Source organism: Tinamus guttatus, unplaced genomic scaffold (genome assembly GCF_059628265.1).
Source record: "Tinamus guttatus ecotype Peru unplaced genomic scaffold, ASM5962826v1 Tinamus_guttatus_pri_ptg000048l, whole genome shotgun sequence".
NCBI lineage: Eukaryota > Metazoa > Chordata > Aves > Tinamiformes > Tinamidae > Tinamus > Tinamus guttatus.
Window position 1 is genome coordinate 10974961 of NW_028288582.1, and position 72089 is coordinate 11047049.

Sequence of the window (72089 nt, forward strand, 5' to 3'; positions counted from 1 at the left end):
TTAACTTCCTAACTTAAATATTCAAATAAAATACATTTGCACGTACCTAAGCAAAAGAGTGACACAGAATCCTATTGAAATAATTGATCGTGCTACATTGAGGATGGCAGTTATGAAATCGTTAATCTTTTCGTATTTCCATCAGAAACGTGGAGGGGGACTTCAAAGTTGGTAATAGTTGTTGATATGCTAGAGCAAAGCCTGAGGGAAAGAAAATTTTCACTGCACAGTCTATCTGGTTGTTGACCTTTCATTTTTAATCTGCCTCTTAGTGTTTTTCAGAAATTCTAGTAGCAGAAAAATGCAATGCACTGATACCTGAGCCTGTTGCAACTTTTTGAGGAGTTGTTTTTGTGTCCGCTATTTATGTCTGTCACACATAAATGCAGCGTATCTGGACTGGATTCATTTACAGTGTTTGTCTCTAGGGAACAAAACAGGAAACATTTCAGTGTGCCTCAGGCTGTCTTCAAAGCCTCTTTGTAAGGCACTGAGTCAAATTCCAGCAAATCACTGGTCAAGACAGTGGTTCTCTCCCCTTTGGGATCTGAATGATATGTGTCCCTGTGAAAAGGGAAATGGCCTTGTAAATAGGCAAAAAATTGCAAAGACTAAAGCAAAGCTCTGTTTGTCATAGACAAGCTGTCTGTGATTCTGCTCCCTCTAACAGCACTTTCTGTTTAGTCAGGGGTTTGGATGTAACTGCAACCGTGAGTGCGGATGCTTGAGGTGCACCTGGCCCTGGTCTGTGTCGGGGTCACGACTGCTCTCGGCAGTCCCGTAAACCTGGCAGTAAACTCGAGGTCTGGAAGTTCAGCAAAGCTCAGGGGATTTTGTTTTTAGATTTGCACCGTTAGTTTGAGTTCATGAACTTTTGTATGTAACTTAATCAGATTTTCCTTCAAGGAAAGAAATGAGCTTAAGAAGCAACTGTAAGTGCTTTGCAGCTAAAGGGAAATCTGTGTTACATCCACAGCTGGATACATGTTAAAAAAGACTGGCTGGTTGATCTGTGCTGGCATCTATGCTAGGGATCCTTCTTATTGTGAAAAGAGTGTGTTAGACTCATTACATTACACATTACATTAGGATAGACTCATTGTCTAAGTAAAATAAATTCTTCTAGCACTGCCACCTTTACTACTGTAGATACGTCTCTGCTTGTGCTTTTGCTCACCACATAAAGCCATGGAAATAACCTTTCCCAAGTAATGTTGTTGTCTTGGTAAGAATAATGTTTATTTTGTGATCATTCTTTCCATTATTACTGTTCAAAAAACTAATACTTATGATTTATTTTTGATGCTTTTTAAAAAGTAATCTATTATTTCTTCTTCCTGGCATCTTTGTGCTTGCTTGTCCAATAATCTGAAATATTTGTTCATTCTATGTTGTGGGCCTCTATTGGAAATTTTTATGTGACAGAGCCTTTTTTTCTCCCTTCGAAGATGAAAAGATCCTGATGAAAAGCACAAAGGCCATGTTTCTCTATCTAATTTCAAGCCTGTCAATGTGGCTCATAAGGTTAGAACAGTGTCTTGGTGTTGCCTCTGGATGAGAGCTGTCATGAACACTCATTTCTGAGGTTTCCCTCCTTCCTGCTGCTCTGTTTAACCTTTTTTTTTTTCACTCTTGCACCCTTTGCTGTTTAACCCAAGCAGAATACTTCTCCCCCAGATTGTTAGGGTGTACTCAAAATTAAGCAGTGTCAACCTTCTACTTTAGATAGATCAGAAGGGCAGCTTTGCTCTCCTGCAGTGGAAGAACTCACTTCTTCCTTGTGCTGCTGAAAACTGGGGGATGGTTCTTGGCTGTCTCCTGAATACTTGAGATTTTTAAAATACTTCGGTATCCTCTTATGCATGTTCTTCTGTCTGTGAAGAAAGTCTATGCAGTTCAGTTAGGCTGGCTGATTTGGCAGGAATCCCCAGGAAACCGAGGGGCTTGTTCTGCATGCTCTGCCTTTCCAGGTCTGGCCAGGATGGGATGTGGGGCTAGGAAAATACCGGACAGGGGGCACCTCCAGCCTGGCAATGTCCATCTACTGAAAGGCTCTGCTGAGCAGTGATCAGCTTAGTATAAATTAGAGGAAATCTGTGATTCCTCTTACTCAGAGGAACCTACAGAACAGACACTATCTTACCATATGTGCTTTGTTAGAGAGGGGGAGAGAAAAAAAAAAAAAAAAAAAAAGCTGTCTTTTGGGAGATGGAAAAATAAGACCGTCTTCAGTAAGATGGTTTCTAACAAGGCTATCTGAGCTGTCAGGGGACATCCATGCACAGCCGGGTTTCCCACACTTCTGTGAAATGGCTCCCACCAACATGCACCTGACTGCGCCGCTGGAGCGCTCCTCTCCTGTCAATCTGGCACAGGCTGGGAGCGCTGCCGGGCACCCTCAAACCAGGCGACTTTGTAGATGTTTGTCCTGTCTGCAGCGTGGCTTTTGCCCTCACTTCAGAGAAGAAAGTAAGAACGGGAAATCTGTGGATGATTCCTCCCAGCTTCAGCTGTTCAGGGATTTCCTGGACCAGACTCAGTAGCTGTATTACCAATATCCGTATAATCTGACTGATAAGTGCCTAGTAGATCTGCATTCGTAAATATGTCTAATAGACACACTGGGGTAGAAGAGTGATACATAAGCCATGCAAATGTGTTTGACTTTAAATTGTTTCTAGGAATTCTTTGGAGGGATTCCTTGGTGCTTTTTTTTCTTTTAGCTTAAAATTCACAGCAAAAAACATTTTTATTTTGCTAAATATCCTATCTCCTGTGTGGGCAAGTATAAAACAGTTTCACTGAAAGTTTATCCTTTATCTGTGTCAAACGATGTGCCTATTTTGTGCTGGTCATTTTGACATAAATTGGTGTCTGACTGGGCTGGAAAGCACTCTAGAAATCACAGTTCACTGGCCTCCTTCTCCCTTCATTTGGGGTCACTGGTCAGGCTGCTTATTCTGTACTGCACTATCATGCTAAACTATAAAGCTAAACACTATTTAAGCATGGGAGATGTAGTCAAACTAGGATGGAAGGCTTATCAGAGACGAGGAGAACAGGAGGGACAAGAACTACAGTTCACATAGGGTTACATGGTTCAGATGGATGAAGCTTGAAACAGCATTAGTGAAAAGTGTTCCTGTGTAATCAGAAGTCTGGAATATGTTTTACATTATAAAAGACTCCTTTGAAAGTGATCAGCAGGCAGGAAGCTGCTGGAAGGTCATATATCTAACACCTGTATTTAAATTTTCTGTGGCAAAGCAGATTGCAAGCAGTGTGTAATATGAATATGGGGTTAGACTCTTTTCTTCTCCTGCTCTTTGCAAAGCACTGAATGTGTGAGGGGCTTGTGACAGCCCCGTGCTGAACTGACACAACAGCAGACTGGGAACCAGACTGTGGCTTCCTGGGCCACGGTATCCCCACCCGGCACCTGCCACGCGGCCCTGGTGCAAAGCAATGAGTGTGTAAATCTGCCCAACTGGACAGGACTTGGGCACCGCATGGATGTGGGTGCTCCCAGTGGATCTTGGTGGTCCTCAGGAAGCTATGCAGCTTCCCTACAGTACTGAAAATGGGGAAGAATGTCCTCTTGTGAGCCTGGGTATGTCCTACCCTCAGAACAGCATACTGGACTGCAGCTAGCAACTTGTAGATAGGGCCGTGCACGATCTTGCAGGTTCCTGTGCAAACAGTACCTTCAATGGAATAAATTTGTGGTACTGTTGTACTAGATCAATAGGTATTATTGGTAGGCTTCCTATCAATTCCTGCTGGCATTGGCTGTGGCTTGTGGACCAGGGTAAGAGAGAGCATGACAGAGCTGAGTTGGAAAATCCTCCCTCTCGCTTGAGTTCCCTTCTGAGGCCTTCTGCTCTGTCCCTCAGCCAAACTGCAGGGTCTGAGCCTGCTGCAATGTGTAGGCCCCATGGGAACTACACAGATTGGAAAATGGCAGTAAGAGCAAACAGACTTACGCCATAAGCCCGTCACGTGTATGAGGCTTCTGCAGTACAGATCGGGGGGACGGAGGAGATGATAGAAGGGCCTCTCATGCTTGTGAAGCACATCTAGCCTGTGGGCTCGATGAGCCTGGCATCGCCTCTGTGCTCTGCAGCACGATGTGCCTGCATGGTCTAGAGGTATCATGGCAGCCTCTTCTGTAGAGACTGTTGGGATGAATTAGCCTGTAGTCCTCTGTGACAGTCCTACAGCAAGTCCATTTCCATGAGGAGTAGTTTCTGACATACAAAATTACCTGGGAAATTAGAGATTCTCTCTTGGCAATAGCAGATAGAAAGCTTTTTGTTTCCCTTGGAATTTCTCCTAGGAAACTAGGAGAGTAACCAGCCCGCATTCCCAGCCTGCCTTGCTTAGGAGAGTGCAGCTATTTCCTCATAGCCTTTAACCAAGGAAAAGGTTTCACGGGACAGCTTCACTGCAGAAGTAAATAGACACAAATAGGCCTTGCGGCAACACTTCTGTGAGGAACCAGGTTTATCATCTACTATAGTGATTCACGCTGTGCATTCTGTTTCCCATCGCAAAGTTTGAAATGAAGCTCACAAGTATCATAGCTTGTGTGTTTGCAGCAATTCCTAGTTCATGTATCTCTCTTTAGGCAGGAATTCATACAGGCTTCCTGTTGGAAAAGACCCTTAGGTGCTCCTGTGTAAACACAGGGCCCAAGTGGACAGATTTTGCAATGGCTCAGTCTGTTGGGTACAAAGGTTTTTTGAGTGTTTAGATGCAAATATTGAACATGGACCTGCTTTGAACACCTGGTCTGAAGTGCCTAGATACGAGCTGAGCTCTCCCTGTTCTTCTGGCATTGTGAATTAATGCCATGGGTGCCTTTTCCTGCTGCACTGTCCTGGGTGAGCTCTCTGAGGAGTGCCGACTGCTCTTGGTGTTTTATCACTCTTTAGAAAGTTTTGGCTGGCAATTTTCCTTTTGAATTCAAACCAATTAACATAAACCAGCATTACTGGCTCTTTCTGATGGCATGCAGTGGGTACCAATAAACAGAACATAATATATTCATCAGCCTGGAGAGCAGTAGGGGAAGAAATCCAGATGGGCTAGTGTGCTTTCCCTACAGCCAACTGAGAATAAACAACACTCAGAGATGAGACAGAAAAATGTAGTATCTGTTTATGATCAAATTAAAAGTGTAGGAAAAATTCCAACTACTAACGCAGACAGCTCGGCAGGAAGGGTGTTTCTCTGCATGGTGAACCAAGGAATGAACTTGATGAGAAAGTTATGTACTTCCCCTTGCTTCATCAAGGACCTGAGGAGCCTTGGGGTATTTATGGTAATCCTGGAGAAGTGCAGGAAACCGGTTTCCCCTAAAGTGCCCTTATATTTATTTATTTATTTTAATATTTCACCACTTCATATTTTCAGCTGTCTGAATGTTATTTATTACTGGGACAAACTTTTAAGGTTCCTTTTAGGGCAGTTTCGTCTAGAGCGTGCCCTGGTGATAGGAAACACTGGTACTTGGTTACAACATAAGTGAGCTGTAGGTCTTCCTCCACATGCTGCTGAAAGGCAGTGCAAAGAGCCAAGGCTTTTTTTGCCAATTTGAGTTACAGAAGCCTTCTGATAACTTCCTATCATACCATATTTGGGGTAAGTTATGTTTAGCTGTGAATAGCACTGTTAGCAATGTCCTTTTTCATAAATGCCTTTAAACATCTTTTCTAAAGGAGAAATCAAGGAGATATTTATGCCACTTATTCTCCATTTAGAAAGATATGATGCCTGAACTTGAAAGCTGGAGGCAAACAAAGCTCGAAAGAAGCCAACACGGTAGCTGCAGTAAGTAACCGTGGTCAGGAGGACTTTAGCGCACGCAGGGGACGGGCTGATCCACCCGTTTTCTCCATCCAGGTGAGCACCCAGTTCCTCTGCTGTTTCCTTACCCCGCACTAGCACAGAGCATTAGGCTGGGTTATGCTGTCATGTGCAGTTGCCTGTGAGCAATTTATAGCACTCAAAATTTGTCCCCAGATATTAGAGAGTGCTCGTCCCATTTAATTAACTGATAATAGGGCCAAACACATTTTTATTATTTATTATTGTCAAGTAACTTATTAAGGAACTAGATGATTGCTCAAAAAGAAAAAAAAAAAAGTTAAGTGTATTTTATTAGCATCAGAACTTGAAATGGAAAGAATGGAGTAATACCACAAATGTTTTGAGTTTTGTAGAAAGCTGTTTAGCCCAGGTTCCCTGGATCAGTACGTTATGGTTCCATCTACTTCCAAAGTCTATTTTGAAGAAAATATGCTTGCACCTCAGCTTTCATAAATGAAGGTGTTTCCACATGGGGAGGTCTAGAAAGTTATCCAAATTAGATGGGGACTTAACTAATCATTTGGGCAATTCCACCTCTATAATTACCCATGCTCAAAATTGCTTGGGCTGGAGGCTTTCACAGGACCATCAACTCATTTATACCAATAAAACCTTTTCTTTTTTTTTGAACAGGCCGTTGCTTAATTTGGTCAAATGTCAACTGCGCAAGCACGAGGAACTTAATCAGAGACTTTCTGGGAAATCTGATGAAAAAAACGAATGACAAAATTTTACTGTAATTACAGAATTCATTAAATAGCATCAGTACATTTAAAATGGACAAGCATTCTTTGAAAATCAGGATCTATCCCATTGCTGCAGAACAGACCCTCAGGTGAAATTACTATATCTCCTTGTTGATTTCTGTATTTGAAAATATTTTGCTACGTCTCTTCTGGTTAGAATGTGATAAATACCTTGCCCATATCTTCCTCTCAGGCAAAGGTATCATTTTGGTAGCACCCTATGTACAAGGGGTGTCCATCTCCCCTTCAGCAGGCACAAGGAAACAGGAGAGCCAGGGGAGAGGTTGGGGTTAGAACAAGGTCTCCCAACAGACAGACTGTTGCCTTTCTGACAGACAAAACTTCCTGCAAGTCTGCTGTCAGCACCGACTTAAAGAACAACAGTTGTCATCATTTGACCCCTTCCTTGTTATGGCCAGGGTTTTAAATAATGCATCGCCATTGTTTGACTTTTCTTCCAACGTTTCCTCCATGCCATTGAATTCTATTTTCTGTTATAAAGTCAGGGCTAGATGAAGTGTTTACTTCCAGAAATCCAGCCCTGGAGGAAACAATTATGATTTTCCTCTTCTTGGCCATTTATCTTGCTGATAATTTGTCATGTTGCAGACTCGATGTATTTTTAGGTAATTTTGAGCTGAAACGTATCTTTGTTGTCTTCTTGCTTTCTGTGCTTGTAATAGTTTACTCAGACGTTCCCGCTTCGTCAAGCTTCCTACAGCCAAAGTCTATTTGAGGAAACTTGCCTTCTGTTCCCCTTGTGTCACACTCAAGAACTTACAAAAAGTGTCACATTTGTCACTGAGGGTGGAAATTGCAGTCTTCAATGGAGCAATGGAATCTTGATTACTTTTTTTTTTTGGTCCCAAACTGCTTGAAACTCCTGGGGTTATGTTAGAGAAAACAGAGTCCCACTTTTTACTGACTTTTCAAATGTGAATGAAAAGATTTAGAAAAAAAAAATCACTAAATACACGACTGTCTTGTCCTTTTTGTAATATAATTATATAACTGCTTTGTTGATGACTTAAATTGCTGAGCTCGCACATTCACATGAAACTTCTGAGCTCAGTGTAGTCTGTCCGGCTGTTATCTCATTACGAGTGAAGTTTGGGCAAGCATTTGAACAGCAGGATCTGCAAACATTGTTAAAAAAGCAATAAATCAGCCCAGAATAACATAAAGGTTCCTAGGTTAGTGTGTTAATCTGCAGGAAGACCTCCTCAACCTCCAGGTCAATGGTTTCATCTGGCTATGGACTCCTATCACAGAACCTGGACACAGTTGTTCAGCTCACAAGAAGGAACATCATAATAGTCATGCTGGATAGGACCTAAGGTGCCTTTTTTTTCCCCAGATCTTCAGTTGATGACCCTTATTTTTTTTCTGCTTTTCTTAATATATTTAGTTTTTTTTTTCTGAATCTTTAGTCTTTCCTGTTGTCCTTCCTTGAGCCTTCTCCAGTTCTAACATATTCTTTTCAGATAAGGGAATCAGAAGTTTGCACAAATAAGGATAAATTGTGACAGTTTAGGTCACAATAGACCGATAGAGATTCCATTATAGTTTTCCAGGTGTAAAATGACTTATCTTCATTTTTCTCATTACAAGAGAGATGAATGAAGCATTTACACTTTAAAGAAGTGCAGCCAGTTTAGTGCATGTATTTTGGAGACAAATTTAATAAGGTAAGGAGTTAGATGCCCACTTCAGTACTGCTTCTTTAGAAGAAAAACACCACAAAGAGGAAGCGTTACTGTTGATGTATGGCCTAGTGAGACAGGGTATCGCTCATAGAGAACTGGGAAAGCAGTGTCAAAGAGAGGGCCCAGGAAACAGAAACACAGCAAATTGTGTTCGAAGTCCCCTGTTGCTGGGATGGGTCCCTCTTAAAAATTCAGAACCAGTAAAGGACAGTATACATTTATAAGTCAAACAACAGTACTTTTTGTCCAGAGAACTCTCCCTCATTGCCTTCAGGGGTTCAATCCTTTTCATCCAGTTTCTGAAGCCAGTCTTGCAGTGGATGGAGCCATTTAAAGCATATATGAAATGGATGAGAAAGACTGTCTTTTGGGGATCCGCTGTCAGTATTGCATGCTTTGGTGAAATGGATAAATTATGATGCTATTTGAGTAATGGAAAGGAAATTCTAATGCCTTTATTCCCAAGGATTCTCAGCAATTTATCTGTAAATCCAAGGGAAGTTGGAGAAAATAATTTTCTATACCTTTCTAAGCTGCATAAAAGAGTCTTGTATTTCAAAGCTATGTTTGTAGACCTTTAAAAATATTTAGGAGGAATTCATAGTTTCTACAGCCAAAAGAGACTTTATAATCTGATCTTGTGTATAAATAGACCACAAACTTCCAAACAGTACTTTCTCACCATTTACATTTTATGAATCCTTTGCATAACTGAGCTCCATGAATTGAAAAGGAGTGTTTTCTCAAAGCTACACTGTAGTGAAAATTGTATCTAGGACAAGAAATGAGCTATATTTTTTTGTTTCAATATATATTTTAAGCTTGTGATTCATAGCTACATAGCTAATATGACTGTATCCTTTGTGACTTAAGATAAAGCATTCAGTCAACAGAGGGAAGAACGTGGCCTGTGGTGAACTCCTTGTACACTGATGGACAGATGGGCTGTAAATCATTTTGCTTTTATAACCAAAAAAGACCCATAATTCACTATAATCATTGCATGATATAATGATTAGTTCATGGTACCTATCATAGCATTCCAGTGGAGAACTCTAATGGTATCTCAAGGCTATAAAATTACATGATACAGTATTCATTCTTGATGATAACCAAAGGATTTTTCTCCTTGTTTATATTAAAGGTGTCTCAACCTTTAATATACCTCTCTCAAAGGTGTCTCAAACAAAATGAGAGAAATATCCACTTATATTGTCGTTAAAGCCTTGATGTATTATTCACAATAAACACAATCTATAGCCTTTCTATAGTCTCATCTTTGCAGCTGTCCAAGGAAACCTAAGTCCTTTCTCAGTACCAAATAAGTTGAAGACTGGAAGGCCCTTGTAGTGTGTGTGCTGACATACCGACAGTTTAGAGAGAAAAGGACAGGAAAGAAATCGGTGTAGAAGAAGAGTAATTCTTATGTATCGTAATGTGTGCAATGAGTTCCTAGGTCAAGGAAAGAAGGGGAGATGATGATGGCTATAGTTCAAAATATGAGCAATGGAGGCTGTTTCTCATTCAAGCAGGTAAGGCTTGCTGTTGATTTCAAAGGAAACAGCAGCAGCAATGAATCCCTTAAATCCAAGTTAATTATTGTTTTTAAGACTTAAAGGAGTTGAACTGGTGCACACACAGTGATGCTTGCACCAAGCTGCATGGACTGACATTGGTAAGTGACAGTCCAATCACTGCTTTCATTCTTTAAGAAGTATCAGTAAATACCACTTATTCCAATTTATTAATTACATTTATTTCCAAGTAAAAATGATGTGTGAAAAATGGGCCCTTCAGGTAACTCCCAGGTCTTCATGACTTCTGCTAGCCAATTTTTCCTACAGCAATAAGAGATCTGGATTGGACACTAACTTTTAAACACATGCCACCATGGTGGAGTAAAATTCAAAACTTGAAATAGACACAGTGCACAACTTTTTTTTATTATTATAAAAAAATTTCACTACAACCATCTACAGTAAAAAGATTTATTTTTTAAAGTTGATCAGGAGGCAAATAACCTTGGAATGCCACTATAATAATTACAGTGTTATCTGCATAAACCTCACGTTGATGTAGTAATATAACCAGTCCTCAGACTGTATGCCTGGTTGACCTTTAGTGTTTCTGATGTTCTGGGTTACACTAGGTTGGATGAAGTCCTGATCCAGCATTCAAGTGAGATCAAGGCTCTTTCAAGCAAGACCACTTTCTTCCTGAAGCACTGAACCCCTTGCATACAATCTGAAATATAGTTGTGATGTACTCTAGGGAGATCCCCAATATCCATGTGTGGAAAGCAGGACTCTCCTTGGTGTAGCCTGCCAGTCCTGATCTCACCTAGCAATGGAAACAAGGTGGGCCTACAAGAGGAACCAGGAGAACCAGGTACAAATAAATGTTGAGGAAAAGTTTATGAATTCATGTGCTGGAAGTGAAAACAAAAGAAAATTAGAGTGGGAGGAGAGTTTTGAATATAATATTGTATGCTGTTCACAGCAAAGTGGAAACTTGAGATATTGGGTCTGGCAGCTTTTCAGTAGAATCTTAACACTGGTGTGAGCTGAATGCATTAGGAACGAATTAATGCGGCTGTAGCTATGCTTCATAAAGCGTCAGAAAACAGATGCCTGCAATAGCAAGATACTATACTGGTTACACAAATAAAGTCCTATCTTGCAGTCATTGATCATGAAGAACTTGCAAACTAAAGAGAAGGTGCAGGAGGCATCAAAAGTGAGATCCATGGAGTGTGTCCACCATATGAGTAGTAAGTCCTGCTGAGGTCACTGCAGGCACTAAGTGCCAGCCAGGTTGGTGGAATTGCCCTTCCAGCAGGCTGCAGAAAGCACAACCCATACATTAGAGTTCAGCCAGGACAAAACCTGCAAGATTTGCCTCTCCTCTCCTTTTTTTTTTCTGGAGTATTGCTACTGTGCTACGCTCCTGTGTGTGGGATGTGCGCAGAATAGGTGACTGGGAGCTGCAGTGCAGGGGAAGGGGGGAAAAAAGAAGGATTTTTCTTTAAATTACAAGTGTTAGTTGGTCCTGTGCTTAGAACGTTTGCTTATCTAATGTGAGGGCATTTTCCATGGCTTGTGTTATGCCAAAAGGAGGAATAATCAAGCGGTTTAAGAGGGACATTATCCTCACTTATTTGTCAAATTTCCTTTTGTTCTTATGTATAGAGGCAGTATTTCTTCGCTTGATTTAACATTTGTTCTCCATAGGCATTTTTTTCCTAATAAAAATGGATGTGATACATCAGAAGTCTCTCTCTGTGCAGGTTTGAAGGAGGCACTGCCACCTTCTCTGGCCTGAGAGGATTCATCTACACGGGGAACAGGGGGTAGCAGCCGCAGCCCTTAGTCACCGTGCGGAAGTCCCCGAGGCCGCTTGGCCCTGAGTGCCACCCAGGGCGGCGCTGGGTCCCTCTGCGGCTCCGCTGCCAAGTGAGTCAGCCCTGGGCTCCAGCGTAGGCCGAGCGGGGCCACCCAGGGCACGGAGCAGCGCGTGGGGCCCCGTCCACAGGCCCCGCTCACACTCCAGCTCCTCAGTGAGACCCCAGCCCTGGCGTGGGACAGTGGCCGGGTAACCGCTCCGTAGGCTGGTGTTTGAAGAAACGCTTTCTGGACACCTAAATCACTTGTTGTTGACAAGGTAAGAGCCTGAGAGAGCTCATCGCTACACTAAGGAGCACACAAAAATACGCAAGCGCTGACCGAAGCATGGAGTGTTGTTAAGCTGTCAAGTAGCAGTGGCTCTCATCTATTTTAAACTAATCTCATGGGGCAATGGGTTCTTACTTAACCCCAGTACTGAAACATGTTAAAACTTATCTGAGGAACAAGTCTTTCACTAGATTATGATCACTTTTCAACCATAATTCATTTTCAGGCAGTATTCTGCTTACTAACTTATATTTAATTTTAATTTTGTCACTGAAACAATTATAATATTGCATGGTTCAGAACATAAAAGTTCCAAGTTAGTTGCAGTTATGCTGTATCATATCATACTGTAATAAAAATGCTCTGGTTTCCTATTACAGTTATTTTAACATCTTATAGATAATTAGATAGATAAAATTGAAACTAAGTTAAAGCATTCTGAAATACAGCAAAATATTGTGAGTTTTATGTTTGCTTGTTTTTTTTCTCATTTATTTTTTTTCCCCAAAGATTGCCTGAAGCCTGAGAATACTGGATTGCCAACAGGATACATAAGATGAAAAAGATAAGGTTTCATCTACAGTGCCCAACAATCAGAAGGGAGGCAACTGGGATAACTCAGATTTAGATCATACATCCCTTTCAACTAAAAGAAGGTAAGAAAAAATTCTTACAAGGTCAAAACTTGATTTCAGTAATTCCAGTCAAGATATATTTCAGAAGATGGGGTCTAAGTGAAAAAAAAAAAAAAAAAAAAAAAGTCAAACAGGCAAACAATAAGCAGAAATGGTTAGGAGAGTTTGTACAGAAGATGGGAACTGAAGAGACTAAAGGAGACTAGAGAGTAGTCTACAGACTATTAAAAAGCCAAAAGCATGAAGCTTTCAAATGAATTAATAGGTCTTCTGATTTATCAGAAAGCGAGGGAAATAATTATTTTGTAAGCACTTTCTTTGCATCAGCTGTTACCACAGAGGATTTTGAGAGGGTATCTATCCTGAATCCTTTCTAAAGTAATAAATATTGCCATAGATCAGAAGAGTTGGGGTATTAACACAGGATAATAGATGAAACGGTAGCAAGATGCCAAACCCAGGGACTTGGCAGAAGCTTCAGCTGAGTTTCTAAGAAAACAACAGCTCTGTTCAAAACTGGTTATTGTGCAGGAGGTCTGGAGAGCAGTAAATCATTTTACCTGTCCTTTAAGGTGGCACAAGGGAAAATCACAGACCAATAAACTTTACTTCTGCATCAAGCTAACATCTCCAAGCATGAAGCCACTGTAATTTACGTCAGAAACTACGAAGAAAAGTTTTTCATAAACAGCGTATCTTTCCTGCCTCTAATATGCTAGGATTATCTGAATATGTAAAAAAGAAATAGGAGTCGGTTGGTTTGATATATCCAAAACTACAAGGTGAGTCTTATAAACTGTAATATTTGCATAGCTCAAGATAAAGCCATTATAAGAACCAGTATTAATTGATTCTCTTGCTCACAGCTGTGGGAGTAGGACAAGGATTGAACGGTCAGACTGAACTTGGTATAATTCTTGGTCAAGACTGAATCACAGTGACAAAACCTACCTGGTACCAAGGAGCAATTTCATAGTGCAGTGTTCACAGCCTGTTGCCTTTCAGAGGCACTGCTGCCCCTCATACTTACTCAAGGCAAAATTCAAGCTCCTAGTTGACTCTAGTGTTTGTTTCTTTACAGCCTCAGCAGCTTCAACAGCCTCGGTATAAAAAGTGTGAACAGTGAATTTAACGCAATCATTAAGGCAGTTATTCCAAACTTTGTTTGAATTATTCTATATCCTACAGAAAACTGTGGTGTAGCAGTAGGCGAAGCAAAACATGGCAGCTGAAAACAGTTTACGGGATAGCCTCTCCTGGGCCAACGGACTGACGTCCCTTGTTATGCTTTCTGAAAAACAATTTACATTAGCAGATATTAGCTTCTAATTTATTTATGTAGATACTGATTTGCAAGAATACATCTCCAACAGACTATGCTGGTTTTACTAGTCTCAACACATACAGCTAAAGCTCTAAATGTCTGTTTTTCTTCCTTGTTCTTCTTGTTTTCCTAGTCATTCTCATTTTTAATTATTCTGCAGAATTTTAACATAAAGAAAATTCAGGTCAGTATGATTCCATTATGCAGCCAGATTAACATAGTTGTAATTAAAAAGTGAGTTATAATTAGACACTGCTTTAGCGTAGCAATTGTACCTTATTACATAAAGAGATGGGTAGGCTCTTGAATATGTTGCTATGGCTGATAAAGATTTGGACCAAAACAATTTTTTTTTTAAATGAAATTTTGCTAGACTTAGTAATAGGGCTGGCAGTTTTGTGATGTTTTGAGTTGATTCATTCGAAAGTAAGTTTTTATTTATTCCTGTACAGGAAAGATCATTTAGCCCTTTGTTTTGATCCCTCGGTAGATCTGAATATACGTGGTTCATGGGTTCTGTGTTGGGAATATACGTGGTTCATGGGTTCTGTGTTGGGGAACTGTAAGGCAGATGATAATCAGTGTGCTTTAATTGCTGGCATCTTACATCAGGACAGCCAAATATCCTCCTTTCTTTCTCTTGCCACCTTTTATGGAGCTCCCTACACACCTTATGGTGTGCACTGATGCTCACCTTGAATCCTCAGCTGCTCTTTCACTGGCTGACCCAGGACACTTTTGGGACACAATCACAAACATGAAGTAATAATTAAATAGATATATTTAGAAGATTCTAAGTTCTGTCACGCAAACAGAGAACAAAAGAAAAAACACACAGACCCATCAATTTGAAGAACTTTATCCAAAAACACAATTTCCATCTGATGTTAACAAAACTTGTCATTTTCACCATAGCAAAAGAAAGAAACAGTATTAAGTACAGATATAGTGAAAACAGTCAGTAATTTGAAAAGAATATAACAAGGGTTAAAAAGAAGGCTCTGTTAACTAAATTTACTAAGTACATTAAACTTAGAGAAAACAGAAAGTATTATTTTCCTTATCACAGATAGAGATCCACATTTCAAGAACAACCATTACAACAGTAAAGGATTTTTTTGATAAACCAATCCCTATACTATGAAAACAATACAGAAAAGCCCTGCAAACCTTTAGTGTACAAGAAGGAAGAGAAGCAGAGAGAAAGAACAAGAGAATAAATTGTTGGAGAAAAATAATAAAAATAACAGCATATATTAAAGGACTCCTGTAAGCCTCTATTTTATTTGAGCTGAAGGAATATGTCACTTCCAAATGACTGCAGTTATGAGTGAAGTACAGATATTTCCAGGAGTGTCACTATTTAGCTTGCATTTTGGAAAAATAATATTTTAGGCAATACTTAAGACAACTGAAAACTCAAAATATTACAAGCTACCTCAGATAGCAAGCAACTGGATCTATTTACATTATTAAAAAATCGAGGTTTTGCAGCCCACTTCTTACAAACTTGGTAACTTGAGAACCGAAAGAGACCTTTATTAGAGAAAGAGCAAAGATTTCTGAGGTTACGTGCTAGATAGAAAGATAGAAAAAATAGTGCAGCAATTTGTTACATTATATACCCTACCAGCATATCTATCAAAATATTCAGGCTCCTTTTTATTACCTTCTATTTAAAAAAATACAGTGCACTGGTTTCTTTCTTCCCTTTGATTAGAAAAGCTTAGACGTCCTCAGAAGTATTTAAAATAAAACCCTATCAACTAGAGCTAGTCCTGCAATCTGATCTAGCAAAGCTGAACCTTAGCACTACAGAGGTGGGTTTAATCCTGCTGACTCCAGGTGGAGGCAAAAGATCCCTTTGGACTGAGCAGGCTGCGTGATGGGGAACTTCAAGCATCCTTGTGAAGGTCAGAACTCAGTAGAATTTTAGACCTAGACCTGGAGTAAATTAATTTTATTCCTCTTAAATGGGCTTGAATTACACCAGCAGCGCAGCATGGTCTGACTGCAGCTCAGAAATCTCCTGCAACAAGGCCAGAATAAGCACAGGCTCCTGTGGGAGGTTTTCCAGCGCCTCTCGCTTCTGTCCCAGACCTTAGTGTAAACCTCCTTTTGTTCAAAATGAGATTTGTAAATGATCAAGTGCTACCAGTGGTAGAAGCTTCGCTGTGCAGCTGAGAGCAGCAGGTAGGGCAGGATTTGAAATACCCATGGTTTAGCACACTGAAAAAAGCTCCATCTTGAGCTGGAAAAGCAAACAGGTAAGGCAAGGAGGGGATAAAAGGAAACATGTACAGTCAGTGTCTGATAAAAAGTGCAGTGGGAGTGAAGGAAATAGCATGTTTGGATCCCTTTTGGATCCCTTAGGGCAAAGGCCCAACCACATGTTAAACTGTCCCTGTCTTTATCTTATGATGACTGATTGATAAAATATGCCTAATAATAGAATATTGAGCTCTGGCTCCTCTTCTGCTAATGGAATAAACACTTGTTTTTCTGAGGCTTAGCAAGCTGTAAAATGAGGAAGGACGAGCTGTACCTGACAGTTTGTTCACTTAAACTCAGCTCAGACTCTGTGCCCAGAAAGTCAGCAGGGCTGCCAAGGCCAGAATAGGAGCTAATGAAGCGCTGTGCTCTGCTTGTCAGAATCCTGATGTCTGACATTATCATCAGAGACCTGGGTGCCCTTCTTCTTTCTGAGAATTAACCAGATGAAATCCCATTCTTCAGAGCTCTGAAAGCTTTAAAAGCACACAAGCTGCCTCAGCTAGGATTTTGATTTTTGGCCTGTTGCTCTTAATAATAGAAATCATGCTTAAAAAGAGTAATTTTCCAGATTCTGCTCTGTGATCAGCCACAGGAAGCTCAGTAAAATTACATGATATAAAAGGGCAGAGCTACATGAAATTAATGTCTCTGCAGCCTGCAGAGAAATTTGAAAGAATATTAAGAACCAGAAAAGTAAAACAAAGCTTCTAATAATAGAAAAAATATATAACAACCTAAAGTCTCCTGATTTGGCTTACTCCCAGGCACAAAGGAGAAATTTTCTTTTAACTGAAATGGATGTATGGGATCAGACTATAATAGCTTGCTGGCTCTAATCTCTCTTGATTTGGGACTTGTTATAGCAGACTGCTCAGCAGCTTGGTGGGATGCAGCAATTTGGTGGGTTGTTGACTGCCTTTAAGTCCCATTGCAAACAAGAGTTTCAGAGAGGGAAGACTCATTATTTTTGAGGTAATTATCAGCTCACTCTCCCAGTTAAATGGCTAAGCATACTATGCATGAGTGGATTGGAAGGCCAATGCTGTAGTTTTTTTTTTTTTTTCAGTTTCACAAACATGTTGACATGGAAATACGTCCTCATTTTATTTTAAGAGTGTGTTTATGATGGTGATAAGGGCAGATCCCCTAGCCCTGGAGATGAAGCACTGGAGCATTGGCTCTGCGAGCTTCCCTGCTCAACTCTCCTAACACGTCTTTGCTCCAAACCCAGCCAGCTTCTTTGTTGTGATGGCCGTGCAGCTGTCTCGTCTAGCTCCTGGCTGCTTAGAGTGAAAAAAAAAATCTTAAGATATAATTCGTTTTTTTTGGTGTATTTAAAGGCCACCGCTAGGAATGACACGCTAGGGCATCCAGTTTGTCTTCCTGCTTCTCACAACTCATTAACTTTGCAGAGCACAGGTACTATTGCTTGTGCTTGTAACATGTTCACAATATATTAGGGGTCTAATACTGCACAAAATACTTGTTTTGTCTAGTATAGAATAAATTCAGCTCAGTAGCATTTAAGGGTTATCTGTGTTAGGTTCTTTTATTTACAGATTTTTATCTGCAAGTGGCATGAAGTGCTTAGCCAAGTACAGAAGCCTCTTCTGCTTTTGCAGAAGAGCTTCAGAGAAAAGCTGTGGGGAGTGTGCTTGGGCCTCCTCATCACCCCTGAGAGAGGGTGACAGCACTTTCCCAACTGCCTGGTTGCAAGGAATTGTTGGGGGCATAACATGTACCTGCATAAAATTAGTAGTAACACTCTTCCCATGCCTGCGAAACTTCCACCTTTCATTTCCTTCTCCATTGCCTGCTGTTGCTTCTATAACCTTTCTTAATGATGGATGGGTGTCTTTTGCAGTGGTCAGATTTAAACATTCCCTTACTCCCCAAAAGACACAAGTGTTCACAGCATGTCAGGTGGGAAGGTGACACCCAGAAGGAAGGCTCTATCTTAATTGTACAGCCCAATGCTAAGTATGTTGCCAGCATCAACGATGGATCCAAGTTTGAACGAGTTTTGTCTATTGCAGTTTAGGGACACAGAATCTCATCTTTAATATACCTGACAATATGTCAGCTGTAGAGACTCTTGCATGCAGTAATATACTTGCATTGTAAAAATATTAACAAGAAAAACAGCATAATTAGTGCTGTGAGACAGCAAATGCATGTGCTTGCTGCTTGCACCCTGTTTTCCATTTCAGCCTGTCAGACCAATTACTTTAATTAAACTTCTATCTGGGCCTTCTTGACAATTCTACCTCTAATGATGAAAATATGTATGAGGATGATCTGGATGAGGGAGGCAGAACTTGTTGTTTTCCAGCAGTTCTGCATTACTATCAATATCACATGAAAGTAGGGCACTTTCATTGGGAAAAGCAACATGAATGTGTCACGCTCATTTTCATTAGCAGAAGGGAGGTTCTTTGCTGTTCCCTCTCAAACACTCCATGGGTGAAGAATTTGAGCCAGTGCTTTGGAAGAGAAATGCAAGCATTGTTAATTGCACTTAGATTAATATTCTGAGTAATTTACAGAAAACACTTTCCTGGCAAATTCATTAAGTAGTAGAATAATCCCGTTGGGTAATTACCGTATTGTCAAACTGTTTTTAATCATGTTTTGTTCTTCTCCATGCAAAAGCAGTGCTTGCAAGATCTGCCATAATTAGACGCACTGTTGAAGAAGTGAAGAAAAGGCCATGAGTAAGTGATACAGTTCCCTAGGCAATGGAATATCTGAAAGCTGTGGGGACAGCACATTAAACAATATTCTCATTGTCTTGCACGTTTGCACACCAAACCATGTCCTACTTGGTTCTGCACTGGAAGCTGTCTTGCAGGCTCTCTCAAAACTGGGCACATAACTGCTTTATTTTTTTACTGAGATGATAGGAGTGTAAGAAAAGGAGGTTACACATCTTACACAGCTTCCCTGCTCTTTTAACAACCTCTGTGTATGAAGAAGAAAATAGATATTTTAGGGTAGTGAAAGTTACCATTTTCATATTATTCTTAAGACTTCAGCTGTTTTATCAGCCAAGATAAAACTCAAGTTTCTCAAACTTCTTTCCTGTGCAGACCTCTTCTGACATCAGCCTCTTTCACAAAATAATGCCTCCAAACAGAGAAATAAAGCATAGGAGCTCTGTAGCTCCAGTGAGCTGTCAGGATTTTCCTTACCCTGCAAATAACTTGACCTTCTCCCTTGTGCCAGCTCTGTCTGCATCCTGTTCCATGATCCCCATCCAGTGGAGGAGCACACAATCACACAGGCTGCTGTGGACCATTTGGAGAAGACGCGTGGTCTGTGCCAAGGAAAGCAGGTTTGGAGCAGAGCTGCAGCCTTGGGAGAGCTCCCACAGCCTTCCAGGGAGCTGCTCAACTGTGAGGCAGCAAATTGCTACCCTCGAATCAGGACAGCTTTGAAGGCCAGCTCCCAGAAAGGGGAAAAAACATCCACAGTAAATATATATGTGATAATAAATACTGATTTTAGGGCATGCTGCTTTAATTAAAGTAGCCTTCCACCAGCCCTGCAGGAAAACTGCTTTGAAGACGAAAAAAAGGAACCCCAAACTTTCCTATACCTTTGGCAGCTCTTAGTCCAGCCTTAAGTAAGTTCAGTGGCAGACACGTGTCAAAAGTAGTTTCTGTACCAACAGCCCAGGTATTCTGGAATCAGGATAGGAGCTGTATGAGAAAGGAAGCCTTTACAGTACATGTGGGCTAAGAGAAAGGATTTACCTGCTGCTCTCTCAAAGCTCAGATAGCTTATGTGCTCTTGTTTGTTTTTTAAAGGGGAAGAGAGACATTTCCACCATAGGTGATCTTTTTCTTCCTTGAAGATTTTATAATCTCTGAAGCAAAAAAGGCTGGAGCCTGTTTTGAAACTACAGCTCTTAAAAAGGCAACTGCTTACGGGAATAATACAATGAAAACACAGTTACAAATCCAGATGATTAAGTAGAGTTATCTAAAGTAGGCTATATAAAAATCAATTCCAGGAACCTCATAGAACCCAGAGGCATATTAGTATTTAAATATAAGCATTTTCAAATCTGACCATTATTATATGTCCATTATATATATCTAATGCTATTTATACCTCAGCACATTCCTGAGCTGTGCACTCACTTCCTCACTAAGGGTAAAAATGTCTAATCTTCCTTTCAATTGTATCCTTCTTATAGACATCACTTGCAGTTAGCTAGACTTCACAGTTTCCTCACATTGCTTTGGTTCACCAATATAATGGTTTCTGTGGGAAATCTAGATTAAAACATAATGAGCTGAAGAACATGGTATTTGGCCTTTATTTTCTGGAAGGGACACACCTAAGGACCGTTGCTGTCACTGCAATGTCCTGGACAGAACTGGTAGCTGCTCTGTTTAACACTCCATCTCCTGGAGAGCAGATGGGCAGCAGACAGTCATACCTGGTAATAGCTGTGCCCCCTCCTGGAAACAGCAGACAGGGTGAGCATCAATTCATATCTAGTAATTAATAGTAGAAGGGAAAGGTTAGATAGTTTAGATGTGCCTGCACAGAGCTTTCAGACTCACAGCTTGTTTTGAGCATAGCAAAGTGTATGTATGTGCTCTAGATTCACATGATAAATGTGTAGTCTCTCAGTTCTGAGTCAATGACTAACATTACTCCATCTGAAAAACTGAGCTGCCCAGAAAAAAAAAGAGTAGTTTCATCCAGCATTATACCTATAAAGTGCAGTTTAAAAAAAAAAAAAAACACACAAGAAAAGCTGACAAAACCCAGAAAAGCTGCTAGAAAAAATCTAAACAGTACAAAATAAGGACTGTCTGTATAAATCTCACTTTATTTTTTGCATTTATTATATCCACACTGGCCTCTCTTTCATTATATTTCTATACAAAACGCACACTGACTCTGGTCATGATTAAAGCTCTCACCTCCCTACAATTTGCAATTGCAACCAAGTTTTCTGCCATCAAGATTCAAGGTGATTAATTTGCACTTCATTTCCATGACTGTGGTAGCACTTAATCAACAAAGTCCCTACCTAGATGTATTTATATAGATATACATGTATATATACACACATACATACATACACAGGACAAATACTGCTGCAGTTATTTTCGCCTCCCATGGTCAGAGTGTCAGTCATCCTAGAAGGTGAAGGCATACACCACTCCCACAACCACAATATTTCCAATTGTTGCAATTATGGCAATCCATAGTAATATGGCATCATTTGAAGAACGGGATGTCTCTTCTGGCGGATTCTGCATGGAAGAAGCTGCATGGACATTGGCAGATGAGTTAAACAGGGAGTACTCTGTGCTAAAGTCCTCGTTGGGTGAGTCCATAAAGGCTCCTCCCATAACAGGAAGCTGTGAAGAAACACACAGCAAAATTAGATTAAAGCCTCATGTCTCTATTTGCTTTGTCTTGAAGCCATTAAAAAAAGAAACCACTAGACAACCTGCAAAATTATTATTTCATGTACATGGTGCTAAGCTGTCGGGAACCTCACACACACACATGTATTTTACACTATATCTTCTATAACTTTCATGGACATTCTGCATCAAATGTCTATTGCTGTTAGAATCCATATTATTGCACAAAACCAATAATACTACATGTAATTTATACAGAGCTAGCACACTCTAAATCAACCTAAATAATTACATAGATTTAAAAAGAGTCTCCATAAAGCATTCCTATAGGAAAAGGCATATTTAAAGCACTGCATCTGTGTTGCAGCTAATGATTACCAGCAGTGGGCTCATGCTGCACTGAAAGAGGAATTGATGCAGGGAGTTCATTCCCCTGTCATGCATGGCTCAAAAGCAAACCCTTGGTTTATATGGACATTGTTGCAGAAGTTGTTACTGTAAAAGAGGTGGTGTGTGTGCAATGCACTAACTTCATTTGCAAAACACACCACTGCAAAGATGCAGGACTCAAAAGCTTAAACAGCAGGAAACTTCTATGAGAGGCAAGACCCTCAACAAGGTATACTCCACAGCAAGGAAGTGTCAGGCTTCTAACAAACACCTTTTGCACCACAGACAACTCCTATTAGGAAGTATAAAGCACCAGATTTTCTCAGCAGGATGGCAGTAATTCAGCATAAGAATATGGAAACAAAATTAAAAAGGAATCCTTTACTTTTGCCCTCATGCAGGTTTCAGTTGTCTTCCTAACCTCAGTGCAGCACAAAATTCTTGTTCGAGCAGGAAAAGGTTAGGTATTGCAGAGCCAGGACTGTCTACCACTTCTAAGAAAAGGCTCCCACAAAAGCGTTTTGCTTTCATATGGTTTCTTGTACTTTTAGGAATGCAGGTCTGGGAGCATCTGCCCTGCTTCAGAGCCCAGCCTCTGCAGTCACCTGCAGCTCAAGGACATAGAGTTTCGGAATGACCTGCAGAACAGCAGCCTCACTACTTACTTAGATGCAGATTCCTGTGACATACACACTCGTTAAAAAAAAAAAAAAAAAAAAGTCTAAAATCTGCTGAGCAACCTCAGAAACCACAACTGTTACGTACTGCAAGAAGAGTAGGAATACCAAGGGGGCTCCTAAAGCCTCAGGTCTCTCCATATTCGTAACTAAAAACCCAGAGCATTGTAGCAGGTTGACCAAACCAGTGTCAGAACCAGTGTACAAAAAAAGGGTCATGTGTCCCAACTACCTCTGCCAGGTAGTTCATTTACCTGAAATGTAAACGCTCCATAAGGGCTTTGCTGGCTGAGCACTGACTAAAATGACTGACTCATCTTTTCCAGTAATGAGGGCACCGCCATACTTTTGGTCCTAACATGAGCAGTTCTGTCCTGCCTGTATCCAGCTGGGAGCCCTAGCAAAGGACCTCTGATCATATCAATCACCTGTCCCCATTTCACACACTGGGTAGGTTCCCTTTCCTTTTCACTGGCATCTGAACTCTAACCCTATCTTCACATTCATGACCCATTCTCACCTTAGTCATCTGCTCATCATGGCACAGTATCACCTCCCACTTCCATGTGGTTTATAGGAACTCAACACATTCCCTTACCCACACGTTAAATTTCAAACAAGCACCTTTTTGCCTTATCCCACGTCTCCCACACATCTGCAAACCTCTTCCCTTCAAAACTGCAACCAAAAATCATCATCTTTGATAGCTTCCTGGATAGATATAGTGTATTGTTCTCCTAAAAACAAACAAACCCCCCCCCCAACAACAACAACAAACCACGCTCCTGCTGCAACGTCTTCCTGGTTTGATCAAAAGAATGTGAATGTTTCCCTGAGATCAGTCAGGCTAGCACGAGGGAAGCATATACATGGTTCAGCCCAACACAGAGTACCAAACCTGAAGCAAAGACATTTCAAAGGGAGCAATGGGCTTGAGCTGGCTTCAGCCCCATATATTCTTTCCTGGTGGCAATTTGGGACACCCAGCATCCTGACAGTGAGCACGTTATAAAGGCCAGTAATGGCAATCACACCGGTATTGTGATTCAACTGTATAAGTAAGTGTACCCTTGTGATTTCAGAATATCGCTGCATCACTCTGCTAAATCAATAATCCCATGTAACATCAAGTATCTTTAAAGTAAACCTTTATATTAAACACTGCACTCGCCATTTGTGTGGAATACCTAAAAGAAGCTGGTCAGAGAGCACTGGACTCTGCCAAGCTGAACGCCCCAGGCTAAATAAAAGCCCTTCCTGCTGTAGTAGCAGGAGTAGCACAGTTAGTGCTAACAGCATCACAAAACTGCTGGAGTTACCATGGCCTATGAATAATAGAGGAACCAGCCTTGCCTTCCTGTGGCCACATCACGGAGAGCTGCCTTCAACACTAAATGCCATTGGCTATGAACTACCATGCCCAATACCCACTCAGATGGGAAAAATCACTCTCCTTCAAGAGTTTATCCTTTAATTCCTGCATCTCACCTTGATTCTGCCAGCAAGCCTTCCCTTTGGTGCTGCACCCCCTCCTGCTGGTGGGACCTGTGCTATGAAGGCAGTTGAGCAGGACGCAATCAGAGGATAAACCATGTCAACCATGGTGCTGCCTGCAACCTACAAAGACTGAGCAGCACATGAGCATCCTAAGGATCAAGTGGCTTTTATTTGATTGCTAGTCATGGCATTTTAGAGAGCTGTAAAAGATGGTCTATCTTTCAAAGCTGACCACTAAACGGATTTAATTTGAACTAGAAAATACCACGTCACATTCAAAATGAAAAAGTGAATGATGAAGTACCACGATGGCTACTCTGTATTACCTAATCCACATTAAATAAGATTATCCTTGAGATCAAATAGGATTAAACAAACATATTTTGCAAGAAACCAAACAGGAAATTGCAAAAGTCAACTTTGATACATTTCCTCTACATCATTTTTGCTTCCAGTTTCAGCATCAAGTGCTTTAAAGAAAACAAAACTATCAATTTCGCAACAAGCCTGGCTTAATGATGTTTGGAATCCAATCCACCAACCTTTTTATGGCTCGGGATTGTGTAAGAAAAACACTGGTCAGCTGAATCAGAATTGCTTTTTATTTAAGGAGTGCCAGAAAAGACAAAGCTGATTTCAAACACGTGACAAGTGGATTTATGCAGCAGCGTTCCCATCTAACAGCTATGGAGATACTAGAGATCTTTGTAGCAAAGAATGAGCACCGGCAACAAGATGCTCAGTCTGAGGTACTTGTCTCTTTAGCAAACCATTTTATTGGAACCAGCCCTTAGGTCTAGACCAATTGTGCCCTTAGGTGGAACAGCCACCACAGAGGCAATCAAAACGTGAATGTATGTTCACTGCAGCGGTCCACATATAGGCAGTAAGAAAGATGTATGTGTATGTGTGCCCAAGATGGTGAGAGGTCACGAGAACTGTTCTGATGAGTGATATCTGGTTTGTGGGTCATGAGTTCTGCACCCTGAGTTATTTGTGCTGACAAGCTCCCACACTGCTAGTCCACATGGTGCTGTCACAGAGGCAGGCAGCATCCGTAAACCAGCACAGCTACACACGCACTGCAAACCACGTCAGGCCTGAATCCTAAACAGTATAAGGCTCAAAAAGGCTGTTTTCTCCATCTGAGAGGAACACATGGTGAAACAGCTCATCTGAGTCTCCGAGAGGCTTGCAGTGACCTGTGATAAAGCACTGACATTCAGCACCTGGCACAGGCTCCTTGTCTAAAACTGACTGCCAGTTTTTCTATTTGTAGGTCAGTAGCACTTCACCGTAGATCTGGAAACAAACCTTACTGCCAATTTTCTGTTTGCAGCAATTCTCTCTTACTAAATGTGCATGCTCCCTTTTCGTTACTAAAACAGCCTCAGTAAAGAGCACAGGAACGGCCATATGGGGTCTGACAAGAAGTCCATCTCCCCTGTACACTAGCCCTGAAGGTGGCCAAATTTGAGGCTTAGGAAAGGGTAAGAACAGAAACAGAAAAATGTATCTGATACTACCCCTTAATATCTCAAAGCCTGCAACTCTTTTCAATATAGAAGCTTCATAAACCAGATGCTGTTTCTGTGCATTCAGTAACTCTCAAAGAATTCCACTACCACGAACTTGTCCAGGCTCTGCCTGCGCTCATGTAGAGCTGAGCATCCTCCTTAGTCCGGCCTCTTGCTGCCATTTAACAGCAAGGGTTTCCCAGTGACAGAGGGACACAAATCATCCTTGGAAAATGCTCCTCCCTTTCCAGTGGTGAAGGGCAAGCACAGATGATTAGTATCAACCAGCAATCTATCTTTTTGGTAGATTGACTTTGGTGAGATGAATCTCATCCTTAGTCTTGACGTCATTGTGCTCCCAGAAGAAGTAACATTGCTGCTCCCTTCCTCCACAATCTTACGTGAGATACTTCATTAAGGGTGGTGAGACATCCAGTCCCTGCGCTAACGGGAGCTGTGAGGTGTCTGTGCTAAGCAGCAGGCTAAGGACAGAAAAGCCCACAATGATTTCTGCGCTTTCCCTGGTTGCTCACGTCTCTGCTGAAGCAACGCCACACCAATTTACAGCAGTCAAAAGCATCGCCCGTGTCAGTGACAACGCGAAGAGCTCTTTTAGCCTCAGAGAGTTTTCATGGTTGAGGCAAAGCTGTGCAGCTTGTGCGCTGCCCTCCCTGAGAGCACTGGGCAGGGAGGCCGAGCAAAGGGTTAACTGGAAAATGAGACGCTGAGGAACGTGGCACGAGCAGATGGCGAGAGCGGATGCTGCCGTAGCTCTGATCCGAAATGAAATTCTTCTCCTAGCGACTACACGCTAATAGTAGCGCTAATAGTATGTTTCTTGCTAAATGGCTATAAATCCAAATAATTAAATAACAACAGGCAGAAAAGCAAACAGCAAAATGCCAAGCGCTAATGAGAACACCCCCTGTGCTGAATACCTCCTACTGACATCCATGAGCATGTTCTGGGGTCATAAGGAGGAAAGCAAGGCTCTTGAATAGTTAAGTGATACACTTCCCAGTTAGCAGAAAAATCCTATTTTATGGCAGATATGATTCATGTAAAAGGGGAAAAGAAAGGCAGGTAGCAGCCACTGATACTCTAAAACTGATGGTTTTCTTAAGTAACGTCACATGAAATCCATCAGTTAGCAACAGCATTGCGCCATTGGGAATGAGATGACATTCATTTTGGAGTCAGACGGAAAATTTGTGCAACGCTCGGTTCCTACCACCCTAGTGGGAAGCCCAGCTTGGCCCAGCCACAGAGAGCGGGGCTGGGGCTTCCAGGAGCCCGTTCCGGGCGGACGGGAATCCCTGCAGCGGCTGCGTGGGGCGTGCGGAGCGCCGGCCTCGCTCCGGGTCTCCCTGACGTCCCGCGTCACACGGGAACGCGCCGGCCTTGCCGGCCTGCTCCCCGCCAGCGCACGGCCTAGCACGTGAACAAAGCGCTTACTGCTCTGATCCGTGCGCCGGCGACACCTGGAGAACCAGACCCTTCTGTGCACGCCTTGCCGAGCGTCCCCGACTACTGACAGCACGAGGGTTGGGCACACGGGGACGACCGCGGCTGTTACTCTGTGTTCACTGCAAGTGGATTAATTTAAATGCATTAACCGACACACACGATCAGAATGAAAGAGGACCTAAGGCAATCTTACTTAATTCGATTAAACAGGTAGGTCTAATTCTGAACGGGAGGATCCGTGCAACAGCTTTATGCAGTTAACTTCAAATTCTCATTTTAATTAATTCATGGAGAGGGCTGGGAACCAGGGGTCATTCCCAGCAGCAGAAGAAACAGCTGCAAAACTAGTTGCAACTGAAAAATTGTTTAAAACACCAGACCAGGCATAGACAAAAGCAGTGACTTTTTTAATGACCCTTCAGTATTCAGCAGTCAGGCCGCTTCTGACAAAAACTAAAATAATCTCAAGGGGCGGGTGTTAGGGGCAAGGCCTAGAAAGATAAAATATTTTAGACATCACCTTATTTCTATTGAGACAAACAAAAAGACTTGGTAGGAATAATAAAAAAAAAATCATCATCATAGTTGCTCCAATCCCTACTACACAGCCCATGAAACATTAATCAGCTGAGGTTTAAGCTATGCCACACTAACAGGCTAATATAGTTTAGCTCTGTTTCATCAGAGAAATTACTATTCCATGAAGGCTCAAAAGGCTTCCAAACCATGTGTCTGGTGTTGTACACAGTGAGGTTATACTGCAAATACAAGTTGGGATATATTTGGCTGCTGAGGAACGTAATAGCTATCACTGCAGTTTTGCTGTTACCTAATGGCATGATATAAATGTCTCAGTTTTCAGCACCTTTGGGACAGCTACCTGGAATCTCTCCTCAGATATGTTACCTAAGAGTTAGTTCAGTGCTCCTCACATAGTGTAAGCCCACTGGAATAAGAAATTTGTTTATGATGACTTACAGAGATAAACCCTCATGCAGGCAACCACAAAGAAGCCTAAGAAAGGAAATCAGAGCAGTTTCAGCCTAATCCACAACATTAACACATTAACTTCCTTAAGTTTATGTATGCTCTCAGACTAAGCCCTCCCTCAAAAAAAAAAAAAAAAAAAAAAAGCAGAGGAGACAAAAACAATGATGTATGGGATTTTATTTGGGCTATATATCATTTTCATCCAACATTTTTTCCTATTTTCTTCTTTCCCTTTGCATTGCATTAAATTCTCAAAATAAAAAACAAGGGAGAAAGGGGATGAGGGATGATGATGTTCAGTTCACATCTTTCATTTCTTACTTCAGGCTATTTTCTGTAAACACGCCTACTTGTTTACTTGGCCAGAAGTTCCAGACAAGCCAAATGATAAACCAGGGTAATGTATTGAGGTGAGATGGACACAAAGAGAAGTCTGACACACAGTGAGCCCTAGCAAGCAGCACTCCCCAGGTCTGCCAGCCTTACAGACAGGGATGACGGCAGTCACAGAAGTCAGGCAAAGTGTTGGAAAAGGGAGGAATGCTGTGTTATTCCTGCTGTGTGCACTTTAACTGATACAATACCTGCATCTGGTGGACCGCCGTGCTCTTGGACCACAGCCGGCACAGCAGGCTCAACACACAGCTTGAACAACCTATGGACTGTCCAGTCCATATAGCCTATCCTGTAATGCTTCAATAGCAGGTTATACCTGGAGAATTTGCTTAAGAGCTAATCTGATTCGCTTCCAGTTTTGCCTCACAAGCGAGCTAAGCACACATTACAGAAGAGAATCTAAATTAGAATGTAAAAAAACATTGCCAGTTCCCTGATTTCTAGCATTTGAAGAGGAATTTCTGTTATTGAGAAAAGCGCTTTCCAGGCAGGATGATTTGTTGAATTTAATGAAGAAACAAAAAGCTAGACCACTTGTAAATCCTGCACGCTTTGGAACTTACTGCCACCAGGCAACCTTTTCAACCAGCTTCTAGGATTTACTGTTCCCCAGCAGAGCCCAAGGAGGAGAATTAACATGTTTTTCCCATCCACTTTGGTGCAAGGTCAGTAGGCTTAATTTGAGTGCACTCCCCAAAAGCCTTAAAATAAGCTTTGAAACTCTTGCTTTGAAGTAGAAGAGGAGCATCAGTGCGGCCCATTTCACCATCTGTTTTGTGGGGGGCAAAAAACCTTCAACAAAGTGTGAGAAAAGCCTTCATCGGAGCCAAATATTCCATATGTTCCTATAAATGAAGGTTCTTAAGACCAAAGTTTTGCTCATTTACAAAGGCCATCAAGGGATGATAAAGTGTGGCTCAACTAGACAGCAGCTGCTGACACCTTTATCGTGCCAGACAAAAACAGAAGAGCCAAACCATCTGTGCTTGTGTGCTTATGTTTAAGACTGTTCAAACAGTTCAAAGCACATTACAGAAAAATACAATAAATTATACATTGATTCCTTCACTCTAAACAAGTGTGTGTCTATATATGTGTATGCAAAGTAGCACTCCTTTGTGGCTGTCTGTGTATATATATATATATATATACACACACACACAGGATGAGCGCAAATCAATATATAATTTATTATACTTCTATTTGCAATTTGATATTTGTGCTTTGAACTGTTACAGTTGGTGGGACTGCTCAGGATAATTAAAGGCATGAATATGGAACAGATTTTCTTGGGAATGAATTTTTTCCTACCCAGAAATGATTTCTGTAAGGGTTCGTTCAGTCGTTTCTGTGTTACGGAAGGGTGAGCAGGGGACAGCCAAAAGAAAAAACAAATTTGCTTTTTCTATTTTTTTTCCTCATTTATTTTCAGTGAAGTTTGAACTAAAGAATCACTACTGCTCTGGAGAGCTGGAACAGTTCAGAGAGAAGGAGAGAAATGGAAGAAAAAGGATCTGTGCCTAACTATCTCTTTTAGTTTTGAAATCTATGGAAAACCGTGGATGAAGATGGACCGGGGCCAGAAACAGAAGACAGAGGACCAATTACACTAGTTATCTTGGACAGATCAACCAAAATGACCAGGTATCATGTAGACCTAACTCAACTTCTGGATTTTCCATCAAACACATTTCTGTGGCTCTTCCTTGTCTTCTAAAAGATGAATTTTGGACTCACTTGACTTTTTAGCTTGGAGAAATACTGTTTTGGAGCAATATTTTGAAAATAAATGTTTTGAGAAACTTGCAATTAACAGAAGAGCAACGTTATTGTCCCCGAGTTTGATACAATTCAGGTATGGAAAAAGCCGACACCACCAGGACGGCTGAGAAGTTCAGGGGTCTAATCAGCAGCGGGGCTGGCACCAACATTGCACGGGTTTCTCTGGGGCCTCTCAGCCAAAGTAAAGTCATAGACTCTTCTTCAAACCTGAAGTTCTGAGCCCTTGGGACTTCCGATGGTGAAAGCCACGAAACAACAAAAGAGCTAATGACTATCGCGGTGCTTTAAGACACAGGGTTGAAACCGCAGCAAGACAGTACACCCACATATCCTGATACTCCCTTGCACGTGTGACTATACACACATTTTTATGGTGAGAATTAACTTCAACTACTGGAAGTACAGCAGTCTAAAATATCAGGTGCCTCATTTGCATCTAGATGCAAGTCCGCTTTGTGAAGCCCTTAGTACAAGTCCTATGAAAATTGTTTCAAAAATGCCTGGCAGAAGCCCAGCATTCTCACTACTGGAGACCTTAGTGTGTGACTGATTCTCCAGTTCCCAATACAAGTGAAAAGCTGGCTGGGTTCCTCTGCCCAAAGCTTACATATTAAGATAGATAATGAGCTCATTCATTATAATTATAATACTTTTACCCATGTTGAGACTTCATTTATAACCCCACTGAAGCCAATTTAAACATCAGTAAAATATCATAGTCTGATTTCTTCATGGCCTTAATGAGCATATGGTAAGGAAACTAGATGGTAAGGAGATAAAAATTGGAGAGATTATGAAGGGATTCTCTGAGGAGCAACGAGCTGTGCTACAGGCCTGGCTGTGGGGAAACTGGAGGCTTTGCACCGATTAGACTGGCTTTTGAAATCACAGGAACTGTCAGTAAAGGCCTCTTGTAGAAAGGTGAAAATATCCAGGACTTGCAAAACTGCCAGCACCCCTCAGACGTTCATCAGCATTCTATGAAACGCTAGATTAAATATCTCCATTTCCAGGAACCTTATGCATTGCCCACCACCACTCTGTGTCTTGCACAAGCACATGTGCAACAGGGCCAGGTACCAAGGACTCAGGATGGGAAGTTACAGAGAAAGAGAATTACAACACATGTCACGAGAAACAAGGAAAGCCATCAATAAAAAGTACAGAGACGCTCATTTCATTTGGTTTGCCCAAAGAAGCAATGTCCGTAAAAACATTCACAAGCTCACTACCCAGTCAAAAGGAGACAAATTTAGGATTTTAAATTAGGTATCAGGATCTGCCTATGGAGACACCCATTGCTCTCCACTGACAATACAGTGCAATGGGGAACTGCACACATTGCTCATCTTCCCAAGATTATATCAAAAACTTTTATGTATGCAGGTTCTTATGGAAATATACTTCTTATTTACCTTCTTTCATTTAAAACTTTAGAGTTGCAGTAAAAAGCGGCAGACATATACCTAAAACAGATATGAATAAATAATTATCTCAAAAGTATCTAAAAAATATAATCTACTAATACAAGGAATGGCAGAAGGGAAGGGTTTTTTTTTGAATGAAATCACATTTTTAAGCATTTCTGTGTCTTCTCAGTTTGAAAGTGCCCTGCATACCATGTGTCCATCAGTAATACAAATAACTGTACACTGAAAGCATATTCAAAAAGATAAAAGCAACGCTAAATCAAAAATAGATGACCACATTCACCCAAGTTAAATTGAGATCATGTTAGAAATTTTAAACGAACAGGTTGTTTTGTTTCCCAAACAAGGTTGGGAAGGCTTCCCTGTACCCTGCAACACAATGTAGCTTTTATGCAAAGTCTCTCCAGCACCTAAATAAAATCTTTTCACTCTGTAAGAACCTGCTGCTTTTACATGCTCTCCCCCTAACACATTCATTACCTGACTAAAATCTTCCTTCAAAATAAATCCGAAGCTTGATGCTGCCTAAGAAACTCACATTTCTCAGCCTTTTTTTTCTTTTTTTTTTAATTCATTTTCTTTTTGTTCTTCTTCATATACTTCTGGTTTTTGACAGAATGGTTCAGCTTCACTCTGGTTTTCCATAGTTTTGGTTTGCACAAAGCATAGCACACTGAGGTCCCAGTCTTTTCTGGGCACTCTAACTACAATTCACTTAAAATTATAACTAGTAATTGCAGTTACCAGTGGCCAAGAATTATTACTGAGTGAGCAACCAACTGCTCTCAGATAGTCTTTATGCATGCATAGAATGTATAGCATGGTTACTGTATGCATAGGAAAATTGAAATGGGATTTGCTGGACCCAACTCTCCTCTTTGCATTAGCTTCATGCTAACATCTACTGCAGAAATATTAGTTTAGGGAGTTATAAGCAGAATGATCAGGACTGTGTTTTTTCCATCTCACTTATTTTAGGAACTACAACAGCCAGTGATAGCAGTGTACAGTCAGCACATTGAGAACAACCTAAAACTGAAGATTTTTCACAGAAAAAAAAAGTAGCCGTGCAAGAAGGTGGAGTTTCATTGATCTGACCTGATCAATGTTTGATAGAGCTGCCATACGAAACATGATTGCATGAAACACACACACAGTGACAAAAGGCAGCAAGCCAGAACTCTTCAGGACCATATGAAATGTGACTGCAACCCATAAGGAGGAGGACGGGGTCCCAGTAAATAAGAGAGCAAATGCGGCATGGTTAAACTTTAATTATATTTGGATCTCTCAAAAACAGATGCTCGCAGACAGATTTCTGTTTCATCCACTAATGACTGTCATATGCAATCATGTCACTGATTTCAGAGGGCTGCAGGGTTTATCCGCTTGCAGGCAAAAGTGACAAGACAGAGCTAAAGAATACGCACAAAACCCAACACCCTGCTTACTCCAAAAGGATATTTAGATCCTGCAATGGAGATAAGAGAACCAGACTGTGAGATGCAGCGGCAGTAACTGTAACAGGATGAGGAGGAATCAGGCTGTTGTGGTGCCTGTTTTAGCCTCTGTGTGTAAAAGCAAAGGCCCTTCTGACTGTGGCTTGGGACGTTATAGCCATGGTCCTCCTCCTGGCTGCCTGGGCCAATTTTCTGGAACAAAACATACTGCTGAAAGGCTCATGGGAGGTAGTAATATGATCAGAGAGATACAGGTAGACTAGAGGCACCAGAGGAGGTACATGACCAACACATGCAGGGAAAGGGATCTGTTGGGGAGTGACACCTCGTGCACTTCACATTGGGTCTGCCTATATCCCTGTGAATGTTAAGGCAGTTTTTCCAGTTAGTTCAGCAAAGAGCCCATAAGATTTTACAGTCAGTCTTGGATAACTTCAACTTTCCACTGCAAGATCTAGAAAGAACGAGATGGGAAATGAACATCATTCCCCAGGCCAAAGCTCAGATCTTCCCAGATTTCAGAACAGAACTGGGGTTTCAGTGTAGAAGAATAGGAGACCTTTAGGTATGAATCATGAATCTTGCTTCATCCACTTTTATCATGAGCCCCTTCTTGTTCTGACAGTTTAAACAGGGAAGGAGGAAGAAACAAAGAGCACTTCTGAGAGTGGACAGAGCCTTGGTGTGAAAGGAGGGACTAACAGCCCAACCTCCCCACACATTTAAGGCTCGCTGATGTTAAACCTGCTCTTCAAAGGCCAAGATAAGCCAGGCTGCACACTGCAGTTCACTCACAGGCAATGAATTACCCCCAGCACAGATACAACAAAACCAGTACCATGGTGAAAGCACAGCCTGCATTTCACTTGCTCCAAAGATGCAGCATTAACAATTCCTTCCACTCTTTGCTGATCCAGTGGAGCAAAAGAAAAGAGAGAAAAAAAAAAGATAAAAAAACAGAGGTGAAAAGTTTCTAGAAAGCAGTTAAGTGGATGACTCACTACCAAGGAAATATCACTGTGTCATGTCTGTCTTCAGAGTGAACTGGCATCTTTCAAAGAAAAGTACTGTACATCTTATGCCAAGAAAATCTTATCTATTACTTGGAACCAAGCCTCAGCTGCCAATTGATCGTGGCCTAAAAAGATGGATTTTGAGCATGCATCAGCTCACATGCAAACAGCAGCAAAGCCATCCAGGCAGGATTCGTTTTCCCACAAGAGGAGATGCATTTCAAATCTCAATACTTAACACAACGAAGTAGGAGAAAAGGGAAAGCTGAAAGTATTTCTCTCTCCTGATCTTAACCCTGCCCACTGACTAATACGTTAAGTTTCTTTTTGCCTTAGCTTGTCTGTTTTGTTTAAAAACTCTTCAGGACTTTCTGTGTTTGCTCAGTGCCTGCTACAAAAAGACCTGAAGACTCTCAGAAAATCCCCAGGATTGGAGATTACCAGTTATGATTTATGATACTGTGCTGCTTATTTTAGTGATTGCTGTTGCTGGTTTATGTTTCACCAATCCTAATGAGCTAGTGGATTCACAACATTGAACAAATGCAAAATCTAAAAAGCTGGTCTACTACTTCTGTGAGAAAAAGGACTGCCATAGACATTCCTGCCACGTCAGCTAAAGGCTGTTGTTGAGCACTCTTCACTAGGAGCCTAAATACAAGGGCACATAGAATCATAGAATCATAGAATCATAGAATGCTTAGGGTTGGAAGGGACCTCTAGAGATCATCTAGTCCAACCCCCCTGCATACGCAGGGACACCTAGAGCACGTGGCACAGGACTGCATCCAAGCGGGTTTTGAAGATCTCCAGAGAAGGAGACTCCACAACCTCTCTGGGCAGCCTGTTCCAGTGCTCTGTCACCCTCACTGTTAAGAAATTTTTCCTTAAGTTCCTATGGAATTTTTGATGTTTCAGTTTCCGGCCATTTCCTCTAGTCCTATCAGTGGCCACCACTGAAAAGAGACCATGACCGTCCTCTGCACTCCCTCCCTTGAGGTATTTATATACACTGATTAGATCCCCTCTCAGCCTTCTCTTCTCCAGGCTGAACAGGCCCAGCTCCCTCAGCCTCTCCTCATAGGGCAGATGTTCCAGGCCCCTGATCATCCTTGTAGCCCTGCGCTGGACTCTCTCCAGCAGCTCCACATCCCTCTTGTACTGTGGAGCCCAGAACTGGACACAGTACTCCAGATGCGGCCTCACCAGGGCTGAGTAGAGGGGCAGGACATCTATTTTTATCTTCAGAAAACATCATGGAAGTGGTACAGCAGGATGGAGGTCCTCATTACAAAGGTAACTGCCTCATATCAGTTCTTTAAGAGCAGTAGCACTGTCTTCTCTTGGGATTAAACTGTAAGAAAAAAAGAAAACAGCCACCCTCCAGAACAAAGAGTCTTGTGATTAATCCGTGGGGACTAGAAGACAGAACTAACATCAGCAAGTTAGGCAGGGTGGCTGCCTTTGCAACAAGTGCTACGCTCCTTTTACCACTCCTCTACCTCCAAGTTCCTCTACCTGGTCCCTTTTCTGCTGCTTTTGACCCGTTTCACTTACTGCAGCTGTGAGTGATTTTAGTCAAAGGTTGCCTGGCACTCAGGGGCTGAAAAGGGCCCTGCTGGTATCTATTTATGACAGTAAGAAAAGCAACATAAGAGGATGGCCTCTGACAACCGTTATTTGGGTTTGCAGAGGCAGAGCTGGATGACCCCAGTTTGTTTTGACAGACTTAAAAGTACTATCTCATACACACTGTTGTCATTTCAGGCCTTCATTAAAGCCTATAATTTAGATGCTGACTTTTTTTTTTCCTTTGCATAAATGGAAATGGAATACATTAGGTTTGACATTAGTGGACTTAATTATGGGGATGTTGACATACTCTGTTTTCTCAAAAAGTTACTGTGATCTTTTGTTGAACAAGAGGTATGACGTTTTGCTAAGATAAATACTTGGGTTGCTATTAACAATAAATCTGAGTGAAAAAACAAGCATTTTTTTTTTACACAAGCACTGTAATAATATAAAAATCAGGTTAGAATAGAAGTTTATGACCTTAGTGATGCTGTTAACACAGAAATTATATAAATGTAAGTGCATGACGTGTGTATCGCATTGATGCATTTAGCTGTATGGCCCAGAAATGCATATATACATGGAAAGTATACATTTAAGAAAGTTTCTTCCAGGTGACAACTCTTCACATTTGTTGAATAACATTCTCTGTCAAGTGAAGGTGTTAGGAAGGTAAAAAAAGCTAGGGGCGGGATTAAATGTGTTTTTAATAGAAAAAAAATGCTAATTTGTATCATAATTTCAGATGACTTAAGCCCATTCCTTTTAATAATAATTTTATTAAAAATGGAAAGGAACGAACCAAAACTAGAGCAACACTAACTGGATGTGACCACGCTCTGCGTACCCTGAGGTGCTGGCTGCAGCTCAAAGCCACAACCACCTCCTTCTAGCCATCCTCATTCATATCCACACTTGAGCTTTTATTGTCCTCTCTAAAGATGCAGAATCAGCACACACGTAATTCCTATTCTTGTTGAATGATATATTTATTGAAAATATGCCAGATATCCTCAGCTTCCATTTAACAGACTACCGTCTCACTGCAGCAAGCCAAGGGGCACGTTTGAGGTCTGACAATTCATTTGAATTTGCTGCTCAGAGGGCTTGATTTAAAAGATACGAGTGAGGACAAGCTGAAAAGCTACACACAAATATCATCTGACCAGAAAAGGCTCGAAAAAAGAATGAAAACCATGGCATGTGTATAAAACAACAGCACTTTCAACAACAGGCTGAAAAATATAAATGAAGGCTAATAACCTGAAATGGACTACACACATAGGCTCTTTGTAATGAACTGACGCATAAAACAATCTAAATGCACCTTTTTAAAATCCGGATCTGAATACAGATGCACAAGCAAGAGGCATGAGATATATTTCCCCTCCCCTCAGTTACCAAAAAATTACCAGTAGCAGGGTGATCCCAGCAGACAGTTCAGAGCTGATGAACAACTGAGAGGCTGCTCTTTCCCACTCATGGGGCTCAGTCAGAGCTGTGCAAGTTGCCAGGTAATCAAGAAAAAAAGCAGTTGAACTCATGCTGCTTGGGAAGTTTTTGCAAAGAAATAGATCCATAAAAGAACTGCTCTTTTCTATTAGCTTCTGTCACTGATCTGAGAGCTCTTTCACCTTTTGTCGAGGAGGTGAGAGCATTAGAACTGAAGGACTAACAGAATTTACTAGCCCTGTTAGGAGCTGCCACAGGTGCTCTCTGGTTATCCCATATAGTTATTTATCTGTGTTTTCTTGTCTGTTATTTATGTGTTGGACTTCTCTGCGAATTGAAAGTCATTGAAGCTGGACCACCCAAAACAGGATACACAAGACCAGTAACAGGCTCCTGCGCCACCCAGTTCATTGCCTAGCAGAAAATGGCCCACCCTTTGCTGCTGGAGATGTAGTAGCAGGGCTGGGAACAGCCAGGGACTGTGGAACTGTTCACGTTTCAGGATTCAGACAATTCAGACATACGTGGATGCACACGTGGGAATACACTTCGTTTTCTTCACATCTGTGAAACAGAAAATCCTTTGAAGACTGTATTCAATACAATACTGAATATTTCAGTACTTGTTTTTTGAAAATGTTTCATTTTGTTCCTGACTCTAGAAGCTAATAGCCCTAGTTAATTGTATGGGGGGAAACTTACAGTTCCTTACAGAAACTATGAGAATAAATAGTGACAAGTAATATGAGAAATAGAAATATGAAAAATAGAAAAGTGTCTTGATCAAAACCTAATTAAAAGGCCAAACATGTCCAGATTTGGAGAAGGGCAAAGCTGGCACTGAGATAGAGCAACAGTTAGATGGACAGCAGGATCCAGCCAGATTTGCAGATCTGTGGGAGAAGGCATCTCTGACATCTAAGAAGTGGATAATAGAGGAGGTCATCATAGGCCAACTGGAATTAAGAGCTGACATTTTTGACAGGAAATTCAAAATGATAGATGAGAGGGCTGGCACAAAGCCTCATTTATGAAATAAATGTTCTTAATTTGAAAGCAGGAAATTAATGGAGACAGACAGGGACAAGACCAAAGATTAAGAAAAAAAATGTATCTTTTCTTTTTTGGTTGGTCACTGCAGTTTTCCAAGTCTTCATAACACTCCCAGTTTGCTCTGCATCCAGTGGAGTGCTGATCATCACTTGTTATTTCCTCTGCTTGTCTTTTTCCCCCCACTGTTCTGTATAACTTGCCTTTTCTCAATGTATTCTATAGGTGCTGAACAACCTTTGAGCATTCACACTGCTTATTCCATAGCAAAAAGAAGGGTGAAGCTCAAAATGTAAGAACTGCTCTCAACAAAAGACATGTGACACTGGCACTAAAAGACAGCAATAGCAAATAGACCTAGTTCTGCTCATGATTCCCGCATTATTTTCCAACCCTGCTATATATTGCAGCTTGATGACAGTTTTAACTGTGCATTCTTTTCCCATGAACATATATGCTTAGCCCAGGCAAGGCTGATGTTCATTGCCACTGTTGTTTTAAGGCTGACTTGAGCGCAGGGTGCTCAACACACACAAAACAAAGTCCCTCAAACAACATGACAGAGCAGGGTATCAGAAACACTCTTTTGGATGGGCTGCCCTGCTGCTCCTGGATCCAGCACCTCCCTTGGCTCTTCGGGATGGGAGCAGCTGTGCTGGGGATGGCAGCACTTGCAGAGCTCCATCCTCCGTCCACCTCTCCATGCCTGGTTCAAGGATACCAACCTGCCTGGGATGCACCAACGAGATGCCTTCAGCTCCTGCGTAGTGCCAAAGTTCAGGGCTAACCCTCTTCCTAAGTGGCAATAAGATCAGGTGACATCCTGTTGCCTCTGGGCTGGCTGGGGCAGCAAAGAAAACACGCTCAGACTCACCCTGGTGGACATCAGGTCTACGTGATGGGAATGCACATAGGCCCTTTCCACTGCTTTGCTTCCTTCGCTGCCTTCACAGCAATGGTTCTCAACAACCTGTCTCTTTGGGACTTGGTCACATTTTTCAAAGAACAGGTTTAGAGGCTATTTAGTGGCTTCTATGAAGAAATTAAAAATAAATAAATAAATAAATAAATAAACCCTCTCGTCTGACAGCCCCTACTATGTAAAATCAGGCTAGGTCTGGGCAGCATAGCCTAGAGCAGAATTTGAACCTACAGAAATAAATGTAGCACAGATCAAAATATGAAATAAATGCTTCCACAGGGGAAAAAAAAAAAAAGGTATCATATTTGAAAGACTGATGGAAGTTTTGCTTCTTGAAGTGCTGATCCTGGACTCATAAAAACAAAGTCTACTTTATGATTATTTAGCAAAACGGAAGGAAAAGAGTAGCAGAGAGGAACCAGGCAGACTGCTGCACTTTGAAAGCTCCAGTCTGGCACTTCTATTCCCTAAAGATGCATCAGTGGAGCCACTTCTGGAGCATCACCCAGGATCCTGCATAGGACAGTATTTTAAAGTTACTGAACAAATACCTCTTTTAGCATGCCTAAGAGAGGAGCACCAAGCTTACTTGGTGCTGGCTGATGAGGTGGGCAGGAATGCAGCAGCAGTGTCACACGGAGGGCAAACAGTGGCAGAGTCGAGTGCTGCCACTAGCTGCTCTCCCTCAGTTTTTAAGTGCAAGTCTGCATTAGCAGGGCAGGGAAAGGTGGCCGGAGGGAGAATCAAGTTTCCCCAAACGAGAGGAAATGAAGCACAAGTTGCCTCACTGCAGCATCCCTGTAAATACTGTCCATATACTAGCACTTACTAGTACATACGGCCGTACTGTACCCCAGTGCTTCAGATGCAGACTTACTGCTGGGGTCCCAGGAGACCCATAGGTTGCATTTATGAACACCAAAAAACACAGCAGACACAGGGGCAAGTGCATGATTGCTAACAGCTAACCTGGCAACTCGGCCACCCTCCTGCTCCTGCTTAGACTTGAGATACCTCTGCTTTGCACCTTTCCCACTTTTTTAACCAAAAATACAAGTGGTGCCACTGCACAAGCGACTGGAGCATCTATCATATAAAGAAAAACCAGGTGAGCTGGGCCTGTTTAGCCTGGAGAAGACTGAGAGATGATCTGATCAATATGTGTAAATACCTGAGGGGGGAATGTAAAGAAGACGGGGCCAAACTCTTTTCCGTGGTGGCCAGTGACTGGGCAAGGGATAAGGGGTGTAAGTTGAAACACAGGAAGTTCCACCTCCATGTGAGGAAGAACTTCTTTACTGTGAGGGTGATGGAGCCCTGGAACAGGCTGCCCAGAGAGGCTGTGGAGTCTCCTTCTCTGGAGATCTTCCAAACCCACCTGGATGCCACCCTGTGCCACGTGCTCTACGTGTCCCTGCTGGAGCAGGGGGCTGGACTAGATGATCTCTAGAGGTCTCTGCCAACCTCAATCACTCTGTGATTCTGTTCCTGGAGTTACACTGGGTAATTCTGCTCTGTCCCTTCGGCCCAATGGACAACCGCCTTTATCCCCAAGCCACGGCTGTGGCTCCGGCCACGAAACGCCTCATGTGTGCAGCCCCCACAGCCCTGAGGGGCAGGGGAGCAGAGACGAGGCCAGAGCGTGGCATCCCTGAACGCCGGGACTCTGGGAGGGCCACCAGCAGCCCCCTCTCGTTCTGTTTATCTGGGCTTGTCTCGCTTGGGCCCTGGAAAACAAGGCACAAGTTTCAATCCTGCCAATTTTGTTAATCTAGTGCTTGATTTAGAGCATGGTGCATTGTCAACTGCTGTTTGACTTCAATAAATATTTAGCAACTATATAAGCCACTAAAGGGAGTTTTGTGCTTACTTTTCTGACAGGACAATCTGGAAAATATGAGCTCAAGCATTTGTTGTTTGGCTATCAAAGAGAAAGCATTAATTATCTCAAATGTTTTATCTCAGTATTTTCAAACAAAGCAGGAAAACCATCTCTAATTATTATTTCTTTAAACATTCACTCAGCCTTTTTACAGCAAATGCTACTTGCCTACATGTGAGGCAGTTACTCATCTTGGTAGAGCTGGTAATTAAACTCAGGGATAAAATGACAGCAGTGAACAAGCATCACCAGTGCGAGCTGCATTTGGAAAGCCAGACCCTGCCTCTGCACAACTGCTCTCAGAGGCGAAACATCTCTTTCCCAGCAGGTGAGCACACGGCCTGTAGGTCTTTTATTAAATTAATAGGGACCTCATCAGATCAAGCACAACACTGCAGTCTGCACAGAAGGTGCTGACAGCACGATGCTACCTTCCGTTGTGCTTTTTTAAACGACTCATTTTAAAAAATAAAGAGCTGATGCTGCAAGCGCATGAATCCGGAACGTGTTTACTCCCACGCCAGGGAAGGTAGAAGCTGTAAACAGGAGGGACAGCTGGAGCATCCCTCTGTCGTCGCCGTTCCGTTACCATCAAGAGACAGGGATGGCGACACGGACATGGCTATGGGGAGCACAGCGTGGTCCTCAGGCAAACAGCTCCACCAGGGCTCGTCCCTGCACCGAGGCCTTGGCCACAGCGCGTGTTGTGGGGAAGAGCGCGCCCTGCCCCGCGGAAGCGGTGCGGAACCCGGCAGGGACAGCTTCCCAAGAGTGCGCAAGATCACCTGCTAGATTGATTTTGAAATGAACAGCACCATATTTAAAGAGAAAAAATAAACAAAAATCAGAGTTAGATAGCCGTGAATCACGTGCTGAAGGGAAGGCTGCAAGTTTAAAGCTTTAGTTTTCTCAAAATGCAGCACTATAGGGATGCACAGAGACTGCGTTATATGGGCCATAGCAAGGAAATGGGAAAACAGAAAGCCTCTGGATTGTCTTTAGCGGATCACAGAATTCAGGATAAATGGGAACTGGTTCTCGCTGTGATCTTATTTCCTCCTTGGCATCATAGGCAAGTCATGCCTCCCTCTCAGTAACGTCCTTTATTTGCACATGAAGCTTTATCCCCCTGTAAAATGGTTTGAAGTTAAAGCAGCTGCTCAGATCGGAAGTTTAGCTGGGTGGGTGGCAAGTAACAGCAGTAGAATCACAGAGCCCTTGTGGTTGGAAAAGACCTTCAAGATCACCGAGTCCAACCGTACGCGATACACTGCGCGCAGACAGCAGCCCTCAGAACCGCGGTGGCCGCTCACGGCTCTACCCGTGCAAGGCGGTTGCCTCGTCCAAGAGCACGTGCTCAGCCCGGCGCAACGCGGGCCCCCGGCCACGCTGCTGTCCTGCCGCAGGGCATCCCGGCTCCCCGGAGAGCCCTCCTGCCTCCGCTCCATCGGAATTTCCCTTCTCCAAAATCGAAAACAGGACTTTTGGTAATGTAGGCGCCGTTCTCTAAGTCAGCACTTAAAAATAACGAATTAGCCCCGAGAAGCTGGCCAGCATCATCTAAATCACTTCAAGCACACTGCATACTCTAGAGAAATTGTACTGCACACCAAAGGCGTAAGCAAGAGATGCACCATAAAACCCACCCATGCTAAAAATTACCGCTGTCTGAGTGAAGAAAGTTAGCTGTAAAAGTTTAAAGCACAGTTGTAAGAGAAGTCAGGAGGTACATACCTCTTCTCACACTTCATAACATTACAGGAGAAATGAGCTTCAAGACTGCCTTGGAGAGCAAGGGGGATAGAGCACAACAATTCAATTCCTTTTGATTCTGTTCCACGTCGGAGAGAAATGCCAGAAAACGCACCAGGGGAATAAAACATCTGCCACCTTGACAATGAATCAGTTCAGGATTTCACTGCTTTACCCATCTGCGCAATTTCACAGCATGCCCAATCACATGGTTCAGAGACCAAGACAGAATGAACCATTTTACAGCTGCCTGAATCCTATTACAGAACAACACCCATTCACCATGCCTTAACATTATTAACCATTTATTCAGTAAAGCCTTCCCCAAAATCTTGAGGGGAAAAAATATCACAGAACAGGAGAGAGAGGAGTGTTTAGGAATGTGTTTTCAATGGTTTTTTTTCCTAAGTGGCTCCAGAGTTCATCATCTAGGGAAGAAAATTCAGAATATTTCAAATTGGTGTTTTACATTTTACTGCCTCAGTTGGAGAGTAATCAAAAGACAAAGCAGAAAGGATGAGATGATACTTCTGCTCCCACGGGTTTAGATTCTGTATTCACTATTCACTAGTTTTTCTAACCTGCAACCAAGCAAAGTCTCTGGGCAGACATACAACATACTGACACACTTGCTGTTGCGTTGCTTATGCTTTCGGTGACTGTAGCATTTTAGTTTGCTGCTCTGTTCCACCTTCATCTTTGATAAGCACATTGTAAGTGACTAGGTAGAAGTAGTATGTTTATTTACATGATACACTTAAAGATCTAAAAGTACCAGTATGGAAACAGAGGCATGAGATTTGCCTGGATAACACATACAACATAAATGTTACTAGAACAAGAGATTTTGAGCTTTAGATCTTAATTCCTCTACTTATAATTCCCCTGGCCCAAATTTCATCTTCTTCATCTGCAGTTCTGTAAACAACAATGTATTTTTTCAGACTCTTCACAGGGTTCTGGAGTTGGATACACACAACCCTGCACAAATATTTGCTCCCTCTTGGAACACAGATCTTAATTAAGGCACAGGGACAGGCTTCTTGCACAGTAGGAATCTTTACTCTTTGAACCAAAGTTTTCAGATCTAAACTCAAATCTTTGCAGAATTTGGATCCAAGCAAGTGCAACTAGAGTATCCACAATAACTTACAAAAGGTGAACAGAGGATGTGAGAGGTGTAGATAGAGGATACCAAAAAAGACAGTGGATCTGACTCAGGAAACTTTTATACACATGTATATGTGAAGAGGTGAGGGAAAATCCCCAAAAGGAGTTCAGGAAAAACTTACATGGTGCAGAGAAAGAGGGGAAGGAAAGGAACCACATAATTTTGTGTGGAGGTCACTTGCACAGAAAAGTATTCTGATACCCTAAGATGCCCTGCCAGTTATTCAAATACATCAAGGCACTTAATTATATATTTTATTTAAACAGCAGTTCAGAGGATTACGTACACATTTAAATTTAAGCACATATTCAAGTGGGGACTGAAGCATAATCAGCAGCTCCAAGACTCCAGGTTCAGTTGCTCTTTTAGAAACCTCTCACAACTTTATATTTTGTTTAGTATGTTTGTCTCCACATCTGCTCTGCAATTATTTTGCTCTCCGAATATGCACCTCAACACCTTCATGCATCAGCTGAAGTGACACCCCTGTCCTTCCTCCTTCCAGGGACCGTACATGCAGCGACTCCATGGAGCTGGTAGCTTTTCCCAGTCCCAGAACACAAAGCCCAAGGCTCAGCACATCTTTGCATGCTTTGCAGATGCTCATCCAATTGATTTGGCAGAGAAAGAAAGCTGCAGTGGAATGGAAGCAGGGTTTCATTTTAAGCATACACTGCTCCTTCCTGGCGCATTCTTCCTTTCCTAACATCTGAAAGGCTTCTTAGGAACAAGCAAAATGTTGACAACTGGTTGAGGGTGTCCCCCCCAGCCACAATTTCGACACAGGAGATAATCTGTTCGCAAAACCAAAAGAATTGACCCTACATCCATCTACATCCTATAGCCCTATATCCTCGCAGTGCTGACTGCGCAGAGGCTTTGAGCTTTTCTGGAGGGACTGTAAGTTGACGTTTTCTAATTAGCTGCTTCCTGGCAGGTTTTGGTTCTCTTAGCTGCTACGAGTGCAGAATGCAGCTCTGCGAACAGGAACATCTCAGATTGAGCCTGAGAATACACATAAATGTAAACAGCCAGTGCTGTGAGACGGGCCTAGAAGGACTGTGTGTGGGAGCCAACACGAGAAGGAAAGGGTGGGCAGTGACTACTGCTAACAGCAACAGCTCTGGCTGCCACCTACCCACAGCACCACAATATTTGCAGGGAGAAATCTTGATCCGTGTTGCCTCTGCTCCCCTTCCTCTCTCCAAAGCTATGGAACACATATTCAAAAAACACTCCGTGTTCCTGAGCCGATATGGTTTTTCCTTCTATTTAATGCCCAATGTACACACAAGAATTGTTTGCTGCAATGCTGGAGAGAAGCCCCGCTGGGACACTCAGCACTTTTCAAACAGAAGGCAAGCTCTTCACTCTCATCCTGGCCCTTTTAGCACATGAGCATCAACTGTTTCATAAACAGAGGTAAGCTCATGCTTGCCAAAGGCTTCCCCTGCCTTCAGGATGTCACTACTCCCCTGAAATCAGTGGAGAAATTCCCCGCTTATTCACAGGCATGGGAAGCAGATTAAGGCACCGATGGGTGACATGACAGCCTTCAATTTACAACCAACTTTCCAGGACCTTCCTTTGGCACAGAAGTGTGCATCTCCTAGAAAACAAATGCTCAAAACACCAAGCAGCTCTCACTATTTCAAAACAACCCTTTAAAAACCATAGCCCCTGTTAACAGCAAAAAGAGAACCTTGAACCATGCCTAAGATGCTACGCTCATGGAGCCAAGGAGCCTACTGAAACAACAGAGAGGACTGAGAGAAATTGCTGGCTTAGGGAGATAACGCCGTTCATGACAGAAAATACCTTCAAGGAAAGCAAGTCCCAGCAGAGAGGCACAGCCGCTAACCGAGCTGGTCACTGCTGGATTTGCTTGGGCTGCTGTTCTAATTTCCTTCTTTCCACGTCACCGCACTCCCTTGGAAGCTCTAATATTTTCTTTGAGCAATAATCCACTTTGATTGTGTACCAATGGTCACCAAAGCATCATGCTGCTATACTAAACCCCATGCAACTCTGACTCATTTGGAGTTTTGGGGCCTTTGCTTTTTGCCCAATATGAGAACAAGATTAGAAACAACTAAATGGTTGAGCTGACTTAACCTAATGACCAGAGGCAATCCTATATCCAACAAAGTTTAAAACAGAACTTCTTCCTTCCTCCCCCATGTTTGCAGTTCATTGATGATCTGGGAAATTCAGTTCCATTAGCCCAAAATAATAATAAGCTGCATCCAGTCTAGATTTTCTAGCCTTTCAGTTCTGAGGATCCAGTACCACCAGGCTACCCTGCAAAATCAGCTCCCATCAAACCTACAAAGAGCATCAGGGCTCAGAACACGTTACAGTGGGGCTTCCAGTGCTGAATTACAGCAGACACCTGAACTGTTCCCATCAGCTTCAGTCCTCTTGTTAACCAGTGGAAATGCAGCCATCCCCACATACATTGTCCTGGCTTTCTCTGGATTGGCGGCATGATCAAAACAATTTCCTCTTGCTCTTCTAGGAGCAGTTCCCGGGAACTGCAAAGCATCCTCACCCCATCTGCGCGAGGCTTTGAGACATTTAATGTAAGGCTAATGGACGGTCCTGCTGATGTCACTGGAGCCATACACATGTACTCCAAGTGCAGTGAATGCTTAAGTGTTTTGCTGCTTTTAGCATCTTTGACAGCAATTACAAGCATAATCCTGAAAGAGCAGCTGCTTCCAAAGCATGGTATACACATTCACAAAACCAGTAAGCTCAAATCTCTGTAAAATGTTCCAAACATTTCTTGGCATGGATATTTCTGTTATACAAGATTTGGAAGTGCAGTTTGCAATGTTAGTGCAGTGACAGAAAAGGTGCGAGGATTCCTTAATTCTTTTGCCCCCCCTAAACCCCAGAAGTCTAATTCAGCTGCACCAAACAACTGGAAGGTTTATGTCTGCAGGACTTAGATTATAATCAAGGCAGCTTTTGACAGGAAGAATTCATGTCTCTTGAAATCATGATTCTCTGTGTGTTTTTTTCTTTGAGTTTTTTTAAAGGGGGGGGGGGGAGGAATGGAAATTAAATCACTGTGTCTGCCTGAGCTTGCGCACACAGTAATTAAGCTTCCAAATAACCACCATATTCAGAAGAGTCATGCATAGACTCACAAAATACTAACACATCCAAGAAGTCCCTTTCCCTCTGGAAGCAGGCAGTGAATTCCAGCTTCCCGGCACATACACGCGTGCACAAACACGCACACAAGCTCACATGGAGCAAGGAGCCTGGACTTTGCCTTAAGCTGGTAGGAGTAACCTACCAAGACCAGGAAGGGATTTCTAAACCTTTTGTTTTGAATAAATTCTGAATATCTGGCTGCAGAAATAGCACACAGCCAATAAAGGCTCTGAATCCCTCTTGACACCTGCAGTAGAAAATATATTGAGCAAAAAGTGGGAAAACAAAAGACAAAATTACCCTGTGCTCTAGTTCTCCGTATGCAGATATTACGGACTAGAGCAGATTCTAACTGTGCATCCTTTTGTATCCTGAAACATCATTAGAAAGGAATTAAAGGATATTACACATATATCTGGGATTTTTGGAAATGAAGCAACACTGTTCAGCCATCCCAAGACACCAAATACACCCTTCTTTAATAGGCCTTCAGAAAATAAATAAAAACAACAGTAACAACCTCTCAATGCTACAATAGAAATTAAAGATTGCAAAAATAAATAAATAAATTATAGCCAGAGGATGAGTCATTGAAACTAAGCAAGAAGAATTCAACTTACTACATTTCAAATCCTCAGAAACTGTTTATGAAGACCTCTTGAACATGGAGAAGCAAAAGATAAATGAGGATGTGAATTATATATGACTTTAAGCCCAAAATAAATCCACAGAGATGACCACGTTCTCAATGCTCTCCCCTGCCCTATATGTAAAGGGAGGAGAGATCATTCGCATGGCTCTTAAAGTAATATTTTGGCTGTGTGTAGACATACTCCACCGTAAAGATACTACTAAACAAGTCCATTTTTTCATTTGCAGTACGGGGCAAGAATTACAATGAATGATATAAAGGAAGCTAAACTTCCAATATAAGTTGTGAAAAATACATACCTGGCACTGTAACTGCAGGTCCTGCTCAGCTCATATTGCTCTGTATCATGCTGAAGACCATAACATCATTTCTTCCTCTGTAACCTCCCAGGTTTTTACACTACGTGCTTCTATTTTGCTATTTTAATATGCGATTCAACACTGCTCCCAATATCATCAGCCCTGATGTAATTTGCATTGTTACAGTTTTACGCAGTAGAAATGTGTTAGCTGGTTCTTAAATGGATATTAATTTTAGTGTGTCAGAAGCAAAGAGGGGGACATCTGACAGCAAACCCCCGATCCCTGCTTTACCACTGGATATTTCAATAGATGAAGCAACATGCAGCCAGACCTGAAAAGCACTGAAGGCTCTCGGCTTGGACCCAGCGCCCCGAACCACCCCCAAAACAGCTCTCTTGCTGGAAACTGAAGTCTCTACCTATAATGAGAGCCTATTTCTGAGGTTGCCTAGACTACAAAAGTACCCTGGAATGACTGAACAGCACAGACACGAGCCACACACACAGCGGTGCGGTTCAGCATGTCTCGGTGTGGTTTTGAGCAATACATGATTACTTTAATGAAGATATGTTTTTTAAAGCAAAGAATCCTAATAGGCTGTGACTGCATATGAGTCATCCTTATTAGCACAAGTGACCTTAATGAAATCAATTAGAGCACCTGCGGAATGGAGGGCACCTAAGCCTGCACAACTGACTACTAATGAACAAACACCCAGATGTAAAAAGGCTTGTTTTAACAAGCCATTTATTCACCACAATCCTGTTCCTCATGACATAGCTAATAAATGTACCACAGCTGGGATTTTCAGATGTGCTTGCTTCAGCAAGGCACCCACTCCCTAATTCACCATCACTGCTCCGACAATCTCCTGTTCCATAACACCAATATTTATGAGAAAAATGTTATCCTTTCCCTGGCATCAACTATATCATTCAGACGGGTATTTCATTGTCTTTCTGCTGGCATAAGAAATAGTTTCAGGGCCTCCAAGGCATAAACTGTCTCCCAGACACCTTAGAAAAGCCGGGAGGTGCTCACAACAAAAGCTCCAGGTAGCTCCAGCTACTCATACAGCTTTGCTTGGCCAGTGCTTCTAGAAAGGCGGTGCCTCATATTCAGATTGCCAGAAGCGCTACACACAACTGCAATCAACTGGATTTGCAAGCTGGCATCCACAGAATGTTTTCTGCAGTTAGCCCAAAACGTCAATTGAGGGACACTGTTGCATTAGCTGCTATTGCACTTTCACCCAGGCAGGAAAAGACACCTTGGAGGAAGCCAGATTTTGAGCTTTTGCAAAACCCTACAGTAGCATGGAGGCTGAGAGCATTAACCTCGTGCGCTCAAAGACCATCTATGGTGTTACAGATTGTTTAACAAAGATGACTTGGCTCTAGGATGCAAAGGTGCAGTAAGAATGATCTGCAAAGACATCTTACAGGAACACAAACAGCCTATGCAATCCTATAGAAATTAAACGCAGACAAGACTTAAATATTGCTTTTACACCATTAAGCACCTCCGTTTAGATGCTGCCAATTTTGGCATAAAGTATTCCTGTACCTGCACCCATGAGGTGAAGTACAAACTCTGTTGCGAGGGTGTTAATGTCGGAGATCACGGGAAAGGAACGCAAGTCAGTAGTTTTCTTCTGTTCTCCCACGTCTCTTGTAAGGTCACCTTAGTGGTCCACAACACCAAACATGACACAGAGATGATTCAAACAAAGCCCAGAAAGATACAGTAGGGAAAAGAAAGTAGAAATAATGCAAAAGAGAAATTAGAGAAGCAAGTCTGTTTGAACGAAGTGCTACAAGGTTGGTGGAAACAGAAATGGCTGCTTGGTGTGGAAAGAAACCTGGAAAGGCCCTGTGACAGGGGTCAGCAGAGGCGCGTTCAGCATCCACCTCACACAGTAACACAGAGATCCTAACTTAAATGCTTTTCTCCCTTAAAAAGATGTCCCACATGTAAGAACTCAGATTTCAAAGGAGTATTGGATGGATGATTCTTTTTCATGTAAAAAGACAAAAGAAAAAGTGAATAAACAAACCAACTCCACAAGATCAGGAAGTAACACACATAATTCAGCTTAAATTACCACATTACTAACCTTCAGAAGCATAAGATGTAAAATGATCCCAACAAAGAACACTTCTGGGAGGTATAGAGCTTTCCTTTCTTTGAATACCCAGAGTTGGGGTGGAAGATACTTGGAACACAGGACCAAAAGCATTAGGGAGAACAAGCAAAGGGAAAAGGTTGTTCTAGTTCCAGCTGTGCCACAGGTCACTTACCAATCACCATTAAGTGCTTCAGCTGTGCCTCACCTCTCCTGCTGTAGCATGGGGTAACTAAACCCTCCCCACTTCATCCCGCCACGTAGTGAGCAGGAGACCAATTCGGGGAGCTCACAGATCATGGCGAGAAGCAGCCCAGAAAAGTGGTTTGCTATGTACAAAATCTCCTTTGAATGCTTCAGCTAACAGGAAGGGCCTAAATTATAATGATGCCTTCCTCTCCCCAAAAGGGCTTAAAATTCTTAATATTCTTTAGGAAGTGTCTTATCAGAAGCATCTCCAAACAGAGGAGATTCCCAGCAGCTTGTTCCTGCCTTCAGGAAGGCACAGCCTGATGCCCGCTAAGAAATGGAGCAAGAGAAGGCGCCCAGTGCATCAAAGGCACGCAGCACCACATAGTTCTGTGTGGCAGCAGGATCAGCCTTGGGTTCCATCAGCCACCTCCAGCTAACGTAGGTGTCCAAGTAGCAACGCTGCTGTAGCGCCAGGGCCTGGTCCCATGCAGTCCCTGAGCAGCGTGTGACATTTTTTGGCCAAGTTGGAGCTCGGGCCCAAATAATTTCCTCAAAACAACTCTATTTATGCACACCTAACTATGTATATACATGAACACAAGAAGACACCTGGAAAAAAATCACAAGATAGATGATCAGTATGGATGGCTTTCCCTGGCACATGGTCCCGTCTGCTTAAAAACCTTGTTCACCTGGACTCGCCAGGGCAGTTTTTGGCTTCGGGGGGCTTGCACCCCATAGGTTCCTTCTCCGTGCCCTGAGCGCCAGCACCACCTGAGCCCGAGTGTCGGGGTCGGCTGCGACGGGCACGGCTCGGTCACACCGCGGGCCACGTCTCCGCACGCCACGCGGACCCCGCGCGTGCGGGCACAACGCGTCCACACACGGACACAGGCGCTCGCACGAGCGCGTTACCGACGTCGGGCAAAGGAAACAAAAAATCAGCGCTCCCGTTTAGTGCCTGCACTAGGAAGCGAAGCACAAGCGCCGTCTCCGCGCCCCCCTCGCAGCCCCGGTCAGCGTTGACATGTCCGGGCGGCGCTGGCCGCGGCACCGCTGCACGCCCGGCCGGAGCCGGCGGCCCCCGGCGCTAACAGGTGCCGGCCCCGCGCTGCGACAGCAACTTCCCGGCCCCGCCGCGCGCCTCTCCCCGGAACGCGGCGACGCCGGCCCCGCGCCTACCTGCGCGGCCATGAAGGAGAGGTCCATGGTGCTGCCGCTGGAGCTGCCCGCGCTGCTGGCGGAGGTGCTGAGGCTGCTGCTGCCGCCGCTGCTGCTGCTGCCGCCGCCGCCGGGGGCGGGCGGGGCGCGGGGGCGCGGCGCGGGCGCCGCCTCGGCCAGCAGCGGCGGCGGGCGCGGCCGCGGTACCGGCAGCGGTACCAGTTCCAGCTCCGGCGGCTCCGTGCTCGGCGCTGCGGCGGCTCCGCCACGAGCGGCGGCGGCGGCGGCGGCCCGGCCCCCGCGCCGCGCGCTGCGCCCGCCTCCGCGGCGACGCCGCGCGGCCCGGCCGGCGGCGAGGCGGGGCGCGAAGCCTGAGGGGAGGCGCCGCCGGCTGCCCCCGGGGCCGCGGTGGCGGCTCCCGGCCGTCCCCGAGGGCAGCGGGAGCGGCGCGGGGCGGGCGGCGGTGCCCCCGGCGCGGAGGGCAGCGCCGCGAGCAGCGGGCGGCTCGCGGGGCCAGCGCGGAGGCGGCCGCCGAGGCGGCTGCTGCGCGCGGCTGCTCGGCCAGCTGCGGTCCCAGCGCGGCCGCGCAGAGCTCCCCACCGCGGCCCCAGGCCGTGCCGAGGGCTCAGCTGCCTCCGTAACTTCCCTCTCCTCGGTCCCAGAATTTGCCACTCAGTGATTCCCTGTAATTCCCCTCAACTCGCAAATCGTATTAGTGTTTGTATGGAAATTCAATTAATTCATTTATTGCACTGAAAACTTTCAACACCAACTAGAAAAGTAGAATATATATTTCTTAAGTCTTATATGTTGAATTTTTTGTTCTGTGATTTCTTCATGCTTCTCCCACCACAGGTGTTTGTTCCATCTCCACGATGGAAGTACCTGGCCAGGTTTTACTGTTCCAGGTTAAAATTGGGGGCCCAAATCAGGACTGGTCAGAATTGCAAGTGCGTTCTAATAGCAAAAGCACCTGCAGGAAAGAAAATATGTGCATTTGTAGGCTGTACTGTGAACTGTGGGCTGTTTTGTTAAAGTTTACTGTTGCAGCAGGTGGTGAGAAGAAAATCAGATGTTTAAAATCAATACTGTCACTTGAATGACTGTTCGTGTGCCTGCCAAAAACGCTTTTATGTGTCATGAATCCCATTAACTAAAACAAGTAAAATCTAAGAGGCTGCCTCATTTTAAGATTTTTAAATTCAGGTACATCAATAATGGAATTGTCTCTTTGTGGACTCTCTCCAAAGTTTTGCAAGGGTATTGATGTGTATATCAGAAGCCATAAAGTGGCTTCAAAGCAGCGTTAATCTTTTATCATCCAGAAAAGTTTTGCTTGCGCCTCATGGACATCTCTGCAGCATAGATGTAGTCACGTCAATTGTTGCATTTGCACTAGCATGGATTGTTTCTCTAAAATATAGCAAAATAATAATAAAAAAAGTCTTTGCAGCTAGGGTGACTTATGTACTTGCATAATTCTGTGGAGAATCTAGGAGAGTGGAGCTTATCTAGGACAAAACAGTCCAGTCCATGCAGCTGCTGAAAACACAGGCAGTTAAGTGTGTTAAGCTCCAAACCTTTATCCATCCAGTCTTGCAAGCATCCCATGAGGGAAATGCCATTTTCTGTGAGACAAATATCTTTACTTACTGGCCATTTCCTGACCGTGCCCACCAGGGACATGAAGAACAGATGATTTTCTTTGGGGCAGTCGCTTGTATTCTGAGAGCTACTGGCGTTGCCGACTCAAAGGCTTTCCTTTTTCCCAGTAAATAATCCAAACTCTTTCAATCTTTCCTCATTTTTTAAGCCTATGACAGTCTCATTGCCTTCCTTTAAACATTCTCTATCTATTTCCTTTCATTCTATGCCCCAAATGGGGTGCCGGTAGCACAGCTAAACCTTAGCAGTAATGAGCAGAATAAAAGTATAGCCCAGAAGTTTCTTCTGGGTCACACCCTGAATATATAACCTAGAATAATGCTTTTTATATATATTTTTTGCATCCTTTGGTGAACTATAACTTAGAGCCTTTCCCACAGTGCTGTTACTTAGCCAATTTTTACCCCATCTTGCATTTTCATAGTTGATTATTCTCTGCTGGCTGCTGCTGCAGTCTTAGTGTTTAAAAACACCTTCTGGCTCTTTGTTGCAAGAACTAAAGTTCATCTGACTGGGCTATAATTTCCCAGAGCTTCTTCCCCCCAGTCTCCATTTTACTGAAAGATAGATATAGTGTTTGCATTTTTCTAGCCTTGGGGTACTTAGCATGGAAGTGCTCAAAGAGCATTGCTAATTAATGGTAACGAGATTGTTCGGCCTTGTTCCTTGTTCAGGTATTGTTCAGTTCTACGTATTTGATGGTGAAATTCGACAGGTTCAGTTGTAGTCTCCAAGCTGCTACTGGCTGAGATTTCACTTCTTTCTGACAGATACTAACAGTACAAGGCACCTGCTCATAGCTGACTTTTCAGTGACGGATGATGCTTCGGCTTTCTTGGTATCAAAATTTTATTTTGTCTTTCCATCGAGAATCAGAGTGGCATTGTGCTTGGTTTATTAATATACTTCTGGAAAATATTTTGTTATCTTTGGTATCTCAAATAATTATTTCTCTCATGTTTTGCATGTATTTGGTCACTGAAAGAGTATCTTGCAGATCAGTTATTAGAAAAAATAAAGATGAAATTTCAGGTTTCAAGTTCTTTTATTTCCACACTGACTTCCAGGACAACTCTTTCTTTATTAAAAAATTGAATTTCACAGAAGTGTTACTCAATATATGTGACAGTGAACTTGGCCACTTTCTGTTCCTGTTCCACAGAAATATGTAGCTTCAATCCAGCTTTGTTAACAAGTTTGAGTTATGTGGAAAATCTCTGTCTGTTGCCTACCCGGATAAACTCCTACTAGTTCAGTGGAGGGGGGTTTATTACATACAGTGTGGCAGTGGAAAGTGGTACCCATCATTTTACTTTGTAGACAAAGTGATAATACCTCTTAAGCACTCTGGATACTTGTTTTAAGAGGCAGATGGTAGAGTAACGCTGAAGTAAAAGACTACTTCATGTGCCAGCTGTCCTGCTGGTGTGATCTAACGATTGCTTTAGATGCCAATAAAAGTTACTTCTCATTCCCGACCTCACTTAGGAATTTGGCTAACTTATTTCAGTAGATAGAGCAGTCAAAGTCAAGGTTTGACTTGAATAGAAATATTTGTGCAGAATTGACCCCTTAATTTTTTTGGAAAAAAAAAAAAAAGCATAGTAGAGTTCTGTATCTTGTTTCCTTACTTTGAGGAGTGTTACATTCATTGGAGCATCATTTCTATTTGCAGGAGCCATGCAAATACTCTACCTATTATCATTTTTTGTGTGTATATGTGTCTAGAAGGATTTTTAATCAACAAAATTAACATAAAATCCTCAATGTCCAAGCTAGTAATTTACTTTCCAAATTTCCTAAGACTTGTCAGGGAAAAATCACTAATTAGTTTTCACTTCTGCTTACTCTAATTCTGCCTTGTTTCTGGAATAGCACAGTGTTGTAGATTTTAGCTGCAAATAATTTATGAGGAAAAACAAATTATTTGTGTTTCACGCTTTTATTATGATACTACAAAGTACAAAAATGTGCATTCATACTCTTCCCCAAAAATGCATTTTGTATGTAAACTGCTCTGTAAGTTCTTACATAAAACAAATATTTCAGACCTCCTTCTGTGTCCCATTAGTGATGATGCATGGTTTGAACTGAGGTCTAGTAGAGGGCTTGCTAACCTTCTGTTGCAGCTTTCTCATCAAGAATGTCTAGTATATTTAAATAGATTATGTCATGGTTTGCTACTGCTATAAATAGATACTGTATAAAAGCACACAGTTAAAAATTCAACTGTACTTGTATAACATTATTCCTGAAAACAAGCTGTGATAGCCTAGCTCTTTAATTATCCTTAAAGCTTCTTGCTAAAAAGAAAAACTCCAGATTTTTCAGTACGGTGGAACATAACTCAAACCAAGAATAGTTTGGTTTGTCAGTTTTCCTGGGGCATAGTAGGAAATCCTTTATTGCACTGAATGTGTGCATAAGCTCTGCCTTTGCTTCACAAAGCAGACCTAACAAAACCTGACAATTGAGTCTTTACAGTGAAACGGATTTTAAAGGTGCTTGGATCTGTACAATCATATTTACCATATTCCATATTTTATTACTTAAAGTACAGTGCCAATTCTTAATTTTGCATTCCTGATATCACATTTAAATCTTACATTATGCAGGAATTGGCTTTGCACTTAGGAGAGAGAGAGTAATTTTGGCTTCTTGGTGCATTTTTAATGTGCTTAAATGGTATTCCCTCTGAACCCCAGTTTTAACCTACTGTTCCCTCATTGCAGCAGGTTAGAGTCACACAGGGCAATTAGTTCCCTGAATGAAGAATCATCCAAAGTGACATGTGGAATCGTGTCTGGGGACAGTGCGTTAACTCTGTCAGTCCCTTGCTGTTAAATGTATCATAAAGGAAGCCAACAATGCTGATTTTTTTATGTAGACTATGGTTGAACTGAATTACCAGAGAGAAATTCATTAGAAGCATTTGACTTCTTTCTGGTCATCCAGGAACTGAATTATTAATCAGCAGTATTTTAATTTTATTTGCTAACAACAGTTTGTCTTCAAGTGGTGAATTAAACAAAAGGCTTTGGCACCTGCAACTTAACACATTGCAGACTTTAATTTTCCCATGGCCAATTTCCCTGAGAGAAATTCAAGCACTCGAGATTGCTCCCAGGTCCTCTAGGCAGTACAGGGAGACAAATAAGGAGACAGAATCATCTCCAAACTGTGCATAGAGCTGGTCTGAGCTGCCCATTAGTAAACTGTCAGCAGGGATAAGTACCTAGACAAATATTCCTTTCCAGAGCACAGGTGCTAGAGTTCACGCTGAGGACTGATGTTTCTTCTGATTCCAGATCCAGTACCCTCTCCTGAGATCAGATAGCCACTGCTTTTATTTAAGGGGAATAATAGGCAAATACTACATAATATATGAGGCAATTACTTTGTAATATATGAGAAGAAGCCCTCTGCTTAGGGTAAAGGATAAAACCAGAAGAGGGAAACTTGGCTTCGGTTCTCTACAAAACCCAAATTGGACAAAACAGGCCCTGCTTCCCTGGGGAAATGTCCTCTACATGAGGCTGTGAGTGGGAAGAAGAACCACTCCTCAAACTGTGTTGAAGCCAGATGTCTCTGCAAAGGACATATGAGAATCACGAGGTGAGAAAAGAAGAACTTGGAGAAATCTGCCCAGCGTTTCAGGTCCTCCTGTGTGAGGGAAACAGCCCGGATTCCAGGTCCCACTAGCAAGACTGCAGGCATTTTTGTTAGCAGGTCTTACAATAAAAAGTGCACAAATGATTCTAGAAAAAGACACCAGAAACCTGGGCTTTGTACTACCTGGCTACCTCTTCTGATGTGCACTTCTGCTTACCTAAACCTCAGGCACCACATTACTGGAGATCCATGTCTAATGTATTGAAAATTCATACTTTCTCTTTTTCTTTTTTTAAATAGTAAATATGATTACAATACCAATTTTTCATTTTTACACAGTAATCTTTGAATTACATCAGCCCGCATCATCATATTTTTGTCCTTCAGAACTGTTCAGAGTGAGATTGTTTTTCGTTACTTTTTACTTTTTTTCTCACCACAGTGGAGTGTGTCTGGCTGTATTGGCAAAGAAAGCCTTGAGCTCAGAACTATACCTATGACTTTCTACTTGGCAAATATAATTTCTTGGTTGGCCAAGGCTGCAGCATCCACTCTGACCTCTCAATGTATCCCAGTAATCACACGAGGGAGCCCTGTTGCCCAACAAAATTGGTGGAGATTGTATCCCTTTTTACCTCTCTGTATTTCCAGCAGTTATGTACTGAATGGCTCACTCATAGGCAACTGTCTGGTGAAATGAATCAATATGAGTAATTTAAAGGAAAGTTAAGTACGTAGCCTTCTACATGACTCCTGAAATTCCCAAAGTTACTCATTCAAGAATAATAATAGCTGAATGTTATCTTCAAATTACCTGTGGGCAAAATATTCCTCCCCAAAGAGTTTTAGCTTTAAATCTGCCCTGAAAACAAAGTCATTACCACACATATGAGCTGTAACAATATGCAAATTCTTAATATTTCAGGACAATTTAGCTTCATGTATTATTTAGTTCTGATGGGCAAGAACTGTTCTAAAATCCAATCATCTTCCCCTCATACTGCTCTTATTCAGCATTAAAAGCGAACAATCCAAGTCACTTTGGCACAGGGAATAAATTCAGAGGCAGATGAGTGCAGAGGGAGATGAAAACAAACAAACAAACAAGCCCCCAAGTCTTCTGCTTCGCTGTAACTCCTAGGGAAGGGCAAGAGCTCAGCCCCATGGGACTAAACAGTCTCTAGGGAATCCCATCCAGATCCTTGATTGCTGTAAGTCTTCATGATAGTGATGGTGCTTGTCTCATTTACATGAACTGAAAATGCAGCTGGAACAGTATCAAAGGCAGAGTGAGAAACCTGGGCCTCCAGTAAGCCCTGGGGCCTCACTGGTGACATATTCCATGTGGAGGATGGAGCTGCTGCACGCGCTTGCAGCGTGCCTGTATGGAGCCCTCTGAAGCTAGGAAGAAGCTGGGAGAGACGGGCTGACGTGAGATGGAAGAAGTAGGAAAGTCATCTGTAGGGGGTTACCTCCTCTCAAAGGAGTTTCACAAATGTCATAGGCATCAGCATAGCTCCTGCTATAATTGCTGCGTAGCTGTACGTTATTAAAATCAAGAGGAGAAGTAGCTTGTCTTTTTCCCTCAAATTTACATCAGCTAATAAAAAAGGATGATTAAAGATCACAGCTAAAAAGGCTAGAAGATTTTCTAGTTCAGGGACGACACTGGCTGTAGTAGCTTAACTCTGTCCCTAATGGAAAAGTTGTCTTCACCAGTCCTGTATTGCCAAAAGCATAATATCTGTGAAGGAGCTTCTATCAGCCTAATATTTCTAAGGGAAGAGAATGCTACTTTCTTTCTCCAACCAGGATGACTTTTCCACTGTCCTTAGATCAGTCTGTTAGAGGCAAATAATGAGATCTGCACTGTTTCCTGTCATAGCACATTTGGATTTTTGACATTGACATTCTCATAGTTTACACTGTTTGAAGCAGTGTCTATACTATTCACATATGGGAATATACTGTGTATACTATGGCATATACTGCTGGAATATGCATCTCCCAGTACCCAAGGGTCCTGCCTAAGAAGAACTGGCTGCTAGGGCACGTCTCAGGCTCTCAAAGAGACGAGTGCAGAGTGGCCATGCCAGCACAGCCCTTGCTGTGTTGTGTGTTGTATCATACGAGTTACCAATTCAGCCTGGTAATGACTTTGAGATGTCCACACCATTGCATGATCCAGAAACAATGTGAAAGACTTATCTAAGGCCAGCTTGTAAACCTACAGTGAAACTTGGATCCCAGGAATTGCATCATCTTTGTATTTCAGTCCAAAGTACTTTCTTATACAAAATAATAGGCAACAGGATTATTTAATTCGATCCAAAATATTTTACTGGCAAACAATAAACTACGCGGTAATACCCCTCAGGTAAAAGCAAAAGTGTTGAAATAGAATTGGGCTGGGAAAAGAAGGAAAAAGAACAGGACCTACACCATGATAATGGGCTGCTGTAGATAAGCTACAGAAAGAGACGGTACCTGCAGCTTTTTGAACAAGTAGTAGAAGTAATAGGACAGTAAACAGTGGTAATGGAGGAAGGGAATGGATTTTCATTACCTGAATATAAACTGGAAAAACATTCCAGGAACTTACAGACTGCACTAGGAACAACTTTCTCTTTCAGAAGCCTTTCCCAGAGCAGTCATTGTAGACTTGGTTCTGACTAGTGGAAAGGAATTGATAGAATTAAATATTATTTGGGTGAAAGCAGTAAGTAGTTGAATGGAAATGCAGAGATTAGGATAACTGTCGTGTTCTGATATGCAACATAACCACATAAAGATCTTTAAAGTGCTAAAGTGTTAAAGATCTGGAGTACGGTGTGCGAAGATAGTGATCACTCTTCTAAGGAAGAAGAGGTAAAAAATGCTGAATAAAGGCCATAGACAGCAAAAAAAGCAGACTTCAACTTCAGGAGCCTGTAGGAAGGCTCGACTGGGAAGATAATCAAAGGGAGTACAATTTCACTATTTTAATGTACAAAAAGCTGCCACCCTAATGAGGAAGAAAGATGGGAACCACAGTAGAGGGTCATTATATTTGCATCAAGAGCTGAAAGAAAAAAAGGATCACAACATTTAACGTGAACATAAAAGTATAATAAAAATACAGAAAGAACAAAATCAGAAAGGATAAACTACAAAAAGTTACACCTGGCAAAAAAAAAAAAAAGTACATCAGATGTGACAGGAAAAGACACACAAGTACAGGAGATGATTCAGGGGCAACATGGAAGTGACTGGGGAGCAAGAGAGGAATAAGGCTGGTGGCAACAAGACTTAATTCAGAAGGATTGTAGACCCTCTGACAGTGCAACGAGAGCAATAAAAATGTACGTATCTGAGAAAAATGAAGGGCATGGGTTTGTTCAATCCAGAGAAGGAACATTAAATGAAGGGTAAGAGCAATCCATCGATACAGAAAAAGTTGAAGGCAATTAGCTTAAGTTGAGACAAAGAAATACAAACTCCTGTTAGGATCAACTTTCTAGCTGTTCAGGAAAGGCCACGCTGACAAGACAGAGAGGACACAGGACTGTTCTCTTGCAAGGTTCAGACACTGGGTTGTACAGACATCTGCCGATGTAAATTTGATCCTCATTTTAAGGGGCTGGACTGGTAACCCATCTTTCCATCACACATGCCATTCATTGATGCATAATTCCTGCCACAGATGGAATTCAGCCTCTGGCCCTGAAATGAGGGGGGCGGGGGGGAGAAATCTGACAGATTTTGGAAGTACCTGGCATACCTGGTATGCATCAGTACCTTGATGCATACCGTCTCCACCTCCTTCCTTAGGGAAATCTCCACTCTGCTAAAGCTGAATTCCAGTGAGACTGCAAATGGCTGTCGTGGTGCCGGGGCTCAGAGGCGAGCAGTTCTGCGAGCAGTTCTGCGTGCTGTCCTGCAGCTGCACCTGGACAAGTCTCGGGGAGGGTGGGAAAAGCTCCACAGTCATCTCATACAGAGCAAACCTGTTCTCTGCCTGCCCCCAGAAGAATGAACTCCTGAAAAACTCAGTGAATTTCAGCATTTCTGCCACATGCTAGTTTCTTAATGTAGCATGAGCTGGATCTTGATATTGAAAATTGAGCTGATTTTGAGTCATCATCAGCCATTACGTTTTACATACCAATGAGGCAAAGCTAATGAAGACATCTTTCCAAGCAATGTACTGCTTATTTAATGTGTCAGTACTCTTGTGGAATAGACTTTCCCTCTCTAAAAGAGATGGGAATATTTTAAAGAAGGGAACGTAGCGAATGAAGTATGGTTATTATTATACTGCACTTTGCACCCATAGAAATGTTCTAATCACATTTAAAATACTCCTGCATGATAGTGTGCAATCGAAGGGCATTGGGAGAAACTTCATCTTGCCTGTGAGCTCTGTTTGGATATTGCTGAAGTAAAACTTATAAAGAAACTCAAAAAGTGTGAATTATTTACAGGTTCTGGGGCTCTAACTTCATAAAATAAAACTGAGAAAAAAATAATGAGGTTTCACTTCTCCAAACACTGAAAGACAAAAGAGCTACATCAAAGGATAAGCTTCTTTTATCTTTCGATAGCATAATACTAACAAGAATAAAAAAAAAAATGGGGAAGATGTCAAAGGAGTCAAATTCATTCCTAATGTTCTTCATTAGCAATCTCCTGATCATTTTCCTCTGAAATACAATCTGTTGGTTGCATTTCTGCAGTGTCTGCATAGTCACAACTCAAAACATTTCACCAAGACGGTATGACCAGAAAGAGTTTTCCTAACTGTGGCTGAAGCCCCTGCACGGTTCCCATGCTATCTTTAGACTAAAGAGAGAATCATTTCACTGACCATTCTGTAGCACTGTACCCAGCCTATAACACTTGATTCCTTGTGAGATTATTCCCCAAGCTAATAGTTTTCAAGAAGCTGTTCTTAACTTTGAACCTGTCAAAATAAGCAAGATTTTTTTTTTACTCATTATATCAGCAATTTTTTCCACAGCTTCAAATAGTTTTCATCCTTCCAAAATGTATGGGTAGCCTCATACAACTTTGATAAAAAACAGAAAACTGGAGCTCTTTAGTGGAGCTGAGGTATGGCAGACCCAGGGAGGTCCCCACATCAGAGAACATTAATATATCTGGCACTGAGTGGCACATCTAGTAGAGAGATCCAGCTCTGACTGCTGTTTTCTAACATGTCTGCAGTGCTGATGCTGAAGTGGTCAGCTGGTGCAACTAGAGACAAATCTGTGTGTCTGTCCCACCTGAAGGCAAAGTCCTACGATGGATGCAAGTGATGGATCCAAGTTGGGTGGCAGCTCTTCTCAGTTGCTGTGCCTTTTCTGACAACACTTTTCACTGATTTGATGAGCTTCCCCACCTCAGACAAAACTACCTGAATAAAAACATTGCCCCGTCATTTGGGCCATCATTGGAAGCTCAGCCTTCCAGATCTAAGGTGCCTGACAGCAGTGAGAGGCAGAAGGAAGTTTTGTGAAAATGCAGTCATGGTCCAAACACAGTAAGGGCTTTGAAAACAACTGGTAAGGTTCTTCACTTTGCTTTTGCTTAAAAAATAAAATAAAGAAATAAGGAAAATGACTATCTCATGTGCAAACAACTGTGACAAATGCCTTGATTTACAGAAGAACCAATTACTGTTCCTGACACATCAATGCCTCCCACTGCATTTTACGAGACACTTCAGTGCTATTACATCTAAATAATACAAAACAACTTGTTTACAAAAACAGACATCAGTTTTTTTCCTCCCTTTCACTTGCCAATGTTTATCATGTCCAGCTTCATTTACTTTAATTAAAAGAATGTGAATGCATTAAAGGGAACTGCAGGATCCAGTGATGGAATCTGTGAAAAATGCCAAAGCAATGGATGGAAGCAAACAGAATTGCCTCTTCTTTGCTGAAGAACAAAGCTCCTCATGCAATCAGCAAGGTTTGCTCTCTGTTTATGCCCCAGTATTGTAGATCATAAAGCTATTGCTCTCTGAACGGCGAGTTGACCTCCTGGGGCTAAAGATAGTTAAAAATGAATAGGAGAAAAAAAAAAGAGGTTTTTAGTGGGTTCTCTTTCCTCCATTCTCTTTGGCATGAAATAATTAATGCTAAACAGCCTAAGAAACAAATAAAACATACCTAGTACCATAGGTATTGGAACATACCGAGCATCAAGTATCCCCATTAGAATGGGACAGAACCTAATGATCACAGAATGGTTGAGGTTGGAAGGGACCTCTAGAGATCAACTAGTCCAACCCTCCTGCTCCAGCAGGAACACCTAGAGCACATGGCACAGGGTGGCATCCACAACATCCCATGCAATGATCTGGAAATTTGGAAATCTGGAAAAGGCAAAGATTTCTAAAGGCATTTAGCAAAAAGAAATGACCCAAGTCCCACATTTCCGGCTGCCAGGATGCAAACGGAGGCAGCATCTGCTCCCATTTCAATTCTCTCCTTGCCACCTTTGTACTAATAGATGCTCCTGGCCACTTGTCCTGTTCTGTAGCTTTCTCATTAGCTGGCTTTTCAAAAAATGGGCAGAAGTTGGTCTGTCTTGTTGGATATAGTTTTTGAGATACTGTTTTCATCTTCCCAAGAAACCAATAGATTGGTTCCATGTTAGAGTACCATGGTGCTCATACATGATTAGTTCCATCACAGAGTAACACATAAAATGTGTTACTTTCCCCACCAAAAATGCCCTTCCCCTATTTGTGTATTTGCAGGAAAATTTAACCTGTGAAGGACAAAATGACAACACCACAGTTTCAAACACATTGGAAGTTTCTTACATGGTTATACCCTGAAAGTGAAGAAATATTTTTCTTAATTTTCCATGTTTCAGTAATTTCAATGGATAATTTTAGTGCTGATAAACATAAGCCCATATAGTCTGGAAATCAAGTCAAAGTCTTCCTAGTTCACATGCTAGTACTAGAAGCACATATTCACCAACGGTTAAGAAGTCCATGAATAAGCCCAGGCTAGGTCACTATCTGAAAATGAGGCTGGGTTTCTAGTTCCACAGGAATAAATCAGAGTTGTTCTTGTAAACTAAGCAGGGAGGATTTGAAACATACACAAAAACTATTTACTGAGCAAGGAAGGAACACCCAAAGATACGACCCTAATATCTTCTGACCATTCTTATCCGTCCAAAGTTTCAACACTGAAAAGGGAGCTACTCTAAATAGGCCTTGGATTCCCTGCTCACTCCTCTGTTTTCTAAATGAAGGAGAGGATCTATTTTAGAATTACACAGCTCACACCCAAAGTGATGCTTATAATGCAGATCAGGAAAGCAAAGCCTGACAGATAGAGTGCTAGCCTGTAGGATGCATGCTACAGCAAGCTGTTGAAGAATTTTCCATAATATCTGTAAAATCTGTGGATAGTTTAGCCTGTATCTTAGTCTGTTAGTTATATAATTTAAATAGAACATTTGAAAAAATAAAAACCACACAATGTCCTTAAAATTATTCCTCTGCTTTGAGATGCAAAACATCAGAGATATTATTTACTAGTTCTTCACTCTTTATGATTAAAGATTTTTTTTCTCATTAGCTTTTATGCTAGCTCCTTGCCTGTGACTGCTAAAAACCTACAATGCACCATGAGCCCTAGAAATATCTGTTGTAGGGTACAAAATTTGTTTCTGCGGCTGTTCATAGACTGAGGTAATACAGAGTCACAGGAAATAATACTGGGTAGCACCTGGAGAGAACATTCTGTTAATTCTCGTGGACTAAAGCAGAATTAGCAACATCTAGACTATTTCCAAGGAGTGTCTTTAAAACATCCAGTGAGGAGGTCATGTGATGGAGATTTGCAAACTCCCTAGGCAGCCTATTCCTCTAATAACTACTTTAATTGTTAGAAAGCCTTTCCTGCTGTCTAGCTTAAATTTCCCTTGCTGCTGCTTAAACCCATTACTTTCATCATCTTCTCAGTTGATAAGGAGAATACTTTATTCCCTTTGCTTGTTTCACAACAACTATTTGAAGTTATGAAGACCATTATAATTTCTTTCTCATTTCTTCTCTCCTTTAACTAAACAATACCAAACATTTCAACTCTTTTTCATAGGTCAGGCTTTCTAGACCTCTTAAGATTTTCTAGACCTCTTGTCATTCTCCTCTAGATTTAGTCTTGATTAGATTAGTCTTGAAAGTGGAACATAAAAATGAGATTATTACATACCAACTACAACCTTGAACAACACTATGAAACTTTCACGTTAGCCCTGTAAGTAATGAAAAAATGCATTTGTGTGGAAAAGGAGAATAGCTAAAGAGCTTACATATAAACATAGCACTATAACAAGGGCAAGAAACAGCATTAGGAAAGTTTGTAACAACCAAAGCAGTGACACAGTAAATTAATTCTTACAGTATGCTAGATATTATTCCTGACAATAAACCTGAAACAAAGCACAGATTGTGGGGAAGATGCTTTGAGGCTATAGAATTCAGCACTTGGAAACCAGTATGTTTTGTTATATATTGCAAAAATACCTTTCATATACTAATGCCTGCAGCCAAATAGTAAGCTGTACTGAACTGTCCATTGCTATCCAAAGGGAGCATGTCTCTCAAGACTCAATGTTTTTCATAGCACACCAAGCCATGTCACTTGTCAAAACTAATCCATCTTTTATGAACCAATACCTAGCACCTATCAAGTCAAATAAGTTATGATCTAATCAAAACATATACATGGACTATGCAATGAAACAAATCACCTGCCTAATCAGATACTGAACGAATTTTAACATACCTACAAGAGGGACAGATTTTTTTACTGTAACAAGTGTTCTACTCTAAGGTTTGGTGTTTTATTCTCATCTTAAGCAAAGCCTTACCTGTTTTCTCAAGGTTAGGCTTGACTGGGTAAAAAAATCTTTTGTAACCCCCTGTGTAGTGATGAGTGCTTTTCATTCCATTTGAAAGTACTCCATTAAAAAAAAAAAGAAGTTCTGATGTATAATTGAAGGGCAGTGTTTTTCTACATGAGATTTGCATGGTAAACAAAGATTATTGTGATGAGCACTGCAGAATCCATCATTACTTGCCAATACTAACCAACAGGACCTGGTGAATAAGACTTCGATGTCATGAGTTGCACTTCACCTTCTCTGAACACTCCTGCTAAGTAGCTAATTCTGTTAAGATGTTCCCTAACCATCTCTTCCCCAGGCTGAAAAAGTTGAGCTCTTTCAGCCTCTCCTCATGTGCTTTGTGATTCAGCACCCCAATATATCCTGGAAAAGCTCTACTGAAATCTCTCCACTCCAACATGGCCAGGTGTCTCTTGCACTGGGGAACCCAAAACTGGACACAGGACTCCAGAGATGATCTGACAAGGGCAGAACAAAGGGAATAGCTCATTTCTGCCAGCCTGTTGGAACACTCTTACATTAGCAAGCGCAGGATATGGTTGCCCTTCTTTGCTACAAGGGCAGTCTGTGGACTTACAGGGAGCTTGCTCTTTGCCAGGGCCTTCTTGACAGCCAGTCCCCAGCCTGTACTGGTGCAAGGGGTTATTCCTCCCCAGATGCAGGACTTTGCATCTCATTTGCATCATGAAAGGTTAGGGGGAAAAAGTTTCCTTTGAGGTTAAAAAAAAAAAGTGTTCTCACTATTTATACATTCTATATCGATGACACATGTTTAAAATACATAGAAAGCAACAATATGCATACCATACAGTACAGTTACATCATACAGTCACCTCAACCACTTTAATCCAAAGGATGCAATCACATTATTCAAGGGGGCACTGTTAAAGATGTATACACAAACATTAGCAGCTTGTCTCTGTGACAGAACAATCCCCTGGATGGACTATTTTATGAAGGAGGATTTTGTTTCTTCCCTTGTCAGTCAGCTGGAGTTTAGAATAATCAACACGCTAAAGATAAAGTGGATTAGCTCAGAGGTCTCTCTGAACCTATGTCTTTCTGAGAGATGATAGCTAATACACACCTTAGTCTCCTTTTAGCTCTTCCTCTCAGAGAAGATACCAGTTTTCTTTTTCGTTGTTTACTTGTTTACTTATGAACTCCTGTTTACCATGAACCCCTTGAAGATCTGAAGAATGGGATCTTATCACTGAAAAGCCAGCTTGATTTTTGAGTTCTGTTCTGGCTAGTCTCTCTAGCAGAAACTCTTAATAAACTCCCAGTTTCCATGAAGGAAACAATGGTCCACAAATCTTCTCTCTACAGGGAGAGCTGTGACAGATTGAAAGAGTGGTCATAACTGTCCTCTCCTCATAAACCACAGTAAAGCTACAGTAAATTCTCTGCTCTGAGTGCTTTCAATGCTTAATGCTTGTTTGGTAATATTGATTCATGAACCACTAAAATAGTGTCTTGCTCACCAGTAAATCCAGTTTAATTTGCTTTTGGTCTCCACAAGTGTAGCAGAGAGATTTCGTCTTATTTCAAGCATGTATCTTTTATTCAAGAGACTGAAAACATACATATGTAGCATTAAAAAACAAACAAAAGTTATTCCCTACTATTTAAAATCAAAAAATAGAAAACACCAGATTTCAGATGGGTATTTGCCTTTTGCATCCTCGTAATCCCTCCCAACTCTCTGGTGTTTGCAAAAAAAGGAACACTTTTGGATCAACTTTCTAAATTTCCTTTACCTCACCTCTGTAGTTGTCTTTTAAATGACATCAATAGAGTAACCAGGTCAAAATACCACTTCAAGAACTGCTACAGACCACCTGCAACAGAGGTTGCAGTTCTATTACCATAGATACCATAGATTACCATAGATTTACTCAGCTCTACCAGGAACACAGATACGTTTATCAGGTAGCTCTGTCAAAGGAACTGTTCACAATAAACATCTATTGCTTCAACTTTAGCTAATTTCTTCAGTTACGAGCTAAAGTCTGCTTTTCAACTATTAAATGCAATTATTTGAAATTATTACTGAGCCTGTCCTACTAGTACAAGCCATTTTGAAATCCACTTCTTTGGATCTCAGACCTTTCAGTGTATTGATTTATATCCAAGACTTTGATGCTCACAGCCTGCTCACCAGACTACCCGGGGACTTACTTGGAACGCAACTAGCATTTTCACAGAGATCAAAGTGTGTTTGCACATTATTTCTCAAAGCATACATCAGCCCTGTTATTTGCCACAGTGTTTGCGCACCTCTCCCACAGTCTGACAGATATTTATTGTGGGATCCTAGGGTTGCAACGCTGGATAGTCAGGGGTTTCATATTAAATATTCATTGACACGGGAACTGCAAATGAGGTCTCTGCCCTCCCAGGCAGTGCTATAGGTAACCACTGAGCTATAGATTTACTCTTCGTTCTTGAGCACTCACAGGGCCAGCTGATACTCCTTGAGAAGCAGAAAAAACAGGCCAGGCCAGAACAGACCATTTATGCTGGTCGGGGAATGCTCCAAGGAGGTGCATAACATGCACTTATTCCAGCAGCCAAAGAAGGGTATGTTCTTTGGGTGGCTTTCAGGAAAAGGAGAAATTATTGATCTTTCATGCAGCATTTCATCTGGTAGGTACAGGTTGAAACAGCTAAGAACAGCTAAGCTCTCTGACAGATAGTCACAGACACATCTGGCTAGTCACAGTCCACATAGGAACTGGGCATGCAGGCATCAGACTGTTTGACTCTGTCAAAATGGATGTGGTTCAGCACATGTCCAGAAAAAGATTTTTAGGGAACTTGCCTACAACAAAGACAGATACTGAAGTGTTATGTGGAAGCTGGGTGCTGAGGGTCTACATTTTGGAAACAGGTTGATGTCAGGTAGTGTTATATCTAAGCCTATATCTCCCGTCTGTGATAAGAATTCCCTGATTATTTGAGTAAATTGTTCTGGGTGGCCATTCTCCATTTCTCTTCCTGAAAATGGTCTGTGTGAAAAGAACTCAATGCAAGGAGAGAGTAAGCACGAAAGGGTGCCTGACTAAGGTCAGGTAGGTCATGGTTTTAGTCCTTGGGCTAAGGACTGCTTCTATATTTCACACGACAGCCCCTGGACTCTTTCAGAGCATGGCTCTGCACAGTCAGCATGATGGAGCAAGACAGCAGAGCCTCAGGGCAGAGGATTTCTGGCACCCCTGCGGGCATGCTGGCTCTTCTGCATCTTTTCCTGCAGGGCATGTGTTCCCCCTGTGCCATATAAGCAACCCCAGACCTTAGCCTGGGTTTCCGAATCCAATAAGTGAGCTAAGCGTTTTAAATAAGACTAATACTCTAACTGGTTTAGCTCATGTTTTCTGAAGCCTGAGACAGCTGTTATTAAAGTGTATGGACAGATTGTTGTTGACTGCACTATGGCAAAAGCAGGCCCTTAGATGGCTGCACTAAGACCTATTACTGGAGGTGATCACATGCACCTATTGCATGGGAATATAGGGGGTTTTTTTGGTGAAAGAAACTGAAATATTGTTTGTTCAGTGCATGTTATATATACACACACCACATAGCTACACACACTTACAATAATAGCTTTAAAACACCTACCAAAAATCAGCTATACTGACAAATACGAACTACGCAAAAACAAATACATTTAAAAATGCAAGAGCTACCCGCTTTTGTTTAGGAACAAAGTGCTGAAGTTTATGAAGGGCTATTTTAAAATAGATATCAGAATGCATTTTTTTAAACAATAAAATATAATCACATAGTGGTATTTCACTATACCAATTCATACAATAATTATGGCACATTTATAGTATCTATATAACATTCTACATTAGAATATATCATTATTATTATATATTACACATTTATGTATTAGGTTACTCACTTCAGGTGCTTCTTAGGAAGGTGTTAAATGAGTTTATGCATCCACTGTTCAAGAAGTCAGGTCCTTTTTCAGATACCTCAGACAGGCATCTTTAAATCCTTGATTTCTTCTGCAAAATCTGGTATGATAAGCGGGTGGGCTTGCTCAACATGCCAGTGCTCTTATCAAAGTAGGAGTTTGGTTAAGGAATCAAGACCCATAGCTGAGGGCCTTTTAACAGAAAGTATCCTGGAGAAAAAGACTGAAAGCTTGTCAGATTTAGCAACCCAGCTTTCATCAGTTGTCAAATGCTGTTGTAAGGAAGCCCACTTAAGAAATGTCATGTGATACAGCAAATGCGTAGGTGTGCGCTGCATGCCAGAGCCTGTTTTGTTTGCTGTCTTTCTTCAAAGCTGCTCATTAAGTGACGGCAATCACAGTCTTCTGATAATTTATTTCTATTTCTAGTTATGCATTCAAGTAATATATTTATATATTCTGGCAGATCTTGCACATTTTGCAAGCTGAAATTTAAAATATCAATAAAAGCAACAGCATTACTGAATCCATAGAAACCACTGGACCCTGAAAAAATGGCAAATCTAAGAAAAAGCAGCATGAGTGTGCATTTGATTCAGACTTAATGTATCTAAATAAGCGTGGAGCCAGTTGGTAATGCAGATAACATTTCTTACTTTTCTGTAAGACTTCCAGATACAGTATTATTCTCTTTACTGCGAGGAGGCTCACAACAGTGTGAGGTGAGGCCATTAGTCTCGCTCTTGCTTTTGTTTCTGGTGTTTGCCTTGTGTGTTTCCAGTAGACACTTAATGTCCACTGGAATAACCACAGCCTGGTAACATGCAAAGCAGCAGTCCTGCAATGTTTTTAATTTAGCTGGAGAATCTGCCCAGCATACCATAGTGGGTATGAACAACACAATTCCTTCAAGACAGCTGTACCACCTGGCTCCATCCATCCCACACTCACGCAGTTACAAATGCAAACTTTTGGTGATGCAGCCTGGAAAGTATGCTGAAAGTAGCATTTCCAACAAGTAATGCTGGATACTGTCAGCATTCTGAAGTTACTTTGTTGGGTTTGATGCTGGTTTTCATGTATTCCTGCAGATGCACAGGGCTTAACAAGCTGTATCTGGGACCAGGAAGAGCAGCCATGTGTGCCTACTTGCTGAAGGCACCTCATTCTTTAGTGAGCAAGTTTTGTCACATTTTGCTTCCTGCAGAAGAAAACGCAAAAACAATTGCATTTAGTATTCAAACACTAAAAGTCTGCAAGTCAGTATTACAGTTTAAAAGTCAAAGACTTTCCTCAGCCTCGTTAAAACCAGAGAGCCAAGACAATTTTTTTTTTTCAAAAATAAATTCTTTCTTCCTTTCTACCACAATAACGTGGTTTTAATCCCCAACATTTACACAAACACAGATGTACAAGGCACTAGAATTTATTTATGGACTATAGGAGTTGTTAATTCATTACAGCTGTTTGAAATTAACCTTTTACCCCAATAAGACCAGCTGTGCTTTTAGACCACGCAAGTATGCTATCATTAGTTCTCTAAAACCCAGGATGTATTCTGAAGCCAATTCTCACCTTTCTGACATGATAGCCTATTGAGAAATCCTTATAAGCATTTATGAAACAGGCAGGAAATGAGAGGTAAAATTGAAGTTATTTCAGCAATGTTTATAGTCTAAATTTCCTGGCTTTCAGGACTTAGCTTTCTCTAATCCAGCACCTCAGGAAAGTTCATTGCCTTGGGTATTCTTTTTACTGTGAATGAAATACTTGCAGAAACCTGCCTCTTAAGGGACCTGTGCACTACTGTGCAGTTTTTGTGTACGACCCGGGGCCTCCCTGGGCTGGCAGGGGCTGCATCCAGGCTCGCAGGGCAGGTGCTGCAGGTGCCTTCAGCATGTGGATCGTGTGTACCCTGTGCTCAGGTACACTTCTGTGCATGAACACCAAGATGAAAGGGCAGGGAAGGAGGTGGTGTGTTGCATCCAACCTTGGAGGAAGGACTGTATGGAGACACGTAGAGATGTGGGATGTGGGCACTGGCAGAGAGCTCCCTCATCTGCCATTACAAGCCAGCAAGAAGAGCAAAAACCCTTCCTTGCTTCTTGATGCTCACTGGTGGACTATCTCAGGAACTGGCTGATATTTACCCAATATTATTGCGCCCATAGAAAACTAGTCTTCTCCCTGCAGAGCAATCATCAAGTCTTTAACACAACATTTGAACACAATAAACAACATATGTAGAGTGTCCAAAAATGTGATCAGCCCTGAACACTTAAGGTGATGTCTGTACCAGAGGGGGGAAAAAACTAAAAGGCA

The 72089-nt window shown here is 42.1% G+C and overlaps 1 protein-coding gene across 1 annotated transcript; it reads right to left on the reverse strand.

Moving 5' to 3' along the window:
• Positions 1-21318: 21318 nt before the first annotated feature.
• Positions 21319-51784, reverse strand: CUNH14orf132 (chromosome unknown C14orf132 homolog). Its single transcript, XM_088539710.1, has 2 exons — positions 51662-51784; positions 21319-21611 (listed from the first exon to the last, which is right to left on the reverse strand). The coding sequence occupies exons 1-2, from the start codon at positions 51686-51688 to the stop codon at positions 21387-21389; spliced, it is 252 nt and encodes an 83-aa protein (XP_088395836.1). The 5' UTR covers positions 51689-51784; the 3' UTR covers positions 21319-21386.
• Between the last annotated feature and the right edge of the window lie 20305 nt (positions 51785-72089).

What these genes read in the sequence shown, in the direction of transcription:
- CUNH14orf132 (XM_088539710.1), bottom strand. Translation starts at nt 51,688, where the DNA reads ATGGACCTCTCCTTCATGGCCGCGCAG. An exon ending in TCTCCTTCATGGCCGCGCAG is followed by an intron (nt 21,612 to 51,661) that starts GTAGGCGCGGGG and finishes GTTTCTTCACAG; the next exon opens with CTTCCTGTTATGGGAGGAGC.